Raw genomic sequence first — 72,089 nt, 5'->3', positions numbered from 1 at the left:
ACTTTTTTCTTCAATGTCTGAAAGCTCTCCTCACACTCAGGAGTCCAAACAAACGGAGTGTCTTTGCAGGTTAACTTTGTCAACGGCAAAGCTAATTGCGAAAAGCCCTTGATGAACCTTCGGTAATAGCCAGCTAAACCCAGAAAACTCCTTATCTCAGTTACTGTGGTTGGTTGCCTCCAATCCATCACAGCTTCCACCTTAGTTGGATCTACGGCTATTCCCTTCTTACTCACCACGTGACTCAAAAACTTCACCTCACTCTTCCAAAACTCACACTTAGACAGTTTCGCATAGAGTTTCTTCTTCTTTAGAATCTGCAACACGGTCCTCAAGTGTTCTGCATGCTCTTCTTCAGTCTTGGAGTAAATCAGTATGTCGTCAATGAAGACAACAACGAATTTATCCAGAAACAGACGGAACACTCTATTCATGTAATCCATAAACACTGCAGGAGCGTTTGTCAACCCAAAAGACATTACAGTGTACTCGTAATGACCATAACGAGTCCTAAAAGCGGTCTTAGGGATATCCTCACCCCTCACCCTTATCTGGTGATAACCGGATCGCAAATCGATCTTAGAGAAAACCCCATCTCCTTGTAACTGATCCATGAGATCATCAATTTTCGGCAATGGGTACTTATTCTTTATGGTGACCTTGTTCAGCTGCCTGTAATCCACACAGAGCTGCATACTTCCATCTTTCTTCTTTACCAGTAACACTGGAGCACCCTACGGGGAAACACTTGGTCGGATAAAGTTCTTACCCAGCAATTCCTTTAACTGAGACTTTAGCTCGGCCATCTCTAACGGTGACATTCTATAAGGAGCACTTGAGATTGGTCCCACCCCAGGCACCAATTCAATAGCAAACTCGACCTCTCGGTTAGGTGGAAATTCCTCAATATCATCGGAAAACACTTCCGGAAACTCACACACTACCGGAATCTGATCCAACCTTTGATCATCACCCGAAACACCAGCGGTTAACAACAGGATACCCTGAAATTCGATTCTAGAACAGTTCACCATCATCGAATTCAAGTAATAATTATTTACCACGACCGGCCCTTCTGTATCTTCCGGCATAAAGTACACCGACTTTGTAGAACAATCAAGCAGGACATGGTTCTCAGTTAACCAGTCCAATCCCAAGATAAGATCAAGACTGATCATCGGTAAGCAGATTAAATTATGGACAAAATCACACTGCTTGAACCTAAACGAAACTTTCGGGCATCCTAGCCTAGTTATCATGGCTTCATGGGTAGCATTATACACTTTTAGGTCATAATCTAAGGTTACGATCTTCAATCCTAACTCATGGGCTTTTTCAAATGCAATGAATGAATGCGATGCTCCCGAATCAAATAAAGCATTTAAAGTTTGACCAGCCATTTCACAGTTACCTCGAATGAGTGTCTCGGATCCCTCTGCACCCACAGCTGAGGTGGTGAACACCCGACCAGTCTGTTGTGCTTTCCCAGCACCTTGTTTCTGCTTCTCCGGACACCTTGGGAGCTTATGTCCTGCCTTACCACAGAAATAGCACAAACCCCATCCGGCCATGCACGGGACTCCCGGGTGGTGACTTCCACACCTATCACAAGCTTGAGCACTCTGTAGTTGCTTTCCAAACCTTTTACCTTGGGAGTTATTGTTGTTGGGCCTCCTGAAAGAGCCTCCCCGCTTGAAAGGCGGACCTCTAGGTGCAAAACTCTTCCCTCGGTTCTGTGGGAATGATCCCTTGTGACTCCCTCTCTCAGCAACCCCACACTTGTTCACCAACACAGCGAAAGTCCTAATCTCCATTGGCCCCACTGAACCGAAAATATCGCTCCGGAGTCCTCCTTCGTACTTAACACACTTCCATTCCTCATATTCCACCGGAGTCCCTTGACACATACGAGAGAATCTGAACAGCTCCTCAAACTTGTCAGTATACTCAGATACGGACATAGTACCCTGCTTCAGCTGCAACAATTCAAGCTCCTTGGCCGTCCTAGCAGAAGTCGGAAAGTACTTCTTATAGAACTCCTCTTGGAAGACATCCCAGGTGATATAATAATCACCCTGCTGCAGGAGGCGTCGGATTCCTTGCCACCAATGTGACGCTTAACCAATGAGCAAATAGGTAGCGAACTCCACACGCTGCCCTTCAGGTACCACCTGCGCTTGCAGTGCTCGCTCCATAGCCTGAAACCATGTATCGGCTTCAGTTGGGCTAGTAATTCCCTTGAACTTAGGTGGATTAACCTTCAAAAAGTTTTCCAGTGTCATCGGGCCCTGAACTCCACCTCCGTCATTACCATGGTTGTTCATCTGTTGACCAAGAGCCTCAGCAGTGGCTTGCATAGCAGCAGCCATATTCTCCAACGCAGTCATAAAGTTCACCGGGTCATTATGGTTATTCTCCGGCACACGAGCATTAGTACGACCTCTCTCACGACCTCTACCGCGTCCACGAGGTGCCATCTGGTCCCTATACACACCAAACAATCGATATTAAGTTGATCAGTCTCAATATCGAAAGTCTAGTGCTTCAAAGTCCCAAATGCATGCTCATGAACGTTTATGCCAATTATATCAAGCAGATATACTAATAGCACATAACACACATACAGAGAATGCACAGAAGCATAGTCAGTCCATTCCTCAGGCTCTACTGGAACGAATTACTCTGATACCATAATATAACACCCTACCATACAGGGTCTTATGCTTAAGTCATAATTCAGATATGGCAAGGTATTACGACCTCTAAAACAAAAATTTAGTACGTATAGTAGTATGAATGATTGATTATAACTAGGAGCCTTTATAGAAAAAGGGGTAAACAAAAACCGTAACTCGAAAGCGCAACACTCCGATCGATAACGTAACGAGCAAAGGATAAGCTAACGCGAGATTATATATACAAAAGAGTGTCAAAAACAGGAATATCAAGACTCAAAATCCGGTTGCGAAGATAACCGGTCCGAGCATAGCAATATATACATATAATAAAATAAGGAAACCCCAAAGGAAGCCCAAAGGGACACAAATACAGAAACCTATTCTCCAAAATCTCCTATAAGCGGAGTCATCACAGTTTGTATTATGTAATGGAGATAAAAGTATCTAAGCAAGGCATATAAACCAAACAGAGTCCCGAGAACAAAGGATCTTCGCTAATCCGGAAGTCTCCAGCATGCCTCAGCGAGAAACCTCACGTCCTGCATCTGAAAACCACAAAATCCACATGGGTGAGAACCAGAGGTCCCCAGCATGGTAACAACTTCCACATATATAATACATAATAATAGAGGAAAGCCGAAGGCAATCCTAAAACTTCCTCGAGATAATATCAAAGCTTATAAACAAGCTAAACCATGAGTGGCAACTGACTAAAGATCCTTCAGTCTAACTAATACTTTCCATTCCAATTCCTTCAGACCTCCCAACCACCAGCAGGAGTATAATATAGCAAACACAGTTATATCAGACAAGAGATATACAAATAGGAGCAAATAAGGCATTTAGACAGATAGCAAGTAATATGCAGTCAAATAGGCAATCTCAAATAATTCACATAGTATGCATATGATGAATGCCTGTCCCTAGTGGCTGATGATATCATCTGTCGGTTATAGAGCCAACCCGACAAGTCCTGGTAGCTAACCATTGGACTGTCCCTTTGTCGTGTCTCCCCAACTCGAGTTATACTCAATATAAACTTGATCATAATCATGATCCATATCCATCACCTTTACTGGTGAATATTTATGGGGGTGAGCTCATCCGGGGCTTTCACAGTGCCCGGCCACCCTGACGACATCGGGTCAAAGAGCTTCGAGTCTCCACCTGGAGCACGTGGTGGCTAGCCACTGCTTTCTTCTAGGGAAACTCTCATCTCTGATAGTGGAAGTGCAACATTCACAATTCATTCAACAGCATATATGCATTTATACTTAGCCATAATCATGGCCCCGCCATCAAACGGCAATAATCCAGCCATCCGGCTCACGGTTAAATCCATAACCAGCCAATTCATTAACAATCACGGCCTTTCGGCCCATGGCATAACCAGCACTTCCACCGCCATCCTCCGCATCTCACATAATCATCTTTGATCAACAATGATCATCCATTTTTCCTTGCTTCACCCACAAGTTACCACATTTACTAGCCCCTTTTCTCCTTGCTAGGCATATCATAATGATTTAAGACATACGTGGTGAGATTGGAGGCTTAGAAGTATGAAATTTGGCTTTTAAAACTCAAAAATCAACTTTGGGATGAAAACAGGGCCACGCGTACGCGCACTCCATGCGCACACGTGGATGGCCACAAAACTCATCGGCGCGCAAGCGTCATATGCACGGACACGCGGGTTGAAAAATATCCAAACGACGCGCACGCGTCAGCCACGCGTACGCGCGGATACATTTGTGCCCCAGGCACAAAACTGGCACAACTCTCAGGAAAATGGCTGGGCATTTGGTGCAGCGCATCGACGCGCCCACGCACACCACGCGTACGTGTGGATGGTGCTTTCTAGAAGAACGGCGCGTACGCGCCAAGTGCGCCTACGCGCGGAGGGTCATTCTGCTAAAAATTTTCTAAGTTAAAAGCTGCAGAATTTACAGATTCAACCCCCAATCTTCCGACGGACATAACTTTCTCATTTTAAATCGTTTTTCACCCGTTCTTTGAACGGCATGGACATCCCGGATCCAATTTCATTTCTAAACAGATTTGGCAGAAAACAGAGATTCGTAGTCCAGGTTATGTCCCGTCAAAGTATGCCCAAAAACCATGTTTTCATACAAAACCATAAAGTGCCATTTTCAAAACAAGCCACTTTCAACTCTTTTCAAAATCGATCAAAACATGCCAATTTCATCCCTTTTCTTTGAAATCAATCAAAATGTACCAAAATCAACATCAAGCCATCCTCAACTCACACATTGACACTTTACCAAAATTCCCAAAACCACATCCAACCATTTTAACACTTCTCAATCAAATGGCTAAAGGACAAATACAATATCATGTCATACATCCTTTCTCATCCCAATTTCCAATAATACCATTTCCAATCAACCATCATTATACATAATCATCATCATACTCACCATCAACATGGTACCACCCATCAATTCAACCTCAATCATTCATCAAGCATATATCACAGCATGCATTTCTCATATATCACACAATCAGGGCATCAATATTCATAATCACATATATGATCACATCATATATCTCAACCATTCAACAACATCAACAATTCAATGCCTATCTTAGGGCCTCTAGCCTAAGTATTTTCTACCACATTACATATTAGATACGGGAAACCGAGACCATACCTTAGCCGATTTCCCAAGCTCAACCGGAGCACTTCCAAACCACTTGTCCACAAGCTCTCAAGGTATCAACACCTCCAAGAACAGATTTTATCACACAAAACCCTTTCCCAAGCTTTCCAAAATCACCAATCAAGCTCCAATATTCACATATACACAACCTAAGCCACAATCATCATACCCATACACAACATCTCAATACCCAAACATCATAGAACAACAAATTACACTAGGGTTGAGAATTTTACCACACCCAAGGTCCAAGGAGACAAGATTAATCTTCTCCTTCAAGAGAGTTGGGTCCTATAACATCAAAGAGCCCAAAATCTCAACATTTTTGCTCATGAAACTCGAAATCAAAGCTGGAAATTCGAAGAGCAAAACGTGGCTTACCTAAAGATTGATTGTATGGATTTTGTAGAGCTCTTTGCGGTGAACGCGTGGCCGCAAACGGTGCGGCGATCGGAGCTCTAGATCAAAAGTTATGGTGGTTTGAAGATCAACCAAGGGAGAGAACTTGAGAGAGTGTTCTTCCTTCCATGGCCTCCATTTCAGCGTGTGAGTGTCTCAAGTGAGGAGAGAGAGTGCTGAAAACTAGGGTTTTGGTTTGGTTTAGTTGGGCCAAGGGCCCACTTTGGGTCCGGTTGGCCCGGTTTGGCCCGTTCGGTCCAATCTTGGTCCGATTTCTATAAAATTGGTACCGAAATTCTCGTCTCAATCTCCTCTATCATATTAAGCCATAAAAATAACATTTTTGGCTTTCTAGAATAAATTCTCATTTATGTATTAATTAGTCGTTAATTAACCGGGTCTTACATATTCTATAAGGGAATTGTCTCTTTCAAATAATTAATTATTTATCATTTATTTTCAAATTTTTTAAAAATTTTTGAAATAATTAATTTTAATTAATAAGATATGTGATAATTTTTAACTAAACACACTATGTTTTATTGGTATTTTATAATTTTATAATGTACTATTGATATTGTTATATTGCTTTTATGTCATTATTATATTAAAAATAAAATTGTAAAAAAAAATTATAATTACATATATATATATATATATATTCATAAATCTTTTAAAAAACTAACTATAATAATTATATGTTAATTACTTTTTTAGAATAAAACAAATTATCTAAAATTCGGCCCTTCATATTAAACTTTCTGCATCTGTCCCTGGTTGTGACACCCGCGTATACCAATTTCAAAAATAAAACTTTTAACCCTGCAACACTGAGCTAATTTATATAATCAACATCCTACATTACAAACTATACACTCCAAAATGTAAATTATAAAACCTACTACCCTAAAAGTATACACCCTAAAACATAAACCCTAAATCTTACACCGTCAAAATCTAGCCGTCTTCCTCGAACTCTCTACCATTAACCCATGGTCATCAAGACTAATATCTAAATTCTGCAACCCAAATTTTCGAGCTTGTACCCTTAATCGAAAATTCTCACAATCCAGGGGGTTGTATCACACTCTCCATCAACTACAAAGTTATCAGAAAATAACTGTGTGCGAGTGAAAATACCTATGGAGTCCGCTGTCGGACTGCTATTTAACTTTCTTCTAACCCTAGAGCCTTTTATCAGCTACATTCGGTCTATCAGTAAGTTCAAATTACAAGAGACCCTAAACACTGTGTAACCTACCACACATTCACAATCGACCACTGCCCCGCGGATTTCCACCCACACTAACCATTGTCAGCGTCGGACTCTTGACATAAGCTAAAACTTTTTTTCTTAAACTTCTCGCTCTGATTCTACTAAGTAAGTGTTCTTTGTTCGTATACAGCTCTAACGTTGCTGTAAACGGATTTGAATTAGGGTGCTGTTGATGACATTGACCACCTTATTATAATAAAAATAAAATGTCTTCGAAACGCTCTACTGTTATTTTATTATTCCGGTCTCCATTCTTTGATGTCTATTCTCAGGTTTAGCGATTTTTACTCCTGACTAAAGTAATAACTCGATACAATTAACAAAAATTTAGCTCATACCATGATTAGATAATCTTCTTCACTAATATTTTACACATACTAAAATTTTTCAAAAATTTTACTGCACAATTAACGATGTCGTTATTATATACTAAGAACATAAAATCCTAGTGTTTCTACATAAAAAAGACAATTTAGATTTTATGTACATATTAAATTAAACAATCTTTCTGCTAAATAACTCATTCTTTTATATTCATTACAATATTATACAACACACGTCTTTTTCGAAAGATTATATCAATACATATTACATAATCTTAAAAAAATATCTCAACATTTATATTATTACATATTTAATGATATTTACAATAACATTCATAACTAATAAAGAATATACCTACTTTAAATATATTACAATCACATAACAACTTCAGCCCCATTCTTTTTCCCTAATTAGGCCCATCATATTTGTTTCTGCTTTGTAACGTCCATGTATTATTCGAAGCCCATGATTATATGCATCGAGTTTTAATCACTAAACACAGTCCTCCACCAAAAATAGGGTTTCAACTTCCAAGGCCCAGCCAACAATGAACCCATTTCCACCAAAAATAAAATATTACATTGCAAAAAAAATTACTTCTATAAACCAAATTAATTAGCATCTATTAATGACCATCTTAATATCTTTCACTCTGACACAAACTCTGAAACGAATAAGCCCCAGCACTGCAACTGCCAGCACTACCTGCAATAGCCCAGGAGAAACTATCATGTCTGAGGGACACGTTATTCCCTTCACACTACGACACATGGGCTTCAGCATGTGTTGATGAATCTCTTTTCAGCACCATAGAAATTTTCATTTCTTTAATATATACAAAATAATGTAATCTGTGTCTGTATTGTTTTTTTTACTTTGTATGCTCAAAATTTTTTTCTTACTCTAAGTTAATTGAATTGTTGCATATTAGTTTCATTTATTAATTGAATTGTAGTAATTTTATATTATTGTCTGTGTAAATTATATGGTTTAATTTAATTCAATTATTGACATTTTAATATCTAAAAGATTATAAATTTGACAAAAAAAATTTGAAACACAACATAACAGAATTAAAATATTTTTTAAATATTTATACTTAACTTAAATGATGTGAATTTTTAAATATGTACCTTAAAATCTAGCACTGATTCATTTGTTGTGATATAGTTAAGGAATGTTATAAATAAATTATGCTATCAAAAAAATAGTATTAAATACATATTAATAAATTGAATTTGACTGAACAATATTTTCTCATCTTGGGTCTAAATTTCATTAACTATAAAATTTGATGGTATTTCTAATAAATCTTTTTTAAATTTTGAGAATCATATACACATTAATTATGATTGAATTGTTATAGGCTACCAATTTATGGAGCAATTGAAAAAAAGTGAGACTTATGTTAAATATGAATTAGACATGAAAAGATAAGTTGTATTGAGTTGGTGGCATTAAGTGAGAGTACATGTGAATATAAATCAAGTACTCTAATATTTGAAACTATTTAAATTTTTGAAAAGCTAGTGAATATATACTATAATATTAAGTACTTTTATATTTGAAACTATTTAAATTTTTTTGGATTGCTTCAATTGTGATCAATATTTACATTTATATTTGTCTGAAAGTGTTAAATATATACTTTAAATTCTTTTTTAAATTTTGTACAATATTTTATTATTCTTTGATAAGATTTAATAATTCTATTTTTTTGGTGATACAAGACCACTAAAACTAATGAGAAACTTAGAAATAATAATAGGTAAAGACTAATATTTGATGTTAATACATAAACAGCCAGTTAATTTATAAAACATCTGATGTTAAACTTAATAATAGTCTAGCATGATTAAGAAGTTACTAATAAATCATAAACTATGCCTTCAAGTTAAAACATAAAGTAGTGCTAATAATATCTTAAAAATTAAAGCTCTGGCTGTTGTCATAATACTATATCATAGTAACATATTCAATTTTTAGTCCTTAATTTTCTTGTTCTTCCTCTTTAACACCTTTGTAGCCAATGCTTGCGGGTATCTATCTTTGTCAAGATCAACAGCAACTTGTTGTATAACCTCACTTGAAAGTCTCTTATGAAATGACCTAAGGCTATCGATGGTAATGGTTTCATTCACTGACTCCTACCATGATAATAGAGATGTTGAGTTATTTTATTTCACCAAAGAAAGATAAATTATGATTTGTGTTCTTATCTAAAATTAATGTGGCTGATGATGAAGATAAAGGTACATTACTTGGCAAAGAGAAATAGAACGATTATCTCCAAGACTATGAATAGGCCCAAAAGAATTGTTAATTAAACTATCATCCACCAACTATAACATAAATGAATAGAATAGTTAGAATATTGACATTTTTATAAAGTGAACATGACTCTCAATGCTAGAAAATATTTGATGGTACAAAAAATCTTACTGATCCAGAATCTTCGTCAAACTCATGAGTAAACTTTTTTATAGTATCATGGTCATCACAGATCCTTGTAACATTATAAACCACATCAGTTCCAGTGATATTGCTAGCTTTAATATTGATCTTGAACAACATCTTCTTGTCCAATATTACATCAAGGTGGCTAGGATAGTTATTGGAGTTGTCGTCCTACATTGATGTGGAAATAGTCCAATTAAAATTATGAATATTAATAATATTTTCTAACTTACATTGTAGCTGAATTTTAAAATGGTGGTACTATAAAATCATTTGTTAGTCTAACATGTAAAAGAAACATGAAAAACACAATTGAATACTAACCAATGAGTTGATTTTCATGAATCATGTCGGCTTCACAAATTTGGCCAATTGATGTAAAATCAAATTGCTTAAAAGAGAAGGTCGGTTCAAAGACATGCATAACTGTCGTCCTTTGGAGAAATATTAATCTATGTGAGTGTTGTGTGCTCTTAATCCAAAGGTTATTACAACTGACGATGAAATTCTTCATGCAATATATTTCACCCTCCTTAATGACATGGATGAAATCTTTTAATAATGACCTGGGTACTAAAGCTTGTATCCTGTTACCCTGAAATAGATAATCATATTAGTTCAAGGTAATAATAACATCTTCTAAAAAAGTTGTAAAGAATTTGTTACCTCATAATCACATAAGACCATCTCCATAGTGGAAATTGAATTTTGATCTTCTATTTGAGGAACAATCCAGAGTCTAGCCACCCATACATTAAATGATCAATCCAATTTTTTAGCACTAACAGCCTGCAACATATTATATTAGTTGGCCATGTTTGAAAGGAAAAAAAAGCTTGAAAGAAAATGATATTTGTGTTTTAAGAATTTTAGAGGAATGGTAATAAGAAGAGTATATGGATTATAATCAAATGAAAGGTGTTCATATATTTATAGCCATATCATATCAAGTTTCAGTGGCGGGATCTTTTGAATTCAATGTTTTTGAAAACTATTTGAAGAATTCATTATATATATAGGGTTAGTTGTTGTTTGCATTAAAGTTGAAGATATAAAAAAGACTTATAATATATTGGAGAAATTGGAGGGAAGTGAGATGGATATGTGATCGACACATGGCATAATAGAATGATTCAATGCATGGCCATTCTATATTAGAGAGATTACAAGAATGCACATGTTTCAGCAAAATCCTGTATACCATGGAACATTCATATGAGCCAATCAATCCACGAATGTCACAAATATCATGCATTCAAGTGCATTCAAGTTCAACTAACAACAAAAAAACTAAAGACAGAAGCTTTTTATGAAGCAAATCATGTTTTAAGAACTTACCCTTGAGAGAACGAGAGTGTGCATGTTGATGAGAATCACCATCATTACATGAAAAAAAACCAATGGTACAACTGTGTCACTGAAAACCATTGAAGAACAATAAAGGGAGGGGAAAATGGGTAAATTTAAAAGCAGAGGAAGATACCAAAGGGGAAAGAAAATTGGCTGAATGGTTATTTATTATTTATAGTGTTAGAATCTTGAAAAGGAAGAGAACAATAAGGTAGTTGGAAGTTGGAACACGAAAGTAACGAACAAATAAACATAGAGAATAACAGAACCAAGGAAAAGAGAACCAAACACGATTTTTTTTTATGTTTCAAACATAAAGTGTTATTTGATGCGATTACTGTTTATTTAGTGAAACTAATTCCACATATATTTTCTTATTTTAACTTAAATTAGCAAGCAAGTCTGATACGTAACAATATTTTTTTAATATTAAGTTTTATCTCATCATATGGGATCAACTATATAAATTAAATAATTTTATTACCTTTTATAATATATTATATTTACTGTAAAACTATTTATACATCTCTTTTTGTTCATGCTCATCTTTACTGTCTATTTGTTTCATATAACATAATCGGTCTAATAAAATTTTTCTTTTTAAGTTTTAAAGATACTTTTTTTTTGTCACGTATAAAGTTAGTTGCACTTTGCCATTTTGATTAGTCCGTTTGTATCCTATGATATTTTACATCTTTCTCAATCTCTCTATTATTCTGTATAATACACTCAAGATACTTAAAACGCTTTACATGTAATAAGATAGTTTCTCTAATTTCTCACTCGCCCTATCAAACTTATATTAATGTGTAAATTAAATTGTACTCCTCTAAAGTTTATTTTCATAACTCTAACTTCTAATTTAAATCTTCCCTTCTTTATTCTATAAGGACAATGTTATCTGAAAAAAACATATACTATCGAACTGGTTCTTGAATATGTTCGATAAACACCTCTAAAACCAATGTGAAGAGATTTGAAATTATAGATGATCCCTAATACAATTCTACACCAATAAAAAACTCGGCCATTGCACTACCTTAAATTTTTATACTAGTTATAAGTTGTAATAATTTCATTGTACATATTTTTAATTGTGCAAATATATACAATCTCTTTGCACTAGAAAAAATATATAAAAATAAAATTTTAGTATAAATATATTTATAATTTAAATTTAAAACTATTAGAATTATATACACAAACATACATATATAAAAATTAAATTTAAATTTCTAATAAATTAATTATCTAATAAAAGGTATATAAATCTAAAATTAGAGAACTATATACATAAAAAATTTTAAATTGGAAGGCCATGTTAATATACTAGATATTACTAAGAGACATTTTATTATTTTATTATACATAATTAAATATTCTAACATGTAACACTGATGGTTTATGTTAGTATACTATGTTAGTACAATATTAATAAAAATATTTAAAATTTAAATTAAAAATTTAAAAATTTAAAAATTAATTTAAAAATTAAAACTCATAAATTTTAATACTAAATTAAATATTAAATCTCAATTCAGTATTTAAAGAAAACGCGCATAAGTACTCGAGTAACCACCATTAGAAACAAAGAAAAAAAATAAGAAATGAGCACGAATAATTGAATACGAAGAATAATAAGTAACTGAGAGAGAGAGAAAGAGAACGTAACTTTTGAAATGAGACTCAAAATTTACAATGAAAATACATAGTAAAATAGTCCTAACTCCAAACTAATCATTTTTGTGCTAGGTTTAGTAGCCACTCTTTTTTTCTAAATTATTCTTAAGATTCTTATTTAAATAAATTTTTAGTCTCAATAAGGTATGTATATGATTTATATTTTTGTTATTTTTTAATTTTGGTCTTAATAAATTGTTGTTCTATTTTATTTTTTTCATAATATATTGAAGTAGCACAGATCAAAACTAAAAAAATGTATCTTTTTTATTTGGTAAAAAAATGTGTAAAAATTTGTTTAAATTTATCATTTTTAACTATATAATTTTCAATCAAAACAAATCTTAAGAACCAGAGAGTTGTAAACTTCTTGTTATTGCTCAAATTTTGACTGACGGAACTTCTTAACTATTGGTTTAATGGGGCCTTCTACCGCGGCTCAAATATGGGATCTTGATTTGAGTGTAGCTAGGTATATATGGATTCAGGTGTCCTAGCAGAGAAAAATAATGAACAAGAGATAGAAGGTATAATTTGTTCTTAACTTTTTGTTAATTTTGATATTGTTTCTTAGAATCACTACAATATTTTGAGTCTGGCCACGGTTTTTTTGGTTACGATAAAAAATCGTGATCATAGACCCTCTATGGTCACGATTTTTTAGGGTGACCAAAACAAAAAGCTATGGTCACGATTTTTTTGGAAAGGGTGACCATAGAGTACCTATGGTCACGGTTTTTTAAAAAAGGTGGCCTAAAAGAGTCTATAGTCACGATTTTGAGAAGTGACCTAAAGGGGTCTATGGTCACAGTTTTTTACAGTGACCAAAAAGGGGTCTATGGTCACGATTTTGGGAGGTGGCCTAAAAGAGTCTATGGTCACGATTTTGGGGGTAGCCTAAAAGGGTTTATAGTCACGGTTTTGGGGGTGACCTAAAAGGGTCTATGGTCACAGTTTTTTACAGTGACTAAAAAGGGGGCTATGGTCACGGGTGACCTAAAGGGATCTATGGTCACGGTTTTGGGGGTGGCCTAAAAGGGTATATGGTCACGATTTTGGAGGGTGGCCTAAAAGGGTCTATGGTCACAGTTTTGGAGGGTGGACTAAAAGGGTCTATAGTCACGATTTTTTACAATGACAAAAAAAGGGGCTATGGTCACGGTTTTTCAAAAAAGGGTGACCTAAAAGGGTCTATGGTTACGGTTTTAGGGGATGACCTAAAGGGGTCTATGGTCACGGATTGGGGGTGGCCTAAAAAGGTCTTTGGTCACAGTTTTGGGGGTGACATAAAGATGTCCATAGTCACGATTTTTTGGAAGGGTGACCTAAAAGGGTCTATGGTCACGGTTTTGAAGGTGACCTAAAGGGGTCTATGGTCACAATTTTTTAAAGTGACCAAAAAGTGTCTATGGTCACGATTTTTCAAAAGGGTGACCTAAAAGGATATATGATTACGGTTTTGGGAATGACCTAAAAGGGTCTATGGTCACAATTTTAATCATTTGAGTTTAAATTAATTAAGATTTTTATGTATTTTTTATAATTTAAATATTTTATCTTTTAAAAATTTTAATAATTAAAAATTAATAATAATTTTATATGATTTATTTTAAATATTAAAATTTTAAATTTAATTTTATAAATAAAAAATTAAGTTGAATACTATTAATTTTAAATTAAAAAAAATTTAAAACTTAATAACATAAAAAATGATTTAATAACTTAATAATAGAAATGTTATATAATTAAATTTAAAAAATTTCTATTATGAATAAATTATAATTTATTTATTAAATTGAATTTTTAGAGTTAGAGATTAATTTATTAGGAATGATTAAATGAATTTTTGTAAATACTTTAGATTTAAATCAATTAATATTTATATACAACTTTTATTTTAATTAATTATTTTATATAAATTAAAATTAAAGTTATGATGAAAAAATAATGAAAGATCATATAATTTAATTTCGGTAATTGATATTTTGAATTTAACCGTATTTTATAAAATATAATTAGTATGTTTACTTTATAATTTAAATTAAAAATAATTATTTAAACTCAATGATATATTAATAAATAAAATTTTATGTGTTCCAAAAATAATCTTCACAATATTATATTTAAATTTTAAATTATTATTTTATTTCAAATATTTTATAAAATTATTATATTACTGGTATATATTTTCCCTTAATCCTAAAAATTTCTAATAAAAAATCTAATATCCCAAATTTCTCAATTTACTATCCTAAATCCCTAAACACACGCACACAACACTCCGTGAGTGAGGGAGAAAGGAGAAACAGAGAAGGGAGAAGGGGGAGCTCGAGGGAGAAGAGGGGAAGAGAGGAGGGGACGACGCGGCTAGGTCCTTACCGCCATCGCCGTTGTCGTTGAGGCGCCGGAGGAGAGAGAGATTTGCTTTGCAGAGGTGTTGAGGGAGACAGACGCGACGCGAGGAAGAGGAGCTCGTCTTCGTTGCCGCCGTCGCCGCGCCTTGCCGCCGCTGCCGTTGATGGAAGCCGCCACCGTCGTTGGGTGGAACCAAACAGGGAGAGGAGGTCGCCGTTGATGCTACGGCAAAAAGGAAGGAAGCAACGCGTGTGAGGAAGTGACGCACAGAGGAGGAGTTGTTCCTCTGCCGCCGCTGGAATTCCTGGTCGCTGCCGGAATTCATGGTGAGTTAATCGTGCCTAGCTACCATAATCACCACCTCTGAACCTTATTTGCTCTGTAACAACCCTGCGCTTGCTTCTGATGTTCTTGACTCTGTTGGGTTTGCTGGAATTATCACAGTTGAAGGTTGTCACCAGAGAAGACAAGTTGTTGCGCCATCATTTTCAACTAACCCTGCAGCTGTGTCATGAACTGCTTCTCCAACCTCTCATCCTACACTGCCGCCATCCTCGCTCGCTTCCTATCCAGCCGCCGTTCCCTCTGCAACTTCCCCATTAAGCTAACTCTTCCTCCTACTCTCTCTCCCCGCTCTCAATTCGTGCTCTCAATCCACAGAGACAACCTTAGCATTGATTCAATGCTTCCCTTTTAATATTATTCCATGAATAATACCCAAATAACTAATTACTTACTAATTATCCAATTATTAGATTCGCTTAAAATATGAATTGCGTTGAATATATAAATGATTGGTGTGTAGCTTATAAACGTAAATGGATATTTTTTGGTAGAGGGTTGTTTCTTTTCAGAGGTTGATGAAATTGAATTGTTTTCAGGTTGATTTTGACATGCATATGCCCATGTTGCCTTTGTGTGACCCTCATAGTTGAGTTTGCTCTGGCTTTGATCAAGACTCCATTTTCGGTCATGGAGTGGTTCACCTCTAAGATTCCATGTTAGAGATATTTGTATCATATGAAGTCTTTGAAGTAGTGGTGAATATGATAGTAATCCACCGTATATTCTTTTGTTAATTCGTGTATTCAATTTCTTTGATTATGGTTTGATGAATATATATAGTGCTCATCATGAAACAACTCTTGGTTGTAAAATCCTGTATGCCAAAATCTGAATTTGAAAGTAGGGTTCTTGTTTTTTGTTGCCTTTCTTTGGCAAGAACTAAAGAAATTTATTTGTATTTAAAGATTACTGGTATTTTGTCAATTCATTTGTCAATTTAATATAAAATATTTTAATTGTTTCATAGGAAATTAATATCAATACTTTATATATATTTTGTTTTCAGCATGCAACTATATCACGCAAATAATTATTAATTTTCTGTTAACAACATCAACACATGACTAATATAGTAATATTCAAAGTAAGAAAAATGCAAAGCTCAAGAGATATATTATAGTTTTTAAAGTTAAATGAATGTTTTTTGATTGTTTACGTATTCCTTAACTAACCCAACAGGTCAAGGATTAATTTTTTGCGGAGCTAACTACTCGACCAATTTAAGTTAGTTAAATGTTAAATGAATCTTATAAAAGCTTATCTAGCACAAATGGTAGTAGAAAGCAATGGTGACACACCATTTATCTATCTATCTATTTTTATTATATAAAAGTTGATACTAACTTCTTATACAATAAGTTTAAGTCATATGTTTATCTTTTAATGATGTCACATCAGTAACTTTGATGATTTGGCAAAACTTAGAAACTAACCAATCATCTTTTAGCAAAAATTTTTAGAAAATTTAAAAGAAAAAACTCTTATTTATTATTATTTATTAAAAAATAAAATACTAATTAAATACAATAAATATACATTAAAAGTATCATAATAATAATTATAAAAATTTCAGTTACAAATATTAAAATTCTACAATTTATATATGTTAATAGTATATCTATCTTACTCTTTCAACTAAGTTTAAATTTGACATTTTTTTTTTACTAAATACATTTAAATATATCATGCTTATAAAATTAATTTATAATTTTATATGATATTTTTGGTATTTTTTATTCTCATTTATTTTTTTAAACCAAAGTAAATTCAAATTTGACATATCTTCTTACTAGGTATATTTAAATATATCATGATTATAAAATTAATATATTATATTTTTAGTGTTTCTCATTCTTATTAATTTTTTTTAAATTTTTTTTTTATTATTTACAAGGCAAAAAAACCATATAAGAAGATAAAGTATGACAATTAAAACAAATAGAAATAACAAATGAAGATGTAATTTTGTACAACTCTAATATAAATGACCTATGTCTTTTTTAAAAATATATGAATTTAATTTTTTTAACTAATAAACTATATTTTAATTTATATTACTTTTAGTTGAATAATTATATAGAATTATACAAATTATCAAATAAATATTCTGTAAATTAGTTTTAATATAAATAATTTAAATTTAACATTAATTTATATATTATCTAATCAATCTCTAAATAATATAACACTTATTAGAATACACTATATAGTATAATTAATTTACCTCTCCGCTAGTAAGGTATAATATCTCATCAGCCAAAACCCACTTAGAATACAAATTTCTCCCATTCTTAAGAATCAAATTAATTTGACCTAATACACAACAAACAAATTATTGATGAACGGATATTTTATACGCTTTTTGACATCACTTTCATATAGTTTTTAGTAGTTTTATTTAGTTTTTATTAAGTTTTTATAGGTTTTAGTGTTAAATCCACATTTTTTTATTCTACTATGAGTCTTTGTGTTTTTGGGCAATTTCAGGTATTTTTTGGCTGAAATTGAAGAGTTGGAGCAAAAGCCTGATTCAGAGACAGAGAAAGCACTGCAGATACTGTCCAAATCTGACTTGTCTGCATTTGGAAGAGCTTTTCTGGAGTTACAGAAGTCCAAATGGAGCTCTCTCAATGGCTATGGAAAGCTGACTCAGAGCTTTCCAATAATATATAATAGTGCATACCTTGCTTTGGATTAGAAGGCCCAAAACTGGTATCCAACGCCAGCTTCCTGCCCCTTCCAGGCATCCAGTGCCCAAAGAGTAGAGCCCAACGTTCAAAGGCCCAGAGAGGACCCCCTTAGCTAGTGCTCCACGCCCCAAGGAGCCTCATAGCACGTGGATCTCATCAAAGCTAAGCCCAAACACTCACCAAGTGGGCCCAAAAGTGGATTTTAGCACTAAATAGATTACTTTATCCTTACTAGTCATCTGTTTAGTATTTAAAGTGTATTTTACATCACTTTTCACATATCATACACCATTCACATTTTTCCATTGTATTTTCTCTTCAGCATGAGTTTCTAAACCTCCTAGGTTGAGGGGAGGAGCCCTGCTGAAACCTATGAATTAATAAAAGTATTACTGTTTCTCTTCGATCCGTGTTTGATCAATTCAAAGATGTATATTCGTTCTTCATCAATATGAATGCGTTGAACTGGCATAAGGTTATCACATTCTACATGGGTTCAGAGTGCTTCTTTCATCGGACAATGATGAACCACCAGCTTGAATATACGTCTCTCAGACGGCTAATCCACGATTTCGCTGGAGACTTCTCGAGACATCAGTTCAGCCGATTTATGGGGAGATTAGGGTCTCTGTGATAGAGGCTAGAATCCTAAGAAGCTTCACCCTCAATTATAATGGATCCGCACTAAACCTAGGGTTCAGATCTGGAGGAGTATTGACAGTTGCTCAAACTAGTGTCAATCACATACAGCCTGCCATTGAAGAAATCACTCACAAGCAGAGAAGACAGTAATACCAGAGTTAGTTCAAAAAGGCTAAGCGACTCCAATCCTCAATTATAACCATTCTACTAATTTCAATACCTTATATCCTTCTCTCATATTTCTTTTACTGATTCCATTCAAATTCAAAATCAAACTGCATTCAAACATAATCAACCTTCTAATCTGCCTGACTAAGACCTGCAAGATAACCATAGCTTGCTTCAAGAAAACAATCCTCGTGGGATCGACCCTGACTTGCTTAGGTATTACTTGGATGACCCAGTGCACTTGCTGGTACAGTTGTACAAAAGTATGGGAATTCGTGCACCAAGTTTTTGGTGCCGTTGCCGGGGATTGTTGAGTTTGGACAAACTGCCGAATTGTCTTGCTCCCTAGATCAAGTACTTTATTTCTTGATCATTTTTAATTGAGTTTTGAGTCCTCTATTTTTATTTTCTTCTTCTTATTTTTTCGAAAAATTAAAAATCTTTTCGAAAATATTTTTTTTTCTTTCTTCAATTTATGTTCTTATTGAGTCTTTGATTTTTGCAAGAGTATAACTTTGATTAGAGTCCTTTATTTTGATTTTCTTCTTCTTCAAATTTTCGAATTATTAAAAGCTTTTCAAAAATAATTTTTATTTTATTTGTTTAATTTTTGTTCTTAGTTTGAGTCTTATGTTCTTGTTGAATTTTTTGTGTTCTTGGAGTCTTTCTTTCTAAAAATTTTCAAAAATATTTTCTTTAGTTAAATCTTGTTTTAAATCTTTAAGTTTGGTGTTTTCTTGTGTTTTTCTTTTTATTTTTCGAAAATTTCTTGTTAGTTTTCTAAAAATTTTAAGTTTGGTATTCTTTTTATGTTTTTGTGTTCTTTGAGTCTTTGAATTTTGTTCTTTGTGTTCTTGTGAGTCTTCAAAGTGTTCTTGAGTCTTTTTTGTGTTTTGATCTTAAAATTTTTAAGTTTGGTGTCCCTTTGTATTTTCCTCCAAAAATTTTTGAAATTAAAGGGTGCTAGATCTAAAAATTTTAAGTCTTGTGTCTGTTACTTGTTTTTCTCTTTCATCGTTAAATTCAAAAATAAAAAATCTTTTTTATTTTTATTTTAAGTTAAAAATTCAGACTTTAGTTTAAAAATTTTTTATATTATCTTATCTTAATTTTAAAATTCAAAAAAATTAAATCTTTTCAAAATAAAAAATCATATCTTTTTCAAAATCTTATCTTATCTTATTTCAAATTTAAAATTTCAACTTACGAAATTTCAAAATCCAAAATATAAAATTCAAATTTCAATTTTAAAAAATTAAACCTTTTCGAAATTCAAATCTTGTTCAAATCTTCATCTTATCTTGTTTCAAATTTTAAATTCAAATCTTTTTAATTTAAAAACTTATCTTTTCTTAACTTTCTTATCTTTTCTATCTTACCTTTTCTTTTTAAATTTTAAAATTAAATCTTTTTCAAATCTTTTTAATTTCTTATTAAATTTTGATTTCAAACCTTTTCTTATCTTATCTTATCTTCTATCTTATTTTCAAAATTCAAATCTTTTCTTACTTAATCACTTCTTTCTCTCTCTTCTTTTTCAAAATTTCCTAACTAACTTCTTCTCTCTTCTAATTTTTTAAAATTCTCGTCTTCTTCTCTCTCTTATATTTTCGAAATTTTGGAATTAAATTTTAATTTCTTTTTTTATTTTCGGTTTAAATAAAAAATTAATTATTATTTATCTTTTCTACTTTTATCTCTTTTTCTACTCCTTCTATCTTCTTCCTTCTTCATCTTCTACCTTTCTTAATCATGAATCCAAGTGAGAATAAGGAACTCAAGAGAACTCTAGGATCTTATACAAGTCCCAATGCTGACTTCTATGGAAGAAGCATCAGCATACCTCAAATTAGAGCTAGTAGCTTTGAATTAAACCCTCAACTTATTACTCTAGTGCAGCAGAACTGCTAGTATTCTGGGCTTCCTCAGGAAGAACCTACAGAATTTCTTGCAGATTTCTTAAGGATTACTGACACAGTACATAGTGAGGGAGTAGACCAAGAGGTCTACAGGTTATTGCTCTTTCCTTCTGCTTTAAAGGATCAAGCAAAAAGTTGGTTGGATAACCAGCCTAAAGCTAGTTTAAAAACTTAGAAACAGTTAGTGGACAAGTTTTTAAACCAATACTTCCCCCTAGAAAGGTGATCCAGCTGAGACTGGACATCCAAGGTTTCAAACAAAGAGATGGTGAATCTCTTTATGATGCCTATGAGAGGTATAAGAGGATGCTAAGAAAATGTCCCATTGAAATGTTTCCAGAATGGGTATAGTTAGACATCTTCTACTATGGACTTTCAGACATGGCTAGAATGGCCTTGGACCACTCTGCTGGTGGTTCTATATACATGACTATAGGAGAGGCTCAAGAGCTTATTAAGACAGTTGCCACTAATCAGCATCTGTACTCATCTCCTGAGACCTCTACAAAAGGAGAGGTTAAGGCAGTAGCTGCTGAACCTAACCCTCCAGAGCAGGATGGCCCATTGACTCAGCAAATGCTGGAACTGCAAGAGGCTCTGTGAGAAACTCAAGCTTCTAATAGGAATATAGAAGCCCATTTGAGTCAAACAAGGCAGCAGTTATCTAAGCAGATAACAGATGAATGTCAGGCTATCCAACTGAGGAGCGGGAAAACTTTAAAAATCCAACCTCAGTATAATAAAAACAAAAAGCCCATAGAGGATAACCCTACTGGCATTGAATGCCAAGAAAAAGGGAGAGAATGGGCGTCCAAATGCCCAAGGGGACAGCAGCATGGGCGTTGAACGCCCATGCAAGGGAGGTCAGTTGTTCATTGATAACAACCCTCCTAAGCAAGCTAGTAAGCCCCCCTTCCAACTCACATGGCATTCGGCCTTCATCAACCAAGGTTGATGAATACAAGGCTAAGATGCCATTTCCTCAGAAACTCTGTCAAGAGAAAAGGGATAACCAGTTTGCCCGCTTGGCGGAGTATCTCAGAACATTAGAGATAAAGATCCATTTTGCAGAAGCTCTTGAATAGATACCTTCTTATGCAGAGTTCATGAAGGACATTCTAAGTCATAAGAAGGGTTCGAGAGAGATACAAACAGTCCTCCTCACTGAGGAATGCAGTGCAATCATTCAAAATAGCTTGCTAGAGAAGCTTAAGGATCTTGGAAGCTTTATGATACCATGCACTCTAGGTGATGCTTGTACAAGGACAGCTCTATGTGACCTTGGGGTAAGCATCAACCTAATACCTGCTTCTTTAATAAAGAAGCTTTGTTTGACTGATGAAGTCAAACCAACCCGCATATGCCTTCAACTTGCTGATGGGTCTATTAAAATACCATCAGGAGTAATTGAAGACATGATTGTCAAGGTTGGACCCTTTGCCTTCCCCACTGACTTTGTGGTGTTGGACATGGAGAGGCACAAGAGTACATCCCTTATCCTAGGAAGACCTTTCCTAGTTACAGGACGGACCCTCATTGATGTTGAAAAAGGGGAAGTAACCCTGAGAGTCAATGAGAAAAATTTTGTACTGAATGTTGTCAAAGCTATGCAGCATCCAGACATTCCTAAGGAATGCATGAGCATTGACCTCATTGATTCCCTGGTGGAAGACGTCAACATGGCTGAAAGTCTCAAGGAAGGGCTAGATGATATCCTTGATGATACTTAGCGTAATTCAAAGGAACCTCTGGAAACCTCTGAGAAAAAGGAAAAGCCTCCAAAGCTTGAGCTTAAGCCACTACCATCCTCCCTGAAATATGCATTTATGGGAGATGGAGATACCTTTCCTGTGATCATAAGCTCTACCTTAGAGCCACAGGAAGAAGAAGCACTTATTAAAGTGCTCAAAGCACATAGGAATGCCCTTGGGTGGACTATAAGTGACCTTAAGGGCATTAGCCCGGCCCGATGCATGCATAAAATCCTGTTGAAGGATAATGCCAAACCAGTGGTACAACCACAGAGGCGTTTGAATCCAACTATGAAGGAAGTAGTGCAGAAGGAAGTCACTAAACTATGGGAGGCTGGGATCATTTATCCCATTTCTGATAGTCCTTGGGTGAGCCCTGTCCAAGTTGTCCCCAAGAAGGGAGGGATGACAGTGGTTCATAATGAAAAGAATGAGCTGATCCCGAAAAGGACAGTCACAAGGTGGCGTATGTGCATTGACTACAGAAGACTCAATGACGCCACCAGGAAAGATCACTTTCCTTTACCCTTCATTGACCAAATGCTAGAAAGACTAGCAGGTCATGCTTTTTATTGTTTCTTGAATGGATATTCCAGATACAATCAAATAGCAGTAGATCCACAGGATCAAGAGAAGACAGCATTCACATGTCCATCTGGAGTGTTCGCCTATAGACGAATGCCATTTGGCCTGTGCAATGTGCCTGCCACCTTTCAGAGATGCATACTATCCATCTTCTCTGACATGGTAGAAAAGTTCCTTGAAGTATTCATGGATGACTTCTCTGTTTATGGAGACTCATTTGACTCCTGTCTTGATTATCTGACCCTGGTCCTAAAAAGATGCCAAGAAACAAACCTAGTTCTAAATTGGGAGAAATGCCACTTCATAGTAACTGAAGGCATTGATCTTGGGCATTAGATCTCAAACAAAGGGATAGAAGTGGATCAAGCTAAGGTGGAAGTGATCGAACGCTTGCCTCCACCTACTAGTGTTAAGGCTATCAAAAGCTTCCTAGGACATGCAGGATTCTACAGGCGGTTCATAAAAGATTAAAATCACCAAATCCCTGTACAATCTCTTGGCCACTGATGTTCCATTTGTCTTTGACCAAGAATGCCTGCATGCCTTTGAAATTCTGAAGGCCAAGCTTGTGAGTGCTCCTATCATCTCTGCACCCAACTGGGACTTGCCATTTGAGCTAATGTGTGATGCAAGTGATCATGCAATTGGCGCAGTCCTAGGTCAGAGACATAACAAGCTTCTGCATGTCATTTACTATGCTAGTCGCGTATTAAATGATGCGCAGAAAAATTACACTACCACAGAAAAGGAGCTACTTGCAGTGGTTTATGCCATTGACAAGTTTAGATCCTACCTAGTAGGATCTAAGGTCATTATTTATACTGACCATGCTGCTCTAAAGTATCTACTCACTAAGCAGGATTCTAAACCCAGACTTATAAGATGGATATTACTCCTGCAAGAGTTTGATATAGAAATTAGAGACAAAAAAGGGGCAGAAAATCAGGTGGCTGATCACTTGTCCTGGATTGAGCCAGTAGCAGGCACTTCCTCTCCCTCTACTGACATATCCGAATCCTTTCCAGATGAGCAACTCTATGCCATCCAGACAGCACCTTGGTTTGCAGACATTGCAAACTATAAGGCTATACGGTTCATTCCCAAGGAGTTTACCAGGCAGCAAGCCCGGAATCTCATGCATGATGCAAAATATTACCTATGGGATGAGCCATATCTCTTCAAGAGATGCTCGGATGGAATAATCCGACGCTGTGTGTCTGAAGAAGAGGCACAGAGAATTCTATAGCATTGTCATGACTCTGACTATGGAGGGCACTTTGGAGGTGAGCGGACAGCCACTAAGGTACTCCAAAGTGGCTTTTACTGGCCTACTCTCTTCAAAGATTCTAGAAAGTTTGTCCGTAACTGTGATAATTGCCAGAGGGCTAGCAATCTTCCTCATGGTCACAGCATGCCTCAACAAGGGATCTTAGAGATTGAGTTGTTTGACGTATGGGGCATAAATTTTATAGGACCATTCCCGCCTTCATACTCAAACACATATATCCTTGTGGCAGTAGATTATGTGTCTAAATGGGTTGAAGCAATAGCAACACCCACCAATGACACCAAAGTAGTAATGAAGTTCCTCTAAAAGAACATCTTCAGCAGATTTGGTGTCCCTAGGACACTAATCAGTGATGGAGGAACTCATTTCTGCAACAGACAGCTGGATTCTGTCTTAAGCCGTTACGGAGTTCGCCATAAAGTAGCAACACCGTATCATCCCCAAACCAATGGGCAAGCTGAAGTCTCAAATAGAGAACTAAAGCAAATCCTAGAGAGGACAGTAAGTGCCTCTAGAAAGGATTGGGCTAGAAAGCTTGATGATGCTCTGTGGGCATACAGAACAGCTTTCAAAACCCCATTGGAACTTCACCATATCAGTTAGTATATGGGAAGTCCTGTTATTTGCCAGTGGAACTAGAACACAAGGCCTATTGGGCCACTAGACTCCTCAACCTTGATACTAAAGCAGTAGGAGAAAAATGGTTGCTCCAGCTAAATTTCTCTTAGATGCATTTGAGAATGCAAGGATCTATAAGGAAAAGGCAAAGAGGTGGCATGACAGGAAGATAGCTTCCAGAGTCTTTGAACCAGGGAAGAAAGTTCTGATCTTCAATTCAAGGCTCAGATTATTCCCTGGGAAACTCAAATCTCGTTGGAAAGGACCGTATGTGATTACAAGAGTATCACCTTACGGACACATAGAACTTCAAGGAAAAGATCCTGAAAATAGGTTCACTGTCAATGGACAGAGGGTCAAACATTACCTTGAAAGAGATATAGAGCCAGGAGGCTCAACACTGTTACTAAATTAAGTACAGTGAAGTCCAGCTAAAGACACTAAAGAAGCGCTTGTTGGGAGGTAACCCAACCTTACTCAACCATAGTTATTTTCCTTCATTTTGTTTTTCCTTTCAGTGTCAGAGTCATGATCATGTGCACCAGTCAAGAGATGGAATTCACAACAGTGAAAACAGAACACTCCGGAAAGAGTGCCAAAGTTGAACGCTAGCCAGGGTATCCCTGCTGGGCGTTCAACGCCCCAATAGGGGAGCATTGCTGGTGTTGCACGCCAGCCAGAGAGCAGCCCTTGGGCATTCAAACGCCAATACAGAGAAGCAGAAAATCTGGAATTTCCTAGCCTCTCAGGACCAAGAGGTCCCACAGAAGCTCCACCTACTCCACCTTCTTCTTCCCCATTGATCATAGTTGCTCGAGGGCGAGCAAAACTCTTAAGTTTGGTGTTGCAAAAACTCTGCTTTGTGACTTCTACCACTCTTAAGTATAGAAGAAGAGGATGGAGCAAATTAGAGAGTATGCACATGAACTTGTGTAGCCGCCTCAACAAAGATAAAGGAGTGACATAGAAGAGATCAAGAACTACATGGGATCCTCAAGGAGGAGCACTGGCCACCAACATTCAGGTGGATTCGTTATCTTTTACTCTTTTCCTGTTATTTTTTTGTTTTCTGTTTGTTTATTTATCTGCTCTCTTGTTCTAGTTGCATGATCATTTGCATTGATGTCTTAAAGATGTAAAATGTTCTATATATCTCTCACCTTGCTTAAATAAAAAAAATTATTGAAAAGAATTGAGAGATGCATGAATTTCAAGTTTAAAATAAGATTAGTTTAATTAGTTTGATGTGGTGTCATTTGCTTTTATTTTCTGAATATATGAAATAAACAGTGTATATTTGAAGTTGTAACTTTAGAATGTTGGCTCTTGAAAGAATAAGGAAAAAGGAAAAATATTATTGATAATCTGAAAAATTTGAAAATTGATTTTTGAAGCAAGAAAAAGCAGCAAAAAGCAAAAGAAAAAGCATGTTGCAAAAGAAAAAAATTTTATATGCATGCGAAAAAGAAAGAAAAAAGTTGCAAAAAAAAAAGAAAATAAAATAAAAAAGCAGAAAAATCCATTACTGCCCAAAAATGCAGGAAAAGGAGGGCAGATTGAAAAAGCCAATAACCCTTTAAACCAAAAGGCAAGGGTAAAAGAACCCAAGGCATTGAGCATCAGTGGATAGGAGAGCCCAAAGGAATAAAATCCTAGCCTAAGCGGCTAAACCAAGCTGTCCTTAACCATGTGCTTATGGCATGAAAGTGTCAAGTGAAAGGCTTGAGACTGAGCGGTTAAAGTTGTGGTCCAAAGCAAAAAGAGTGTGCTTAAGAACTCTGGACACCTCTATCTAGGGACTCTAGCAAAACTGAGTCACAATCTGAAAAGGTTCACCCAGTTAAAGTATTTGTGGCATTATTGTATCCGGTGGTAATACTGGAAGACAAGGTGCTTAGGGTCACAGCCAAAACTCTGAAAGCTGTGTTCAAGAATCAAAATACGCTTAACTAAGAGAATCAATAATATCATCTGGATTCTAAGTTCCTAAGGATGCTAACATCTCTGAGTTTCAATGGATAGTGAGATGCCAAAACTATTCAAAGCAAAAAGCTACTAAGTCCCGCTCATCTAATTTTTAACTAAGCTTCATTTGAAACTTAGAAATTTATTGTATCTTAATTTTTTTTATCCTACTGTATTTTTAGTTGCTTGGGGACAAGCAACGGTTTAAGTTTGGTGGTGAGCGAATATTTTATACGCTTTTTGACATCAATTTCATATAGTTTTTAGTAGTTTTATTTAGTTTTTATTAAGTTTTTATAGGTTTTAGTGTTAAATCCATACTTTTGGATTCTACTATGAGTCTATGTGTTTTTGGGCAATTTCAGGTATTTTTTGGCTGAAATTGAGGAGCTGGAGCAGAAGTCTGATTCAGAGACAGAGAAAGCACTGCAGATGCTGTCCAGATCTGACCTGTCTGCATTTGGAAGATCTTTTCTAGAGCTACATAAGTCCAAATAGAGCTCTCTCAATGGCTATGGAAAGCTAACTTCCAGAGCTTTCCAGCAATATATAATAGTCCATACCTTGCTTCGAATTTGAAGGCCCAAAACTGGCGTCCAACGCCAGCTTCCTGCCCCTTCCAGGCATCCAGCGCCCAAAGAGTAGAGCCCAACGTCCAAAGGCCCTGAGAGAACCCCCTTAGCTGGTGTTCCACGCCCCCAAGGAGCCTCATAGCATGTGGATCTCATCAAAACTCAGCCCAAACACTCACCAAGTGGGCCCCATAAGTGAATTTTAGCACTAAATAGACTACTTTACCCTTATTAGTCATCTGTTTAGTATTTAAAGTGTATTTTACATCACTTTTCACATATCATACACCATTCACATTTTTCCATTGTATTTTCTCTTCAGCATGAGTTTCTAAACCTCCTAGGTTGAGGGGAGGAGCCCTGCTAAATCCTATGAATTAATAAAAGTATTACTGTTTCTCTTCAATCTGTGTTTGATCAATTCAAAGATGTATATTCATTCTTCATCAATATGAATGCGTTGAACTGGTATAAGGTTATCACATTCTACATTGGTTCAGAGTGCGTCTTTCATCGGACAATGATGAACCACCAGCTTGAATATACGTCTCTTAGATGGCTAATCCACGATTTCGTTGGGGACTTCTCGAGACATCAGTTCAGCCAATTTACTGGGAGATTAGGGTCTCTGTGATAGAGGCTAGAATCCTAAGAAGCTTCACCCTCAATCAAAATGGATCCGCACTGAACCTGGGGTTCAGATCTGGAGGAGTATTGGTAGCTGCTCAAACCAGTGTCAATCACATACAGCCTGCCATTGAAGAAATCATTCACAAACAGAGAAGACAGTAATACCAGAGTTAGTTCAAAAAGGCTAAGCAACTCCAATCCTCAATTATAACCATTCTACTAATTTCACTACCTTATACCCTTCTCTCATATTTCTTTTACTGATTCCATTCAAATTCACAATCAAACTGCATTCAAACATAATCAACCTTCTAATCTGTCTGACTAAGACCTGTAAGATAACCATAGCTTGATTTAAGCCAACAATCTTCGTGAGATCGACCCTGACTCGCTCAGGTATTACTTGAACGACCCAGTGCACTTGCTGGTACAGTTGTACGAAAATGTAGAGATTCGTGCACTAATTACTAACCAAAATCCAAATAATCAATGTACAACCTAAAGTTCAAAGTTCAGCAACATCATTTACATCCTCAGTCAATGAGTAGTACTAAGGAATCTTTTTGCTAGAATAAATGAAGTGGAATGATTCACTTAGGCATGGAAAAAGCCATATTTATGAGTGAAAATTCAGATGCAGTTAAATTCATGTAAAAGTTATAGTTGAGAGTTGTTAAATAATTTAATAGATTTGACTAAATTATCATTTAACAACTTTTAACTATCAACTTCACGTAAAATTAACTATACCTGAGTTTTTATATTTCAAAAATTCTTAAAAAATTCTTATCATCAAAATAGAACTCAGTTCACCATAATTGTTTTAAAATATTTTAATGTCTTTTTTAATTATATAAATCATGTTTGATAATTTTTTGTATTAATAAATAATAATATATATTATTTTTAAATTTATATAAAAAATATAGATTAAAAATAATATTAAATACGCTGACATAATTGTATTTGAGTCTGTTTAGGTCTTTTTTAAAAAAAAATTTATTTTTTATTAAAATACATTTAAATAAAAAAAACATGTCGAACAAGTGCTGATAAATGATGCTGGGTTGGTTTATTTTGTAATGGTTTGGCGAGGTTTAAATTTTTTTTAGTTTTATGGTTATTTCTTTGAGCAGTTCTAAATCCTTAATCTTATTTTCTGTGTTTTGGGCTTGGCCTTGGACCAGCATGGATGACCGGACTCGAACAACCAGAACCCGCCCGAAACCATATACCCTGAAACCCGACCCACCTTTACTGGTTCCCTGAAACCCGAAACCATAAGGCCCCTTCTGCTTCGTTCCACCCGTTCCTCTTCGCTGCCGTTGAGCTCGAAGATGCCGTCGTTGCCGGAGTGAAAGCTCCGCCGTTGCTGGGTTGTCGTTGCCTTGTCCGAAGCCGCCAGGTTGCCGTCGCTGATGTCGCGCTTTGGTGCCTCCGTTCCTCTTCGTTGACGGTGAAGTAGCAGATCCAACCCAAAGGCTCCTCTGGATCCTCATATTTGCCATAGCAATCTATTGAAATTCTATGGTAATCCCAGTAACATAACATTCTAAACTGAATTGTCTTTTTCATTTCTCTATTCTCAATTTCTCATCTTAAAGTTGTTTCTTAATTGCACCTTAACTGTTTGATAAAATGCCTTGGTGTGTTTGGATATATATGAACTTTAAGCTGCATTGCCTTATTCCAATTGCCGATTAACTATGACAGAAGACTGCAAGTTTAAGAGCACTTTGATGCCAATAGAAAGCAATAGTGGTTAGCAAGGGTGCAATTTTTAACAAGCACTTTGGAATGAGTTATTACCACTAGTTCTAAAGTTATAGCTGTTAGCAAGGTGCAACTTTATTTCCATATAGTTTCTCTGATTCGCATCTAGTACAAGGGCTGCTCCCATTACTGGTGCCATAGGTCGCGATGTTAGGTCCATTGATCCTTAAGGTGATACTAGTTCAATTTAAACCAACAATCTTGATTAACAAAACTGAAACAAAATCAAATCATGACAAATTTGAACTGATTGAATTACTAGTTATACTAATTAGATCCCACAGTGCCACAAGAAATGATAAATCATCTGGAAGAGACAAAGGTAGTATCTTCTATTAAAATCCACTGTGGCCATAATGATAATGGCAAAGTCAATGTTTTCAGCTTGTTGCTAAGATATCTGAGGCAACCTTATGTGTACTTGAAGATGTATAGTTGATTAACTGTGTTACTATTGACCATCTTTTTTTAATTTGTCAGCATGATTAATCTTTCAGCTATGCGATCATTGGATTTTACGTCACTGCTTCTATTCTCTGCCATTTTTCGTGTTATTTTAATTATATATGGAGAGTGGCAAGATGCTCATATGGAGGTTAATTATACCGATGTTGATTACCTAGTATTTTCTGATGCTGCGTCTTTAATGGCTTCGGGTGATTCCCCTTATAAGAGGACCACATATGGCTATTCCCCCTTGCTTGCATTTCTTCTCATTCCTAATTCATTAATCCATCGATCTTGGGGAAGGTTTATCTTCTCAGCTTCAGGTATGGATTTAGTTTTGTGCAGATAATTATGTCTTGTGTAGTGTATATTAGATGATGTTTAACATAGATTCTTTTTTTGTTCAGCCAATTTTTCCTTTTATAGGAAGTAGAAAAATAAAAATTAATTCTTTCAAAATAGAGATGGAACTCTCTTATAGCTTATTGCATCAGAAATATGGTTATTACAATGTTGGAGTCACAATTATGAGAAATTTCCTTTTTAGGCCCCTCTTAGTTATAAATGCTTAGTTAGGATTTAGTATAAATAAATAGAAGGGATAAGGTTGAAACAAGAGATGTTTTGTCATTTGGTTATTCTTTTGTAGAGAATGTCAGATCCCTGAATTGAATAAACAATAACAATTTTACACCATTTTTTTTACTTTCTAGTTTCTTCCTATCTCTGAGCCAGTCCTGGTATTGCCCTTATTTTAACATTTGTAATTAACTACTTTAAATTGAGTCTAGATTAACTCTTTATAGAAATCCTGTGTTGAATAATTCTCCAAACATTAGACCTAACCATAAATATCATGTCTAAAATGCAGATTGCTGGTGGGATATTTTATCCATTTTATTCTACAGCAGAGGAAGGTACCCAGAAAACTCTGCAACTATTGTGTCATGACATGGCTCTTCAATCCATTTACTTTCACCATAGGGACGCATGGGAACTGTGAACCTGTTGTTTGTGCCATGATATTGTGGACAATTATCTGTCTTATGAAAGGTACAGTTCTACTTCTCTATGATGTAAATAGTGTAATGAGTATAGATTGTCAATCTTTTAATCTGTAATCCTTTCTATGTTCTAACATGTGGCTATTATGTTTGATCCACTGGTAGAGCTATATTTTGGCCATTTATCTTGATATAAGAAAAATCAGTTTTCACAAATAGGTTTTACATTCTGCGTTTCGGTGACTCTTCACAAATATTTTGACCCTAACTTTCAATAAAATGACAAGAATCAATAAAAAAAAATAAAGAAATGAATAAATAAAATAGTAAGTCAAATTTTCAACATGTATATAGTAAAAAGCCTGATTTTTATTTTTTTAAATGGACAATGATAATAATAATCTTCACTTTTTGACCCTGTTCGATTTTAAATATCTCCTTCCAATCATTCTGAAAGCTAAATAAACTGCAGTATATAATTGATGTTGTATTTGGTGGAATAGGGGATCAGAAAACAGCCTTCTAGCTACGTTTTAATTCGACTTTTGCCTTTCCTCTGTTGATAATTTATGTTAGAGCCTTGCATTTTTTATTATTAAGTTCAAATTCTGTTGATGCTTCAAAGCAACATATTTTTGTAAAAGGTATACAATATTCGATATTTGCATGTCTTTTGAAGACTTCATTGTATGCTTTGGTGCCTTATCTTTTTCCTCCCACATTTTACAGGTAATCTGTTGCAGTCAGCATTTTGGCATGGACTTATTGTCCATTTCAGGATTTATCCCATAATTTATGCCGTCCCTATTGTCCTGGTTTTTTATCCAAATTTCTTCCCATCCAATCGGAAACCTATCCTAGAGAACTGGACTGCTGCTCAAGCAGAAAGACTCAATGATGGGAATTGCTTGTGTTCCTTACATAATCTCTTAAAATGCATATTTACAAGGAAGAGGCTGATGTTTGGACTGGTTTCGGCAGCGGTTTTCTTCTTATTTACTGGTTTGTCCTATTATTTATATGGATGGGAATTCCTACATGAGGCATTACTATACCACCTTACTAGAACAGACCCAAGGCACAACTTCTCCATCTATTTCTATCACATCTATCTTCACTATGGTTATGATATTTCAGTGGTGGAGAAGCTTATCTCATTTTTGCCACAGTTCATGGTGCAGCTGGTTCTTATTTTCTGTTTTGCAAAGGATTTGCCATTCTGTCTATTTGCTCAGACTGTAGCATTTGTAGCATTCAACAAGGTTTGCACTTAAATTTTCCACTAATTCTTATTCCCATTTAATTGTTTGCAAGGACTTTGGTATATTAGATTTTTTATATGATGCACAACTTTGTCTCTATTGGGAACTATGTTGTACACTTAAATCATAAAATTAATATACCTTTTGCAATTTGCAAGCGATAATATCTAAAAATATAGAATATTTGAAAGAATATTGTGCTATTTTATTCCAGTTTAGAGTAATTAAGTTAATGCTCAAGACCATGAGTGCACTAATAAATGCTTTTTTTATTTTGCAGGTGATAACTGCACAGTATTTTGTATGGTTCTTTTGCTTGTTGCCTCTGATATTACCATGGAGCAAAATGAAGCTTAAATGGGATGGCACGCTTTGCATTCTTTCATGGATGGGAGCTCAGGTCCATTGGCTAATGTGGGGTTATCTGCTTGAGTTCAAGGGTATAAACGTATTCTTAGAGCTTTGGGTGGCAAGCTTAGTGTTTCATGCAGCTAATGTTTTCATCCTTACATTGGTTATTCGCCACCATACATTTTCTTCATTTTTCCTAGGTTTAGAGGATGTCAAGTCCAAAAATGTTGCTAAACTTGAATGAGTGACTTTCTAAGTGTCATCTGTCATTAAAAATTCTTATTGTTATTGCTTTCGTTATCTCGGTTTTGCTTCAGTAATTGAACTTCATTAGATTTGGAGGGGAGGTAACTTTGTTAAAATATGGCAATGCATTATGCTAATATGCTATCTAAGAATCCTTGCTGAAGTCTAGCTCTCTAGAAAGACACTCCAACAGATGGTTCTACAATGAATGATGGGGCGGGGTGGCAAAATGGGCTAAGACCTCTAGACCCAGCTGTTGGCCGGCGGTCAAAATGGGCTAAGACCTCTAGACCCAGCTGTTGGCCGGCCTAAACCGCCGGAAAAGCATCCCACTGAAAACCCACACTGCCTAACCTGCCGGAACAATCTTACATACACAAGACGAGAGAATGCATCGATTCAAGAACTAGAAATTTAACTTTATCTGCAAGCATTATTGTTGAATTCCATAAGAGGCCAAAACTTTTTTTCGCCCTATACAAATGTCACTAACAACGTGTTTGATCGTCTATTTCATGAAACCCTAGAATCTCATACAGCCCATTAGAAAAGCATACAGAGCCAGCTTTCATATAACCATGTAATGTACATTATTCATGCAATCCCAGTTGCATCTCATTCATCATTGTGTTCTTAGCAAGATACTATCACATATAAGCATAAATCACCATACATGAGAACCAAACTACTGCTTAATTTCTGACAGAAAGAGGGGAAATAGAGCAATTATAGTGTTCCAAAAAAAAAATCCATCGCTCGACCGCCTTCAGGCTCTGAATTCCTCATGCTATGACTTGTTCATGCTTTCTGCAGATGACAAATAGAAAATATATAAGGCCTGAATCAAATGAGATGGAAAGAAGAGATGTAAGGTTGCACATGGGGGGCATGTCTAACCTGCATCGGAAGGTACAATTTGAATTACGGTGGTAGTTCCTCTTCAGAAACAAGCGATCGGAGAAATATATCCTTCTCAGGCGACAGTTTGCATGCGCTGAACCCGCGGCGTCTCCATATAATTTGTGCCATATGCTCTCTTCGTGAAGTCCGCTAAATTCAACTGGATTTGATTCCACCCATCATCCATTCTAAGCGGCATGGTGCAAATGTATGGCTTAACTCTAGTGACAGCCTGTAACATACAAAATAGTTCATCACTTGGGATGCATATCTGAACAGTAATTCATACAGAACAAGGCATACAAAATAGTTCATCACTTGGGATGCATATCTGAACAGTAATTCATACAGAACAAGGCATCTATGCTTGAAGATGCAAGGTGTTTACTTCCGAAAACCGGTGACCATGAGATTTGCTTTCAAAGAAAATGCAACAGTATAAATAAGCAAATATATCTTTTTAGTAGTAATTATCATCATCATTATCATTGATTGAGCTTAAAAATGATCGCTTCGTATTAAATAACTGCCTTTAGCAAGCTATTGAATCATGAAAACATCAAAAATCTAGTATAAAAAATTAATAACAATAGCTAAAAAATACAATGTGCAATATGCACATAACAAGAAGGGTATTTTTTACCCATTGTATACATGTATGAATGGCATAAAACAAGGAGTGTGATTCCTAATTTCATTTCCCCATCAAATCACAATCAGAATGAGACAGTCATCCCTATTCAGTAATAACTAATAACTACCTCTTCATCTTTCTTGATCAGCATCAAATATCATTTGATTCTAAGTATACAAATATCTAAGCTCACAAATCTCATGCAAAATTCCTTGCCATTATTTGCCTTCCTCTTTAGTCTGTAGCATTTGTAGAGCTTAGGACCCTGACTTGTTAGAAACTTAGCAATGCAAGAAAGGGAACAATTTTCGTTTTGTTTGCTGTTGGAAAGATTCCACATCTTCCTACTTTTGTCTTCTCTCTTCCAATAAATTATTCTTGCATCCCCGAGAGCAAGAAAGAACAGAACTTAATCAAAAGATAACCTGCTCTTCTTCCAATTAATTTTCTGTTGATTTCTATTTTCTAAACTAATCGAAGCAACTCTCTCTGCTAAAACATGTAAAATGCCGGACTCTTTCCGGTTTCTTATGAACAAGTTGATTGAGATAGCAAGAATTGAACCAAATGAGCTGCTATGAACAGCTGAGCATTCGGCAATGACATATTAACCATATGGCTTGTGTTCAAACCTCATTTTCTTGGTCATGTACAAAGCAATCTAAGTCAAGTGTATATCCAAAATCTTTCATATGCGTAATCAATACTTCCAAAACTTCAACAATCTGCTCATTTGAAGAAACAAATTCACCTCCAACAACAAAACTGTAAACCTGGTTTTTCAATTCAATCCAGCTCATCCCTGCCTCTTTCTTATTTTTAATACCTCTCATAAGCTTCCTTAAGCAGGCAACACCAGTCCAGTTACCTTCAGCAGCAAAAAAATTTGATAAAAGCACATAAGTTCCTGCCCTATTTGGCTTCATTTCCAACATCCTTGAAGCTGCCAGTTTGCCTATACTTCGTTGTTTATGAGCTTTACAAGCCCCAAGAAGGGCAACCCATATAGATTCATCCGGCTTAAAAGGCATATTCTCTATTAGTTGATAAGCTTCCTTTACTCTACCAGCACGCCCAAGCAGATCAACTACACATCCATATATCTCTTGATCGGGTGCAACATTATAAAATCTTGTCAATAGTCTAAAATATCTCAGGCCCTCATCCACTAGTCCGGCATGGCTACAAGCACTCAGAACTGCCATGAGCACTATCCTATCAGGTTTGATACCTGATCTGACCATCTCATTGAATAATTTAGTAGCTTCTTTTCCATGCCCATGAGCCCCATATCCAATCATCATGGAAGTCCAGGAGACCAAATTTTTGCATGGCATCTGGCTAAATATTTTATGTGAATCTGTTATATTTCCACACTTTCCATACATGTCAATAAGGGCATTGGATAATGCCAAGTTGTTATTGAAGCCTCTACGAAAAATTCCCCCATGAAGCTGCTGCCCACAATACAGAAACGCTAAGTTACCACATGCAGCTACCACACTGGTGAATGTGAAGCAATTTGGACTAAAACCTTCAGATACCATTTGAGAAAAGATGCAGAATGATTGTTTAGGATCCAATGTCTCAAAACCAGCTATCAAGGTATTCCATGTGATAGTATCTTTCTGACTCATTTCAAAGAATAATTGCTTTGCCTCACATGCTGAACAAGACTTGAAATACATGTCCAGTATAGAATTCATGACAGGAAGATTGGACTCAAATCCATGATTAATCACTGCAGCATGTACCTGCTTGCCCAAATTACCCAAGCCAGTAGATGCACAAGCTCTAACAGCAATTGAAAAGCTGAAGGGGCTCAGCTCTCCTTCCTCCTGTTTATCGCCAAGGAAATATGAAAACCCCATTATACTGAGCTAGTCTCTACCAAGAATTTTAATGTTTTCCTTGAAGTTCCTCTAAGGTGAGTTTATCTCGCAAATGAGAAAATTAGAGGTTACCTACCCTTAATCAATAAATGGTTAATGATTGTGGTTACCTCCTTAGTTTATCACCTTAGAGGAGCCTTAATCTTAACAGAATACATGAATTTTGTAGGATGGAACAAAGTGGTAGAAATCTCACAGCATCCGTTATATGAATACACAATTTAACATTTTGTTGAAAAGAAAAAAAAATGTGTTCTCTATTGTTTTTCTTTGCTGCTATGAGACCCATCTTTTTGAGTAAAACAAACATGGATTTGGAACCAGAAAGTGGGAACCTACCAGAAGCATTTGGCGGAAAGCTCGAAGGCCACCATAAGCATCTCCTCTATGAGTATATCCAGTTATCAACGTTGTCCATGAGACAGCATTCTTCTTAAGGATACTCTCAAAAACCATTCTTGCACTGTCCATGCTACTACAGCAAGTGGCATACACATCCATTAGCGCATTATCAACATATATGGATGACCCTTGAGTACCATTCTTTATAGCCAACCCATGAACCAACTTCCCACACAAAAGCGCACTCAGCCCCTTACATGTCTTCAAAACTGCAGACAAGGTGAACTCGTTAGACCGCATCCCGTATCTCAACATCTCACAGAACACGCTCCACGCACGACCATGGTGGTTGCAAGAATTATAGCCAGTAATCATAGCAGTCCAAGTGACAACATCTCTATGTGACATTTCATCAAACAGCATGCGTGCTTCTTCAATGCACCCCTTATCAAAATATGATTTGATGAGATCAGTGGCTAAACCGGAAATGTCTTTGGGGCAAAACGGTGCAATAGAATTCAATTGGGTGTCATCGGCAAGAGAGTTATGGACAATGGTGGGGATGGGCCGGAAATGGGTTGGGGACAGTAACTTCCTAGTACCAGTCATCATCTTCGTCCTTGTTTATGAAGAGTGACCATAGAAAAAGTTGTTTATTTTTTCAGCATAAGATGATAGAAAAAGTTCTTCATTTTTTCCGTGTAAGATGAAGCAAATAATGACGAAATGTCAACAAAAATGGTTTAATTAATTGGGAGACTGACTTGAACCTAAAGAGCAGAAAGAAGCAGGTAGTTGTAGTACAGACAGTACCTGTTTGTGAAAGCAGGTTTAACGGTTAGGGATGTGTATAACAGCATAAGGAACACCTAAACTATAGTTATTAGAACTGAACCTGAATCAACAGCGATCAGAGTACTGTAGTTATCGGGTCACTAGTTCAACCGTTGGGTGATTAGTTGAACTGGTTGACCCGGTTATAATTAAATAATTATATATAATTTTTTTTTCATAATAGCTAATTTTTATTTTATTATTTTTAAAATTGAATTAATACCACAGAACTAATTTAAATGTCTACCTCAACAACATAGTATAAACTAAAGAGTGTATATAAATGTTAATAAGATTTTAAATCAATATAGAAGAGTCAGACAGAAAAAACAACAGAGATCAGCTAATCATGAGACAAAACACAAAACTCCAATGCACATCTTTAAATCTTTATTTCATTGGTTTCACCTATATCAGCATTCATTCACCGCACTCCCAGACTTCACTTAAGCACTAACATAGTTAAGTTGAGGATTCGACCAAAGGCTGAAAAAGTACCTTACTACCTTATCATCCTCATGAAGCACAATAGAAGGAATTTCTTTATTGATGATCTTGTCAAATCTGTCCATCACAGAATAAAAGTGTAAGGATTTAAACCCTTATAAATTAAACCTCAAGCACAAAAATGGATTGATACAACGACATAATATCTTAAAGTAACAGCAAAATGGTATACACAAGAAAGCAAAAAGAACAAAGAGAACAAAAGATTAAATCAATTAGTTTTACATACAAATACAATTCATGTAAACCTTATTACAAATGAAATCAGCCAGTTTCACATACAAATACAATTAGCCTCAATACATTAAAACATCAAAATCCAGTATAAAAAATTAATAACAATAGCTAAAAAAAATCTCACCTACAGCAGAAGCAGAAAGCCAGAAACAGTCAGGGACGATTTTTCAACTCGGGGAAGTTGCCGTGTTGCACAGCTGCAGAGTAAGCCGCCGGCGAAAGAGAGCAGAGCTTCGGTGGAGGGAGAGCTTAGAAGAGGAGCAGAGCAGAGTCTGCAGATGAGCCAACACGATGACGACGGAGGAAGCAGATCCAGACAAGGCACGAGGCGGAGGCACAGCGGAGGAAAGGCGGCCGGGACGACACTGACGGAGGAGGCACAGTCGCGAAGGAAGCAGAGGCGAGCAAACACTGACGGCGCGAGGACGAGGCAGAGGAGCCGGCGAGGAGAATGACGAGTGACGACCGGCAGTGAGCGTTCAGTGAGTGAGAGAGGTGAGAGCGAGTGTCTGAGTGAAGCTCTGTAAGGTGCGGTGAGTGAGGTGAGAGTGAGTTGAGGCTGGGGATGGTTGGAACTTGGGTGTGCCGTTGAATTGAGGTTTTTCCTTTGTTTTTATTTATTTATTTTTTTTGGTGACTTTCCTTTGTTTTTATTTTCCTATCGTATTGAGGATTTGATATATATAAAAAAACAAAAAACAAAAAAGAAGAAGAAGAACTGAAGAAGAGAGAGACGGTCCGGTGTTTAAAATTGGCCACGTCACCAATTTTCATGAAATCCGAACGTTCAAATCGGTTCTTAGGTAAAAATTAAACACCAAACAAAACACTATAGAATTAACTTTAATACATATATTATATATAATTAGGGTAAAATCCGGACATAGTTCCGAACAAATATTATTCTATTATAAAAATTTATTGATATTTATTTATTAATAATAATAATTGTTGCTTTGAATTTAAAAAAAAAATTCATGTATAAAAAGTTAAAAATTTATGGTATAATGTATAAAATTATTCCATTTTTTATTTCTAAAGGTCAAAATAATCTTATTATTTTTTAGTACATTTTAGTGTATGTTTCTGTACACTCTACGAAATGATACATAAAATTATATAAAAAATTTTATTAAAATTTTATTAAAATATTAAATAAAATATATATATAATAATTATTATTATAAATATTTTATCAAGTTATAATTAAAATTAAATTCTCAAAATTTTTAATATTAAAATATATTAAAAATAATTAGTATTTATTTTAATCAATTTGAGTTTGTTGAATGATCATCTCACTCGTCCACTTAAACAACTATTAGAAGTTAGAATCTCACCTTGTGTGTAGCAATCCATTGGCTAGCAATAAACCCTTAATAAATGGAGCATCAATACGTGGTTAGACTTAGTATGAGTACCCGAATATGCGGGTACCCGATCCGTTCATACCCGATTGTGGAAGGTAATAACTTGACCCGAGTTGGGGCAGATTTTGCTTAGGACAGAGTATGGTCGGGGTTTAGGGTGTACCTGCCCCGTATATATACATATAAACACTTTTTAAAAATTAGGATTTGCCTCACATCATAGATTTAGTGATTCACAACTTCAGTCCTGTTGGGAATAAGTAGTATGACTACAATCCAATCAATCACGTGTCAAATAATTTGTTATCATTATTATATTAAAATATTAATATAATAAGGTCCTTAATTAAATTTAGAGATTTATCATTGTGATAGTGATCATAATATTGAAAGATAAATCTTTTATAATTTAATCTAAATTGTTCTTGGTCATAGGATTATTAAAAAGGACATTAATAATCCGAAAAGATCAATATATATATATATATATATATATATATATATATATATAGATGGTCCATATAGAGATATGACCATTGAACTGACTCACTTTGAGAATTTCTAATGGTTATAATTACCGTATATTTGTCAATAGGATATTCTCAAGATGAACATAGTAATAGAGTTTTCTTTGACCTGCGACTGTCATAGTAATTAACAATGTATTTATTATACTTTGATTCCGGACACCTAATACCCTAGGGTGCTAGTTGAATGGATATTGGGTATAATTTAAATACTTGTAGAATTAACGATTAGTCAATAAGGAATCTGTCAACTCTCGGTAAAGAGTTTGAGCTCTATGATTATAATGACTGAGATGAATAAAACCTTGGTCAAGGGGATTGAATGAATGAAGAAATGAGTTTCTTAGGTCATTCACAGTTCATTATAACAATGGTAACAAGTTAGAGTTTGACAATTAAACCATACTCTAAAGGTTAACCAAGAGTTGAAAAGATGGAAGGAATTATACTTTGTTCTTCTGAGGTTCTTAGTAAAAATAGATTACTTCAAACTATCGGGTCGTTGAGGAGTGTTGCTAGACGCCAACCTTGATTAGTAAATTTAGTATGACTAATTTACTACCCGCTTAGTATTGAACCTATGGGGTCACACACTAACGAGTGTTCTAATCTTTGCTATAGAATTATTTAATTATTATTTTGATTTGATCAAATAAATAATTATATTAATTCAAATGGAATATTATTATATTCTTTGCTAGCACTAAGAATATAATAATATTATGATGATTGAGAATATTAAATGAGATTTGAGAATAATTAGTTATTCTATTTCTAGATTTGGATGAGATCCTAACTGATTCTGTTTTTAAATTGAGTTATGATATGATTCATAAATTTGAAAGATTCAGATTTAGAATTTCAAAATATAATTTAAATTTGAATTAAGATTCAAATTTAAAATCAAGAATAAATCTCATACTATATATATGTATGCCAAGAGTAAAGGAATGACAAACGAGAATAACAAGAGTTTTATTAACTCTACACACATAAACGTATGTGAGCCTGATTCTTGGAGAAGAATTTTATGGCGTGCAAAGAGTTGCAAGAGGTTTCTCAATTTAGATAAGATGTCCATTGGTCAAGGAGTTGACAGCAAAGTTTGGTCTCGGTGTGGATACGCATAGCGCCTTCGTACCATCGAAGGAGAAAGTTTCGTACCATCGAAGGAGAAAGTGATTTTTACTAAAGCGTACACAGGTATTTAAATCTGATCTACTATCTATATATTATTGGAATAAAGTTTAAACACAAAATAGATCTTTAGGATTACTTTATTTTCTTCCACTGCGTGTTATGAACACATGGTAATCCTTTAGTGGTATCAGAACTTTGGCTTTTTGTGTTTAAATTTTATTCCTATTTTTTTTAATTTGTGAATTAATAGGATTAATTCAAAAAAAAATTTAAGCATGCGATGCAGTTATTTCCATTGAGATGGTTTTCTAATAAATTAATACTTAATTTATTTTAATTATTTAATTGTGATTAAATTATCATTCTTTTAATATAAAAGTTATATTTATAATCAAATATTTTGTTTGATTTTATTTATTCATTAAATTTTATTGTGATTTTGATCACAATAAAAGGAATAAGATGCAAAATATCTTTTGTTTGTTTCTTATATCTATAAGTGTATATATAAAGGTCAAATTTGATTTGATAATTTTTTAAGGCTAAACGTTAGTACATGAAAAATCAAATTTTGATTTGATTGATATGTTTTGAACACTATAATTTTAGAAATTAGTTTTTCTAATGTTTTTTATTATAAAGAGCGGCCTGACAACTAGGAGTTTTATTTTTAAGATAATAATCAGTGTATACATTTGATGTATTAAGGATTTAATTTTATATTTTTACCTACACAATCTAGGAGTATAAAATTTAATCCATGAATACTGGTAGAAATTCTCTAACAATGGAGATAAATCCTAAAAGTTAGGAGATTGTCAAAAAAATAAATTTATCTCTTGTTTACAAGGAACAACCTGACAACCAGGAGACTTGTACTCAAATATAAAATTTATTTATGCATATGATGATGTATAAAGAGAATTAATTTTATACTTGAACCTAGACAACCTAGGGGTATAAAATATAATTCAGTTAAATAATTGTCTGACAACCAGATAATTATTTGGGATTATAATTATATGGGATATAATTTAATCGTGTTTATTTGGAATAGGTATGAGTAATAACTTGACAACCAAGATACTCATTCGTGATTCTAAATAATTTTGTCATAAATATAAATTTTCTTGATTTACTTTCATATTTTAAATTTTTAAATATGCCCATTTTTGTGTGGCATACTTGAAAGTAATATATTAAATACAATTTGAGAATTGTATTTTCAAAGGGTTATCATTGAGATGATAAAATTCTCCAATAAAATTAGTTTTGAAATGGTCAGAACTTTTGAAATATTTGTAATATTATTTTACATGGGTTGTTTTGACAACCATAAGTTCTAATTTCAAAGGCATCTTCCCACTATTTATTACTGAACATCTTGAGAAGATGTATGGTGCCCAAAGTAAGATAGTATGACTATCAAAGATTTTATTTAAACTAGTGAGAGTATTGGATAATATATTTTGAATTAAACAACTTTAGAAGTTAGAATGCCATTAGGCAAATGGTTTTAGCGAGAATTGTTCTTGCAAGCATTTTTGGAGATTCATTTTGTTACAAACAATTTATAATTGGCCTTAATATTTGTGATCTTTTTAGAAAAATTCAATATGAGTATTGAGGATGCCAATCAAAATTGCTCTTAAAGGTTGGTTTGACCAATAATAAAAATATTGAGTATTTTTATTATAAGAGTTTTGAAGTAAAATCTCTAATATCTAATTGATATTCTATTGAATAGAGAATGAGATTCTCTTAACGCACAAATACTAGTACTCTTAGCTGAGGATCAGTATTTGTTAAATATTTGGACTACATTTTAGAAATGTTGCTAAATTAACAAATTTTTCACTAAATCAATTTTTTTATCCATATGAGATATGGAAAAGGCATAAGCTGAAACTCAAGAACAGTAGAGTTTGAAGATGTCTTATATGTGTTAAGAGATTGCACAACAATAGAATTGATATTAGGTCCGATAAATAAGATTTATTGGTTACCCTAAAGAAATAATGAGATTATTTTTATCACTCTTCTTATGACAAAATGTCTATGATAAGAGGTTAAACTCTATTTTAGAAAAGGGATTCCATCTTAAAGAAAGAGTGGGAGTACAATTACTTTTATTAGAATTTGTATACCACTCAATAGAGGATATACTTTCTCCTGAAAGTATAAAAGGTTTGATCATCAAACTAACTTTTCGAAAAAGTAGCCTATTTGTATAATGATACAATTCTATAAAGATATATCTAATGGTTACTTAGATTTTTTTTTAATAATCATGGATTATCCTTAAAATAAAATTATGCACTATTGTAGTGGGAGATTTCATGTTTTGAGAAAACGTGATATTTATTATGCACTGGTGTATTTTACAAAAGGTCAAGCAAACATGCTCAAGAGCAAAGGTGTTTAAGGTCAAAATAATTTTGATAAACACAAATGTGCATTGAAAAATTATACACATGATTGATTGGCTCTAGTGCAAGTGGGAGATTATTGTGATAATAGTATGCCCAAGATCCAATCTATCATGATTGGCTCTCGTGCAAGTGGGAGATTGTTGGGAATAAGTAGTATGACCACAATCCAATCAATCACGTGTCAAATAATTTGTTATCATTATTATATTAAAATATTAATATAATAAGGTCTTTAATTAAATTTAGAGATTTATCATTGTGATAGTGATCATAATATTAAGAGATAAATCTTTTATAATTTAATCTAAATTGTTCTTGGTCATAGGATTATTAAAAAGGACATTAATAATCCGAAAAGATCAATATATATATAATGGTCTTCATTGGATGAATATTAATAGATCTCATTTATTAAATTATATATATATATATATATATATATATATATATATATATATATATATATATATATATATGGTGCATATAGAGATATGACCATTGAACTGACTCACTTTGAGAATTTCTAATGGTTATAATTACCGTATATTTGTCAATAGGATATTCTCAAGATGAACATAGTAATAGAGTTTTCTTTGACCTGCGACTGTCATAGTAATTAACAATGTATTTATTATACTTTGATTCCGGACACATAATACCCTAGGGTGCTAGTTGAATGGATATTGGGTATAATTTAAATACTTGTAGAATTAACGATTAGTCAATAAGGAATCCGTCAACTCTCGGTAAAGAGTTTGAGCTCTATGATTATAATGACTGAGATGAATAAAACCTTGGCCAAGGGGATTGAATGAATAAAGAAATGAATTTCTTAGGTCATTCACAGTTCATTATAACAATGGTAACAAGTTAGAGTTTGACAATTAAACCATACTCTAAAGGTTAACCAAGAGCTGGAAAGATGGAAGGAATTATACTTTGTTCTTCTGAGGTTCTTAGTAAAAATAGATTACTTCAAACTATCGGGTCGTTGAGGAGTGTTGCTAGACGCCAACCTTGATTAGTAAATTTAGTATGACTAATTTACTACCCGCTTAGTATTGAACCTATGGGGTCACACACTAACGAGTGTTCTAATCTTTGCTATAGAATTATTTAATTATTATTTTGATTTGATCAAATAAATAATTATATTAATTCAAATGGAATATTATTATATTCTTTGCTAGCACCAAGAATATAATAATATTATGATTGAGAATATTAAATGAGATTTGAGAATAATTAGTTATTTTATTTCTAGATTTGGATGAGATCCTAACTGATTCTGTTTTCAAATTGAGTTATGATATGATTCATAAATTTGAAAGATTCAGATTTAGAATTTCAAGATATGATTTAAATTTGAATTAAGATTCAAATTTAAAATCAAGAATAAATCTCATACTATATATATGTATGCTAAGAGTAAAAGAATGACAGACGAGAATAACAAGAGTTTTATTCCGTTACCTCTACACACATAAACGTATGTGAGCCTGATTCTTGGAGAAGAATTTTATGGCGTGCAAAGAGTTGCAAGAGGTTTCTCAATTTAGATCAGATGTCCATTGGTCAAGGAGTTGACAGCAAAGTTTGGTCTCGGTGTGGATACGCATAGCGCCTTCGTACCATCGAAGGAGAAAGTGATTTTTACTAAAGCGTACACAGGTATTTAAATCTGATCTACTATCTATATATTATTGGAATAAAGTTTAAGCACAAAATAGATCTTTAGGATTACTTTATTTTCTTCCGCTGCGTGTTATGAACACATGGTAATCCTTCAAGTCCATACTCTACAGCCATGCAAGAGAAATCCAGTCATCCTCACCCAGAGTGTTCTTCTTCTCGGCTTCTTCACAAAAAAACCTCATAGCTCCCGTTATCGTTGTTGCTGAGCCCAACACCACCTACCCTGTCACAGCTCCCATCTTCCTTCGCAGCTCATGTTGCCATCGTTGCTTATCCCGTTACCATCGTTGTTGAGTCCGTCGTCACCTTTCTCCTGCCAAGTCCCTTTTCTCTAGGTAAATTTCTCCCTCCTCTTTTTCTCTCTCTCTCTCTCTCATTGTAAGTTTGTTAAGTTCTTCAAGTTCTTCTCTTCTTCTTCCACAGACTCATCACTTAGTCACCGTTGTTATGAGCCCGAGCGTTGCCGTTGTAGTTTTATCTGAGTCTATTACCGAATAAAATAAATTTTTTATTCAAGTTTGGACCAGTTGAAAATAGGCATGCATGATATCATTTGTGCATGTAATTTCTGAATTTTCTAATCCAAATTTGATCTATGTGGTTGAGTATTTTAGTATGGCGATCATCGTGGTTTCATTGCGACACTAATGTGATAAAAGTTATGGTAATTTCATAACTAATATATGAGACAGACCAAATTATTAAAGTAATCAGGGAAATAACAGTCAGATGTGCACATAAAATTTATAAGATGTGATTATCTCAGGAAAATATATATGTATAGCTCAAGCGGAAGATTGTTAGGAAATTATTATTTCTTAATATAGTTATGGGCAATGCATATATTAATTATAATCGCAAATTAAGTAATTTCACATTAAATGACTTATATAACGGTGATCTCATTTATTGTCATATGTTGAATTAAATAAGTCATTATTACTTTTGATTTGGATAAATGAGATTAAAACCATAGATACTATTTTATTTGAGTTTTAGGGTTTAATGAGTGTCACACTCAAATATAAATAATGACTTCAGGATTTTAGTCTCCAATACATCAAACTCGTCTCCGTAACTTTTTTTCCCACAGTGGAGTTGTGATTCAACCCTATTAAGGATACAAAAAGTTTTGGTAGACAAAAATCAAAGAACCACAAAAGCCAAGCTCTCTGATCTCAATCATACTCTCGAACGAAGGGACGCTTCCGCGTTCTCAGTTATATTTTTTAATGATTTAACATGGATAATATTGAGGTTGAGAAATTCTAAAATTTTCAGATAAAATATAATTTTTTTTCAATTAAATGATGATAAATAATTTTATTGAATTAAATTATATTAATATGATCATTGGATAATAAAGAATGCTAAAAAAATAAATAATATTTTAAGAGTATAAAAATATTAAATTGTCATTTCAATTTACTTTTTTAATCAACAACAATGAATATCTTGAATTAATTAAATTTTTACAAAAAATTATATACCTAAAATTATTTCATTTCTTCAAAATAAATATCTTGAATTAATTAAATTTTTACAAAAAATTATATACCTAAAATTATTTCATTTCTTCAAAAATATTTTGAACATACAATGGTTCAATAAGAGGTTGACTATTGAGAATTGAATATAATATTTTTTAATTCATATTTTCAATAAAAGATATACTTAGTTCTATCCATCCTAAATAATTCTATATTCACTATTACTTATCTATTTAAATAATTCTAATATTGATAGAATTGTTTTTAGATACAAAAAATTTAAAATATATTTATTCTATTTAAAAAATCAATATTCATATTTAACTTAGGATTTCAACAAATATGACAAAAAATATTATATTTTTCATTGAAAAAGTAAAATATCTATAAATATATTTTTGTGCTTTAACTTTAGATTTTTCAAAAAAATTTGACAAATTAATGTAATAAAATCATATTTCTATAACATATATAAGAATATATATTACACATAAATAAAAAATGTTAGGTGTAATAAGAATAAATATATAAATTAAAGAAAAATTTAAAAAAAATAAGAACTAATAAAATATTTAAGGAAAAAAAATAAATAGAAAAGAAATAAAATTATTAGACGGAAGAGAAATAATTTAATAAATTTTATTTGTATATAAAAGAAGAATAAAAAGAAGACATACAGTACCTTGTTTAATTTAGCAAGATTTATGAGAATAAACACATATAATAAGAGAATAAAAATAATAATAAAAAAACTAAATATTTGAATTAATATCAAAATAAAAAGTAATAAAATAATAATAATCTATCATAATCTTAATCTTTTAATATAATTAATTAATAACAATATAATTAGTCTACCATAATCTTAATCTAATCTTTTAATATAATTAATTTTAATTAAGTAATCAAATAAATTGTATAAATATCTCTAATCTAATTATATAAAGAAATAGTAAATTTTCTACGATTATATATATAGGGATAAAACGTCACTTTAAAATGAGATTATTATTATTAATGACATATATATATATATATAGGGATAAAACGTCACTTTCAAATGAGATTATTATTATTAATGACATATAAATATTAAAATTATATTAATACATTAATTGAATACATTATTAGAATAAAAAATTGCAAGAATTAAAATAACTGAAATTTATCAACTTTAATTAGTTAAATTAGCATAAAATAAGAAAGAGATGATTAATTAGATTAAATAAATTAAAAAATATTATTGAGCAAAACAAATGTCACAATAATTATATTACTAATTTAAAAAAAATCAATTCAATCTATTTAAATTTTTATTTTAAATAGACAATTAAAGATTACTAATGGATAAAAATGAATGGAATATAATAAAAAATAATTTTGGTGGTATAAATAATTAAATTAAATTATTATATACAATTTTACTTTTTACCTTATTATAATTTAAGTTAATATTAATGGTAAAAAAACTCATTTTAAATAGTCTTAATTTGTATTTTACAACTTAATTAAAACACAATTCATACTTTTTTATTTTGTGATTAATCAATATTTTTTAAATTTTTTATTAAGTCTTCTGTATTTTATGATTGATAAATTTTCTTTACAAAATACAAATTTGTGATGAATTATTACAATCATAATTAATTAAGAAAATCAAGAAAAAATTATAAAAAAATAAATAAAAGATAAAAAAAATAGAGTAAAAATGTATTTTGAAACTAAAAATTTGCCAATTGTGCTAGAAATTCTAAATATTTGTATCTTATTATATAATCAATTTTGTTACTCACTTCAACTTCATTATTCCTTTATATCCAAAAAAATATATAATGTCACACTTATTTCAAAAAAGATTAAACTCTTCAAATATAGGGTATAATGTATAATTTAAGAACCATAAGATAAAAAATATCTAGAATTTTATAATAGTATTTGAAATTTTCAATGACGATAATATAAAGAGTTTAAATCTACCAAATGAATTCAATAGTTACCCTTTGCACATCTTATTTAAATTTGAATTTTAAAATTTAATTTGTATCTTCTTTTTTTTCTAACATAAATTATTTTTGACAAAAAATAAGGAAAAATCTATTAGACGAAAAAAATATTCTATCAAAGAATTATTATAAGGAGATTTATAATTAGAGAAGAAAATAATAAAAGTATTAATAATAAAAAAAGAAATAAAGGTCATATTAAATAATGTTAGAAAAGAAATAATAAAATTCGTATTAATAATAATAATGCTGAAGAATGATGTTGCTGCCTCTCCCCTTTCTAACATGCTACATGTACACCAAAATCAGCTATCAATGTCAGCCAACAGTATAAAATACATGTTAGAATACAAATACACATTGAAAATAAATTAAACCACATATATATATTTATACACAAATACATTGGTGGATGATTTTAGTAGTTGATTTTGGTGTACAAATAGCATTTTTTTTTATTGAAATTTACATGAAACAATTTTATTTGTTGGTATCATATTCATTCTTAAAGTCAAAACAATAATATTTTATGGCATGATTTTCATGTTTTCAAACTTATACACTTATGTTGTTACAAAAGCTATTAGATTAATTAATATTTTTTGTAACATTACCAAAACAACATCATTCCTTTATAATAAATAATTTTAGGTATATAATTTTTTGTAAAATTTTAATTAATTCAAGATATTTATTGTCGTTGATTAGAAAAGTAAATTGAAATGATAATTTAATATTTCTATACTCTTAAAATATTATTTATTTATTTTTCTAGCATTCTTTATCATCCAATGATCACATTAATATAATTTAATTCAATAAATTTATTTATCATTATTTGATTGAATAAAAATTCTATTTTATCTGAAAATTTGAGGATTTCTCAACCTCAAGATCATCCATGTTAAATCATTAAGAAATATAATTGAGAGCACGAAAGCGTCCCTTCATTCGAGAGTATGATTGAGATAAGAGAGTTTGGCTCTTATGGTTCTTTGATCTTCGTCAACTAAAACCTTCTGTATCACTGATAGGGCTGAATCACAACTCCACTATGGGAAAAGAGCGATGGAGGCGAGTTTGATGTGTTTGAGACCAAAATTCTGAAGTCATTATTTATATTTGAGTGTGACACTCATTAAACCCTAAAACTCAAATAAAATAGTGTCTATGGTTTTAATCTCATTTATCCAAATCAAAAGTAATAATGACTTATTTAATTCAATATTTATGACAATAAATGAGATCACCGTTATATAGGTCATTTAATATAAAATTACTTAATTTGTGATTATAATTAATATATGTATTGCCCATAAATATATTAAGAAATAATAATTTTCTAACAATTTTTTATTTATACATATATATTTTATGAGATAATCACATCTTATAAATTTTATGCGCACATCTAAATGTTATTTCCCTGATTACTTTAATAATCTGGTCTGTCTCATATATAAGTTATGAAATTACCGCAACTTTTATCACATTAGTGTTGTAATGAAATCACGATGATCGCCATACTAAAATACTCAACCACATAGATTAAATTTGGATAAGAAAATTCAGAAATTACATGAAAAATGAGATCATGCATGCCTATTTTTAATTGGTCCAACTTGAATAAAAGTTCTATTTTATTCAGTGACAGACTCAGATAAAACTGTAAAGGCAACACCCAGGATCATAGTGATGGCGACTAAGTGATGAGTTATGAGAATTTTTGTGAAGAAACTGAGAAGAAGAAAACTTTGGGTGAGGATGACTGGATTTTTCTTGCAGGGCTATAGAGTATGGACTGAAGTTATGAATCACTGAATCTGTGATGTGAGGCAAATCTTAATTCCTAAAAAATATTTATATGTATATATTCGGGGCAAGTACTCCCTAAACCCGACCATGTCCTATCCTGGGCAAAATCAGTCCCAATTCGAGTCAAGTTATTACCCTCTCCAACTAGGTATGGACGGGTCGGGTACCCGCGTATTCGGGTACTCCTGCCAAGTATAACCACGTATTGATACTCTATTTATTAAGGGTTTACCACTAGCCAATGGATTGCTACACACAGAAGGCGAGATTCTAACTCCTAATAGTTGTTTAAGCGGACGAATGAGACGATCACTCAACAAATTCAAATTGATTAAGATAAATACTAATTATTTTTAATATTTTAATATTAAAAATCTTGAGAGTTTGATTTTAATTATAACTTTGTAAAATATTTATAATAATAATTACTACATATATTTTATTTAATTTTTTAATATTTTTTTATATAGTTTTATGTATTATCCCGTACAGGGTACGGGAACATACATTAGTTAATCAATTTGGATTGGTTGAATGGTTATCTCATTTGTCTGCTTAAGCAAGTATTTGGAGTTCGAATCTCGCCAGAAGAAAATCAACTTATCCTCTCCAAGGAGGATACTATGGCTCTGATACCATGTTAGAAAGTGGAGAGGGAGCAATACGAAGAATGTTTGTGAGTATTCGAGTTGTGTAGAATAATACAATATAGAAGGGTATTTATAGGTGATAAGAGAATCGAAATAATAAAGACGTAATATCCTATAATAAATATTCAGATATGTTGAATAATGCTAATTGATCTAATTGATCCTAATTATCTCTAACAATTATATTCAATTAAATGATATACATAATATTAAATTGTGTGATACTTAAATATCTAATCAAATCAATTAGTTAATATAATTAAGCCATCGTAATGAATTATATTTAATTAATGAGTTAAAAGAAATAAATTAAGAAACACTATCAGAAGCATGCCACGTTAGCTTTATCATTAAGTGCAAAAATTCGATTTTTATATAATAGAATAGATTAGTAGATTCTACTTAAATATAAAAATTATTATATTTGTATATTTAAATAAATATTGTTACACTTTCTTACTGTTAAATGATTAAAAAAATTTAATAAAAATGATTTATATTGTAATCATACAATCTACGAATACTAACTACCTGACATTTAGTTATATTATTAGATTCCTAATATACCGTTCGTGTTACACACAAATCTTGTACTTAATTTATTTTATTATATTTATGTATAGTTTGTATATAAAAATTATTTATAATTATTTATGTATAATTTTTATCCAATAACAGAAAAAATATAAATGAGAGAATATACATTTATTTATGATTAATGTTTCACCAACATAATCATGATATTTGTAAGACTCCAAAATTTTAAAAAATAAATAATAAATTATTTATGATTTATTATATTATTTAAGATTATATTTTAAGAAATTTTTATATATAAATTAGGTTATTTTTTATTTATGATTTAAAGCTTTAGTAATTGAATAATAATAATAAGAATTTTATATGCTTCAATTTAAATAATTAAATTTTGAACTTTATTTTATAAATTAAAAAAATAATTTTTATTATCTCTAATTCTTGAATTAGAGTAAGGTGAAAACTCAGGTGCAGTCAACTTCACGTGAAGTTGATAGCTGAGAGCCGTTAAATGATTTGACTGATTTGACTAAATTTTTATCTAACAGCTCTTAGTTATCAACTTCACGTGAAGTTGATTGCATCTGAGTTTCCATCTTAGAGTAATTATTTAAAGAGTAAAAGACAAATAGGTCCCTGACCTTTTTAAACGCGGACATTTTCGTCCCTCAAGATTGGAAAATACATTTCGATCCCTCACCATGTAAAACGTGTGACAATTACGTCCTTCCGTCGAATTGGTGCTGGAAACGGTAACGGAGATTGCTGACCTGGAGGGGTGGAAAGTGATATGTCCATTACGGTTGCTGAAGTGGATGGGGAACAAATTGTTGGAGGACAATTTGGTCCTTATTGGCCAAAATGACGCCATATGCTAGAATGAGCCCTATTTCATCGAAATGGATCGACGAAGCAATAGCCATTGATGGAGCGATCGTCGATGATGAGTGAAGGGAGTTTTTTATGCACAAGACCTGGCGGGAGATCTTCATTCGTCATGCCAGGAGGATACGAGCGTGATGGGGTTGCGCCAAAATGCTTATGCGGCGTATATGCCATTCTGTAGAAGTTAAGAATAGCAACGAACCCTAACAGAATGTTTCTTGGGTGTCATTCTTTAAGGTAATTTACTAATTTGGCAATGATTGGATGAGACTGTAATGTGTCTAATTGGTTGAATTTCTGGAAATTTGTTCCAGGCTAAAGAACGTCACTGCCGGTTCTTTGTCTGGCTTGATGAACACCTGAAAAAAATCAGAGCCATGGAGTGTGAAGCATTTGGTGCTGTGGATGATGCTGAGGGAATAGAAGTTGAAGAATAAGTGTTTCGAAGGCAAGAGGTGGAAAAAAAACTGGAGGATTTGGAGAGAAAGTTGTTAGCCATGGAAAAGGAAAATTCATGAATTTGTGGCATGTTACTGTGATTAGTGTAATTGTTGTTATTCTTGCTGTATATTTGTTAAAGGCCTGAAGATGATTGATGTACCTGTGATGTTGTAATGACAACTGCCACTACTGGCTGTGTAATTTGATTTCTTTGAGATCAGAACAACTAAATAATATTGCAAGTCAAGTCAAGTGTTATATAAGGTTTTAATTTTGCATAGATTATAATCAAACATTACACGTTAATGTGTCTAAGATAACAGCATAAGTTTTCCACAAAATAACAAAATAACAGCATATGTTTGCCACAAAATAACAAAACGTCTACTTGGCTTGTAAACAAGTTTGCCAGACTGCCAAAGCTAGAAAGCATTGTTCAATTGATGGTAAAACTAAGACAAAAAACAAAATTTATGGAGTTGTCTTCAGTTCTTCTAATGCTTGGATCCAGGAGTAGGGATGAACCTAGAAATCCTTGTAGTGCCACTGCTAGCTGCTTTCAATGTCTCTTTAGATGGTACACCACTGGTGGTTGTGCTTTGAGTTTGTGGTGGATTTGGTGTTCCAGCAGGTGTTGGATTTGAACTTGTTGGGAGCCTGACAATTGTTTGTTTGGCTCTGAATTTAGAGGCAGCAGCTCGGGTTCTGGGTTGGTCCATTCTTGGCAACTGGGCTGGAGGCCTGAATAGAGTTTGGACTGGAGGAGCAGGTAGTGTTGCTGCAGGTACTTGATGGAACATTGGTGCAGCTAATGGTGTAAGCCCTGATGATGCTGGCTACATGGTTGTGCTGGATGGTAGTCCACCAGTATTCTGAAGGGTGACATTATTCTGCAAAAGTAACCAAAATACCAGCTATTCATAGTAGTCAGGCAAGAAAAAATTGATTGGCATTTAAATGTGTACGCTTAATGGTGGTCTTACAGCAGATTGTTCTTGCACAGCACTAGTTTCAGCATAGTTTTCACCTTGAGATTGGTTTAGATCCTATATATTAAAAAAATCAGCAATATAAACCAAATGGAAAAATTAATCCCTAAGAAAAATAAAAAATAACATCATAACCACTAACAAATTTTAAAATGGACAAAAGTATCCTAATGCATACAGGGGACTTGCTTACATCTGGTTGAGGTGCTGATTGTGAAAGTGGAAGCAGTACCAAGGCTTGTGATGCATTAGCACACTTCTTAGGTTTTTTTAGTTTTTGGTTTCCAGTTAGGGTTGCTTGGTGCTCCTTTGCAAGTCTTATAATTATGTCCTTCCTCGTTGCACTTGCTACAAGTAACTTGAAAGCTTCTCTTCAACTTGTCTCCCTGAATATGAGCCTCAGCTGGGTCCTTGTTGCGGCTGTGGACCTTTGGCCTCCCAATAGGTCGCTTGATGGGTGGTGGAGCAGGCCTAAATTGGTTAGTGACAGTCCAGAACTCCTCACTAGGAACTGGTTTTATGCAATGTGCATATGTCCTATGAATGGAATCCATACACAGCCAGGGATGAACATAATCCTGTGGCTAATCATGTCTCTTTCTGATTGTAGCAATAGCATGTATACATGACATGCCTGATACGAAATCAATTCATAGGTAACCAATCATTACTTCAGGATAGATGAAAACAAAATCTTACAAATTGCATGTGTTAAGAAAAAAATAAAAGCTTACCAGTCAGTTGCCATATGTTGTATGAACAGGTGTATTTGATGAGGTCCACATCCACTTTAGTCTTTTTTCCTGGTAACTTCAAATCTTTTTCTTTCATTGTCTCCCACTCACTCAGCAATCCATCTATTACTGGGTTTTATCAGCCTCTGTAACCGTTTTTCCTGGACTGGTGCAAGCTTTCCACTATGGTGCTCTAACAGCCTAATGTGCTTGGTCATTATCCTCATTAAGTAGCACCTAATTTCTTCACACATGGTCAAAACTGGCTTAACTCTGTACTTCACCACCTTCGCATTAAAAACTTCGCACATGTTGTTAGTGAGGTTATCCATCTTAGGTCCGTGGCTGAAAAAAGCTTTAACCCAAGTTGCGGGTTCGAATTTCATCAAGTATTCCCATGCTACCTTGTTAACCCCCTTAAGCTTCTCCATGGTCTCTTTGAACTCTGGTTCAGTTGTGCAATTAGCACACTCCCACATTATGTCTCTAATATGCATGTCTTTGAACCGGTTAATGAAGTTCTTCCACATGTGTATTACACAGTTTCGATGATGTGCTCTCAGCATTACCTCCTTTAATGTTAGTAGTAGGCCCTACATAGAGTATAATGATGCAAATAAACCTTGTCATAGGGTATAAGTCTAAAGGTTTAAAAGGGTTTAAACAGAGTCATGCAAAGATGCTAATCACTTATTACTAGCCTAATCTATCCAAATAAACGATGTAAAAGTCTAACCTTTTGCTGGTCAGACATAAAGTTCCAACTATATTGACTGGCATCACCCAAATCCTCCTGAAGCAATGTGAGGAACCATTTCCAGGATTCCTTAGTCTCCGATCTTGCAATACCATATGCCACTACATAGAATTGGTTGTTCGCATCCTGTGCAACTGCTGAAAGTAGTTGGCCTCTGTGGTATGTCTTCAGAAAAGCTCCATCTAGATGGATAAAAGGCCTACACCTACTCTTAAAGCCATGCTTACAGCCTTCGAAGCAGATATATATTTTGTCAAACACAGAGAAGGATTGTGGAATAGGCTTCACATAAACTCTTGCAGTCAAACTCGGATTACTCTTAATTATCTCCATGCCATAGTCCCTGAGCTTCCCATACTGTTCTTTTCCATTTCCCATTATTCTCTCTTTGGCCTCTTTCACTGCCCTGTAAACCATCTTCGGATGCACCACCAGGTTAAACTCTTCTCTAAGAAAGTCAACTGCCTCATTAGTTGTCATATGAGGTTGGCTTGCCATTCTCTTCTCCACTTTCTTACTGATCCAGTGTTGATCAGCAGCATTACTACCCAAGTCTCTTGCATAGGTATGCTCTGGCTTGTAAGTCTTTACCTGGAAGCATAAGAGAGTCTTGTTGTATGATAAATATGCCAGTCATGGGCAGTCTTCACCCCTGCATTCAACTCTCACCCTTTCCTTATCATTTTTTCCAGAGAAGTTCCCTGCCTTCAGATATGAACATATCTCTAACCACTTCTTTGAACCCATCAATGGTTGCAAACTTGGTTCCAATCTCAAATCTACCCTCTCCAAACCCATAATCATCATTGAACACTAGAAAGTCATGTTTGTTTCCCTCATCCTCTGACGACACTGGTGTGTGAAGATCCTCTGATTCATACTCATAAATGAGTTCATCATCATCTGAATCCTCTTCATTTACATAGAGGCCGATTGGAGGCCTATCATTAGGCTGCATGGTGCGCAGAAATTGTGATTACACTTTGATTATGTAAAATTCATTGCTCTTTCTTTCCCTGGCAATGGCGTCAAAAACATGATGCCAATACCATGGTTCACAACTTCGCACAACTAACCAGCAAGTGCACTGGATCGTCCAAGTAATACCTTACGTGAGTAAGGGTCGAATCCCACGGAGATTGTTGGTATGAAGCAAGCTATGGTCACCTTGTAAATCTCAGTCAGGCGGATATAAAATAGTAATGGGATTTTCAAAATTAATTAATAAAATAGGGATAGAAATACTTATGTAAATCACTGGTGAGAATTTCAGATAAGCGAATAGAGATGCTTTCGTTCCTCTGAACCTCTGCTTTCCTGCTATCTTCATCCAATCAGTCTTACTCCTTTCCATGGCTGGCTTTATGTGATACATCACCATTGTCAATGGCTACTTTCGGTCTTCTCTCGGGAAAATGATCCAAATGCCCTGTCACGGCACAGCTAATCGTCTGGAGGCATCACCCTTGTCAATGGTTTCATCTTATCCTCTCAGTGAAAATGATCAACGCACCCTGTCACGGCACGGCTATTCATCTGTCGGTTCTCGATCCTGCTGGAATAGGATTTACTATCCTTTTGCGTCTGTCACTACGCCCGGCAATCACGAGTTTGAAGCTCGTCACAGTCATTCAATCATTGAATCCTACTCGGAATACCACAGACAAGGTTTAGACCTTCCGGATTCTCTTGAATGCCGCCATCATTCTAGCTTACACCACGAAGATTCCGATTAAGAGATCTAAGAGATACTCATTCAATCTAATGTAGAACGGAAGTGGTTGTCAGGCACGCGTTCATAGGGAATGATGATGATTGTCACGTTCATCATATTCAGGTTGAAGTGCGAATGAATATCTTAGAAGCGAAATAAGATGAATTGAATAGAAAACAGTAGTACTATGCATTAATCTTTGAGGAACAGCAGAGCTCCACACCTTAATCTATGGAGTGTAGAAACTCTACTGTTGAAAATATATAAGTGATAATGGAGTTCATTGGTCTCGGCCCCAAAGGGGAACCGGAGTAACCAAGACTGTGAATACAATGATAACAAGTTCTATTTATAATAAACTAGCTACTAGGGTTTACAGAAGTAAGTAATTGATGCATAAATCCACTTCCGGGTCCCACTTGGTGTGTGCTTGGGCTGAGCTTGAGTGTTACACGTGTAGAGGTCATTCCTGGAGTTGAACGCCAGTTTTGGTGCCAGTTTGGGCGTTCAACTCTGGTTTTGGATCCTTTTCTGGCGCTGGACGCCAGAATTGGGCAGAGAGCTGGCGTTGAACGCCAGTTTGCGTCATCTATTCTTGGCCAAAGTATGAACTATTATATATTTCTGGAAAGCCCTGGATGTCTACTTTCCAACGCAATTGGAAGCGCACCATTTCGAGTTCTGTAGCTCCATAAAATCCACTTTTAGTGCAGGGAGGTCAGAATCCAACAGCATCAGCAGTCCTTCTTCAACCTCTGAATCTGATTTTTGCTCAAGTCCCTTAATTTCAGCCAGAAAATACCTGAAATCACAGAAAAATACACAAACTCATAGTAAAGTCCAGAAATATTAATTTAACATAAAAACTAATGAAAACATCCCTAAAAGTAACTAGATCCTACTAAAAACATACTAAAAACAATGTCAAAAAGCGTATAAATTATCCGCTCATCACAACACCAAACTTAAATCGTTGCTTGTCCCCAAGCAACTGAAAATCAAAGAGGATAAAAAGAAGAGAATATACTATAAATTCCAAACTATCAATGAAACAGAGCTTCAATCATATGAGCGGGACTTATAGCTTTTTGCCTCTTGAATAGTTTTGGCATCTCACTTTATCCATTGAAGTTCAGAATGATTGGCATCTATAGGAACTCAGAGTTTAGATAGTGTTATTGACTCTCCTAGTTCAGTATGATGATTCTTGAACACAGCTGTTTTATGAGTCTTGGCCGTGGCCCTAAGCACTTTGTTTTCCAGTATTACCACCTGATACATAAATGCCACAGACACATAATTGGGTGAACCTTTTCAGATTGTGACTCAGCTTTGCTAAAGTCCCCAATTAGAGGTGTCCAGGGTTCTTAAGCAGACTCTTTTTTGCTTTGGACCTTGACTTTAACCGCTCAGTCTCAAGTTTTCACTTGACACCTACACGCCACAAGCACATGGTTAGGGACAGCTTGGTTTAGCCGCTTAGACCAGGATTTTATTCCTTTAGGCCCTCCTATCCACTGATGCTCAAAGCCTTGGGATCCTTTTTATTTGCCCTTGCCTTTTGGTTTTAAGGGTTATTAGCTTTTTGCTCTTGCCTCTTGGTTTTAAGAGCTTTTGGCTTTTTCTGCTTGCTTTTTCTTTCTATTTTTTTTTGCCTATATTATTATTTTTTTTCTGCAAGCTTTGTTCTTTGCTGCTTTTTCTTGCTTCAAGAATCATTTTTATGATTTTTCAGATTATCAAATAACATGTCTCCTAGTCATCATTCTTTCAAGAGCCAACATATTTAACATTCTTAAACAACAACTTCAAAAGACATATGCACTGTTTAAGCATACATTCAGAAAATAAGAAGCATTGTCACCACATCAATATAATTAAGCTAAGTTCAAGGATAAATTCGAAACTCATGTACTTCTTGTTCTTTTGAATTAAAACATTTTTCATTTAAGAGAGGTGATGGATTCATAGGACATTCATAACTTTAAGACATAGTTACTAAATACTAATGATCATGTAATGAAGACACAAACATAGATAAGCACATAACATAGAAAACGAAAAACAGAGAAAGTAAGAACAAGGAATGAGTCCACCTTAGTGATGGTGGCGTTTCCTCCTTGAGGAACCAATGATGTCTTTGAGCTCTTCTATGTCTCTTCCTTGTCTTTGTTGCTCCTCCCTCATTGCTTTTTGATCTTCTCTTATTTCATGGAGCATGATGGAGTGCTCTTGATGTTCCACCCCTAATTGTCCCATGTTGGCACTTAATTCTCCTAGGGAGGTGTTGATTTGCTCCCAATAGTTTTGTGGAGGAAAATGCATTTGAGGCATCTCCGGGATCTCATAGTGATGAGCTTCTTGCGCCTCTTGAGCTCCATGAATGGGCTCTCTTGCTTGCTCCATCTTTTTCTTAGTGATGGGCTTCTCTTCCTTAATAGGAATGTCTCCTTCTATGAAAGCTCCAACTGAGTAACATAGATGGCAAATAAGATGAGGAAAAGCTAGCCTTGCCATGGGGGATGACTTTTTGGCTATTTTGTAGAGTTCATTAGAGATGACTTCATGAACTTCTATTTCCTCTCCAATCATAATGCTATGGATCATGATGGCTCGATCCACAGTAAGTTCAGATCGGTTGCTAGTGGGAATGATTGAGCATTGAATGAACTCCAACCATCCTCTAGCTACAGGCTTGAGGTCCAATCTTCTTAGTTGAACCGGCTTGCCTTTGGAGTCAATCTTCCATTGAGCTCCTTCCACACATATGTCCATAAGGACTTGGTCCAACCTTTGATTAAAGTTGACCCTTCTAGTGTAGGGGCGTTCATCTCCTTGCATCATGGGCAAGTTAAACGCCAACCTCACATTCTCCGGACTAAAATCTAAGTATTTCCCCCGAACCATTGTAACGTAGTTCTTTGGATCCGGGTTCTTACTTTGATCATGGTTCTTGGTGATCCATGCATTGGCATAGAACTCTTGAACCATTAGGATGCCGACTTGTTGGATGGGATTTGTTAGAACTTTCCAACCTCTTCTTTGAATTTCATGTCGGATCTCCGGATACTCATTTCTTTTGAGTTTGAAAGGGACCTCGGGGATCACCTTCTTCTTGGCCACAACATCATAGAAGTGGTCTTGATGGGCTTTGGAGATGAACATTTCCATCTCCCATGACTCGGAGGTGGAAGCTTTTGTCTTCCCTTTCCCCTTTCTAGAGGATTCTCCGGTCTTAGGTGCCATCAATGGTAATGGAAAAACAAAAAGCTTATGCTTTTACCACACCAAACTTAGAATATTGCTCGCCCTCGAGCAATAAAAGAAAGAATAGAGGAAGAAGAAGAAGAAAATATGGAGAAGAGGGGTGAAGTGTGTTTCGGCCAAGTAGAGAGGAGAGGGTTGTGTTGTGTGAAAATGAGGAAGAATGGAGGGCTATATATAGGGGAGGGAGGGGGGTTAAGGTTCGACCATTTAGGGTGGGTTTGGGTGAGAAATTGGTTTTGAATTTTGAAGGTATGTGGAGTTTATGAGGTAGGTTTATGGGGAAGAGTGGATGGATGTGAGTGGTGAAGAGGTGATGGGGAAGAGAGATTGAGGTGATTGGTGAAGGGTTTTTGGGGAAGAGTGTTTATGGGATTGTGTGAAAGAGAGTGTGATGGATGAGAAGAAGTGAGTGGAGGTTGGTGTGGATCCTGTGGGGTCCACAGATCTTGAGGTGTCAAGGCATTTACATTCCTGCACCAATTTAGGCATGCAAATTGCCCTTGCACACAACTCTGGGCGTTCAGCGCCAGGTTGGTGCCCATTTTGGGCGTTCAACGCCCATTTGTTGCCATTTCTGGCGTTGAACGCCAGAACCATGCTTGTTTTGGGCATTCAGTGCCCAGATGCTGCCCATTTTGGGCGTTCAGCGCCAAAACCATGCTCTGTTCTGGCGTTGAACGCCAGGCAGATGCTCCTCCAGGGTGTGATTTTTCTTCTGCTGTTTTTGATTTCGTTTTCAATTTTTATATTTATTTTGTGACTCCACATGATCATGAACCTATAAAGACATATAACTAAGAAAAATATAGTTAGATAAATAAAAATTGGGTTGCCTCCCAACAAGCGCTTCTTTAATGTCAGTAGCTTGACAGTGGGCTCTCATGGAGCCTCATAGATGTTCAGAGCATTGTTGAGACTCTCCAACACTAAACTTAGAGTTTGGATATGGGAGTTCAACACCAAACTTAGAGTTTGGTTGTGGCCTCCCAACACCAAACTTAGAGTTTGACTGTGGGGGCTTTGTTTGACTCTGCTTTGAGAGAAGCTTTTTCTGCTTCCTCTCCATGGATGCAGAGAGAGATCCTTGAGTTGTAAACACAAGGTTGTCCTTATTTAATTGAAGGATCAATTCTCCTCTGTCCACATCAATCACAGCTCTTGCTGTGGCTAGGAAAGGTCTTCTTAGGATGATGGATTCATCCTCTTCCTTTCCAGTATCCAGGACTATGAAATCAGCAGGGATGTAAAGGCCTTCAACCTTTACTAACACATCCTCTACTTGTCCATAAGCCTGTTTTCTTGAATTGTCTGCCATCTCTAATGAGATTTTAGCAGCTTGCACCCCATAGATTCCCAGTTTCTCTATTACAGAGAGGGGCATGAGGTTTATCCCTGAACCAAGGTCACATAGAGCCTTAAAGATCATGGTGCCTATAGTACAAGGTATTATGAACTTTCCAGGATCCTGTCTCTTCTGAGGCAATGTCAGTTGATCCAGATCACTTAGTTCATTGATGAACAAGGGATGTTCAACTTTCCAAGTATCAATGCCAAATAATTTGGCATTTAGCTTCATGATTGCACCAAGAAACTTGGCAGTTTTCTCTTCAGTAACATCCTCATTCTCTTCAGAAGAGGAATACTCATCAGAGCTCATGAAGGGCATAAGGAGGTTCAATGGAATCTCTATGGTCTCTAGATGAGCCTCAGAGTCCTTTGGTTCCTCAGAGGGAAGCTCCTTATTGATCACTGGACGTCCCAGGAGGTCTTCCTCCTTGGGATTTACGTCCTCCTATCCCTCATTGGGTTCAGCCATTTTGGTTATGTTAATGGCCTTGCACTCTCCTTTTGGATTTTCTTCTGTATTGCTTGGAAGAGTGCTAGGAGGGATTTCAGTGATCCTTTTACTCAGCTGGCCTACTTGTGCTTCCAAATTTCTAATGGAAGACCTTGTTTCATTCATGAAACTTACAGTGGCCTTGGACAGATCAGAGACTAAGTTTTCTAAGCTAGATGGATTCTGCTCAGAATTCTCTGTCTGTTGCTGAGTGGATGATGGAAAAGGCTTGCTATTGCTAAACCTGTTTCTTCCACCATTATTAAAGCCTTGCTGAGGCTTTTGATCCTTCCATGAGAAATTTGGATGATTTCTCCATGATGAGTTATAGGTGTTTCCATAAGGTTCACCTAAGTAATTCACCTCTGCTATTGCAGGTTCTCAGGATCATAAGCTTCTTCTTCATAAGAAGCCTCTTGAGTACTATTGGATGCAGCTTGCACTCCATTCAGACTCTGAGAGATCATATTGACTTGCTGAGTCAATATTTTGTTCTGAGCCAATATGGCATTCAGAGTATCAATTTCAAGAACTCCCTTCTTCATAGGCGTCCCATTATTCACAGGATTCCTTTCAGAAGTGTACATGAACTGGTTATTTGCAACCATGTCAATGAGTTCTTGAGCTTCTGTAGGGGTTTTCTTTAGGTGAATGGATCCACCTGCAGAGGTATCCAATGACATCTTTGATAACTCAGATAAACCATTATAGAATATATCCATGATGGTCCATTCTGAAAGCATGTCAGAAGGACACTTTTTGGTCAGCTGCTTGTATCTTTCCCAAGCTTCATAGAGGGATTCACCTTCTTTCTGTCTGAAGGTTTGAACATCCACTCTAAGCTTGCTCAGCTTTTGAGGAGGAAAGAACTTGGCTAAGAAAGCCGTGACCAGCTTATCCCAAGAGTTCAGGCTGTCTTTGGGTTGAGAGTCCAACCACACTCTAGCTCTGTCTCTTATAGCAAAAGGAAAAAGCATGAGCCTGTAGACTTCAGGATCTACTCCATTAGTCTTAACAGTATCACAGATCTGCAAGAATTCAGTTAAGAACTGAAAAGGATCTTCAGATGGAAGTCCATGAAACTTGCAGTTCTGCTGCATCAGAGAAACTAATTGAGGTTTCAGCTCAAAGTTGTTTGCTCCAATGGCAGGAATGGAGATGCTTCTTCCATGTAAATTGGAATTTGGTGCAGTAAAGTCACCAAGCATTCTCCTTGCATTGTTGTTGGGTCCGGCTGCCATCTCCTTTACTTGTTCAAAATTTTCAATCAAGTTGTCTCTGGATTGTTGTAATTTAGCTTCTCTTAATTTTCTCTTCAGAGTCCTTTCAGGTTCTGGATCAGCTTCAACAAGAATGCATTTTTCTCTGTCCCTGCTCATAAGAAAGAGAAGAGAAAAAGAAAAGAAGAGGAATCCTCTATGTCACAGTAAAGAGGTTCCTTATTGTTAGTAGAAGAAGAAAAAGAATAGGGGTGAAGAAGAATGAAGAATCCAAACACAAAGGTAAGGATAGGAGCAGTGATGTGAGATGAAGAGAGGTGTTAGTAGATGAATAAATAAATAGAAGGGGATGAGGGAGAAGAATTTTCGAAAAACATTTTTCTAAAAAAAAGAGTTAGTGATTTTCGAAAATAGTTTTTGAAAAAGGTTAGTAGTTTTTCGAAAATTCAAATAAAAAAAATAAAATAATTAGTTTAATTAAAAAGAAATTTTGAAAAAGAGAGAGATATTTTCGAAAATTAGAGAGAGAGAGAGAGAGTTAGTTAGGTGGTTTTGAAAAAGATAAGAAACAAACAAAAAGTTAGTTAGTTAGTTGAAACAAATTTGAAAAGATAAGAAGTTAGGAAGTTAGAAAAGATATTTTGAAATCAAATTTTTGAAAAAGGTAAGATAAGAAGATATTTTTGAAAACATATGATTGAAATTAGTTTTTGAAAAAGATTTGATTTTTAAAATCACAATTAATGACTTGATTCACAAGAAATCACAAGATATGATTCTAGAACTTAAAGTTTGAATCTTTCTTAACAAGCAAGTAACAAACTTGAAATTTTTGAATCAAAACATTAATTGTTGATGTTATTTTCGAAAATTATGTGATAAAAATAAGAAAAAGATTTTTGAAAAATATTTTTATAATTTTCGAAAATAACTAAGAAAAATGAAAAAGATTTGATTTTTTTTTTTGAAAAAGATTTTGAAAAAGATAGGATTTTCAAATTGAAAATTTGATTTGACTCATAAAAAAAACTAGATTTTAAAAATTTTTGAAAAAGTCAAATCTAATTTTCGAAATTTTGAGAGAGAAAAAGGGAAAGATAATTTTTTGATTTTTGAAATTTTTTTATGATGAGAGAGAAAAACACTAAAAAGATGCAATGCATGAAATTTTTAGATCAAAACATGTGATGCATGCAAGAATGCTATGAATGTCAAGATGAACACCAAGAACACTATGAAGATCATGATGAACACCAAGAACATATTTTTGAAAAAAATTTTAATGCAAAGAAAACATGCAAGACATCAAACTTAGAATTCGTTAATGCTTAGACACTAAGAATTCAAGAATGCATATGAAAAACAAGAAAAGACACAAAACATGCAAATGCAAAGATCAAACAAGAAGACTTACCAAGAACAACTTGAAGATCATGAAGAACACTATGAATGCATGATTTTTTTCGAAAAATGCAAGATGCACATGCAATTGACACCAAACTTATAACGTGACTCAAGACTCAAACAAGAAACACACAATATTTTTTATTTTTTTTATGATTTTCTAATTTTTTTGGATTTTTTCGAAAATTATTTGTAAAAGAAAAAATAAGGATTCCAAAATTTTTAATATGAATTCCAGGAATCTTGCATTCTTAGTCTAAAGCTTCAGTCCAGGAATTAGACATGGCTCACTAGCCAGCCAAGCTTCCAATGAAAGCTCCGGTCCAAAACACTAGACATGGCCAATGGCCAGCCAAGCTTCAGCAAACATAGATACCTCTCATGTATACAACAACTGATATTTCATCCAACTTCATATACTTATGAGTGGAAGCCTCAGTCTAAAAGAATTTAGACATGGCTTTACAGCCAGCCAGGCTTCACATGCTTCATGAAACACTAGAATTTATTCTTTAAAAATTTTGAATAAAATTTTTTTTGAAAACAAAAGTAAACATTTTTGTTTTAAAAAATTTTTTTTGAAAACAAAAGAGAAATTTTTGAAAGATTTTTGAAAAATTTTTGAAAACTTTTTGAAAAGAAAACAAAAAGAAAGTTACCTAATCTGAGCAACAAGATGAACCGTCAGTTGTCCAAACTCGAACAATCCCCGGCAACGGCACCAAAAACTTGGTGCGCAGAAATTGTGATTACACTTTGATTATGTAAAATTCATTGCTCTTTCTTTCCCTGGCAATAGCGTCAAAAACATGATGCCAATACCATGGTTCACAACTTCGCACAACTAACCAGCAAGTGCACTGGGTCGTCCAAGTAATACCTTACGTGAGTAAGGGTCGAATCCCACAGAGATTGTTGGTATGAAGCAAGCTATGGTCACCTTGTAAATCTCAGTCAGGCGGATATAAAATAGTAATGGGGTTTTCAAAATTAATTAATAAAATAGGAATAGAAATACTTATGTAAATCACTGGTGAGAATTTCAGATAAGCGAATAGAGATGCTTTCGTTCCTCTGAACCTCTGCTTTCCTGCTATCTTCATCCAATCAGTCTTACTCCTTTCCATGGTTGGCTTTATGTGATACATCACCATTGTCAATGGCTACTTTCGGTCTTCTCTCGGGAAAATGATCCAAATGCCCTGTCACGGCACGGCTAATCGTCTGGAGGCATCACCCTTGTCAATGGTTTCATCTTATCCTCTCAGTGAAAATGATCAACGCACCCTGTCACGGCACGGCTATTCATCTGTCGGTTCTCGATCCTGCTGGAATAGGATTTACTATCCTTTTGCGTCTGTCACTACGCCCGGCAATCACGAGTTTGAAGCTCGTCACAGTCATTCAATCATTTAATCCTACTCGGAATACCACAGACAAGGTTTAGACCTTCCAGATTCTCTTGAATGCCGCCATCATTCTAGCTTACACCACGAAGATTCCGATTAAGAGATCTAAGAGATACTCATTCAATCTAATGTAGAACGGAAGTGGTTGTCAGGCACGCGTTCTTAGGGAATGATGATGATTGTCACGTTCATCATATTCAGGTTGAAGTGCGAATGAATATCTTAGAAGCGAAATAAGATGAATTGAATAGAAAACAGTAGTACTTTGCATTAATCTTTGAGGAACAGCAGAGCTCCACACCTTAATCTATGGAGTGTAGAAACTCTACTGTTGAAAATACATAAGTGATAATGGAGTTCATTGGTCTCGGCCCCAGAGGGGAACCGGAGTAACCAAGACTGTGAATACAATGATAACAAGTTCTATTTATAATAAACTAGCTACTAGGGTTTACAGAAGTAAGTAATTGATGCATAAATCCACTTCCGGGGCCCACTTGGTGTGTGCTTGGGCTGAGCTTGAGTGTTACACGTGTAGAGGTCATTCCTGGAGTTGAACGCCAGTTTTGGTGCCAGTTTGGGCGTTCAACTCTGGTTTTGGATCCTTTTCTGGCGCTGGACGCCAGAATTGGGTAGAGAGCTGGCGTTGAACGCCAGTTTGCATCATCTATTCTTGGCCAAAGTATGGACTATTATATATTGATGGAAAGTTCTGGATGTCTACTTTCCAACGCAATTGGAAGCGCACCATTTCGAGTTCTGTAGCTCCAGAAAATCCACTTTGAGTGCAGGGAGGTCAGAATCCAACAGCATCAGCAGTCCTTCTTCAACCTCTGAATCTGATTTTTGCTCAAGTCCCTCAATTTCAGCCAGAAAATACCTGAAATCGTAGAAAAATACACAAACTCATAGTAAAGTCCAGAAATGTGAATTTAACATAAAAACTAATGAAAACATCCCTAAAAGTAACTAGATCCTACTAAAAACATACTAAAAACAATGTCAAAAAGCGTATAAATTATCCGCTCATCACTGCACATTAGGCACAGCTTCCTCAGCAAATCCAGCAGCCTAGTTCTTTGGGCCTTCACATGAGGCTGACCTCCCTAGTCATTGATGCTCAGAGCCTTGGACCTTGCTTTTATTTTTCTTTTGCTATTTCTTCTGCTTCAAGGATTAAACTTTCACTTATTGCAGAGAATTCATAATAGTTCTCTAAATTCCTGTTCCTTGTACATCAACATTCTTTGATTCAAATTTAAATATGCACTGTTCATGTCATGCATTCAGAGTCACAGAAAATACCACCACATTTGGATAAATGAGACTACTCTTAAAATTAAACTCAATTTCTCATGCACTACATCTTTTCTTCTTTCTTTTTTATTTCAAGCTTAGTGGGTAATACATGAGACACCCTTCAAGAATTAAAAGCAAATAATAGAATAAAAAATAATAAAATAAATTGGAACAAATAACAAAGGATCATGCAGAAACCAAGTAAAATAGCAAAAAACAGGAATATAACATAATAAGAACGGGAGGAAATATAGAATGAAAGGAACTCAACCACCTCAGTTATCCTAGTGGCCGTCTTATTCTTCAGGCTGTGCTCCTCTGTGAAGATAATTTGCCTCCCTTTGGTGCCATTAAAATAAACAGAAAAGTCACAAGCGAAGCGACAACGCCAAACTTAAAAGTTTGCTTGTCCGCAAGCAAGAAAAAACTGAAAATAGGGAGGGATATAAGAAACTTGGGTTGGGAAGGGAAGGAAGAGAGAAGGCTGGGAATGCGGTGAAGGGGAGTGTTTGTTGTGAGTAAGGCTTGAAGGAGTGGGGTTTATATAGAAGGGTTGGGTTGGAGTTGGGAAAGGGAGAGGGTTGGGTTTAATGGTTAATGAATGAGGGGGTAGGTGGGGGTGATCACGGGAATTGGGGAGGTTTCAAGGCTGGGGTTTGGTTGGAGTTTGGGAAGGGGAATATATGGGGATGGTGAGAGGGGTGTCACGGTTTGGTTTTGATAAGGTGGGGAGGGGACCATGGAAGTAAGGCTGCGCCTTACTTGGATGGGAGAGGCATGTCCTGTTCCTTACTTAAGGTTTCCTTGCGCCTTACTTGAGGCAGGAAGCCACACTGTGTGCCCAACTTGGATCAATGAATAAAGCCTTGTGCCTAACTTAATGTCACACCCCTTCCTTGCTGCGCCTTACTTGGACCCTCCCGAGAGTAATAGTCCTTTATGCGTAGTATGTGGTGCCTAACTTGAAAAGTCTCAAGTTAGGCGCAGACCTTCCAGAACAGAATTTTCCGATGCACGTAGTATGTGGCGCCTAACTTGAAATTGTCAAGTTAGGCGTCAACTCTTCGGAATTAATATACTCCTCTCCTAACGTTCGTGGCTCTGTATTCAGGAACCTGTATCTGTTTCAATAACTCTGCATGATCTAAACACACGTAAAACAATGGAAAAATAGGAAGAACTCAATGAAAACTAAATAAAGAACAAAATTAACCCAACAGAAATCAAACTAAAAGATACAAAAAAATCGGGTTGCTTCCCGACAAGCACTTCTTCACCGTCACTAGCTTGACGGTCAGCTCCTCTAGGGAGGAGAATCATAAGGGCTCAGCTCTTCACCCCTCACTTTGAACTTCTTTCCCGTGTCTCCATAAATTAGCTCAATATGCTCCAGAGAGAGGATTCAGTTTACTGTATAAGTCAACACTGGATTGCTAGTCAACACCACCTTCATTCCTGGGGAGAAACCTTCAGTGGGGATCTTTTTGTTTCTCCATCCTATGAGTACTTTTTTTTAGGACCCTCCTCCTTGGTGGATGATGCATTCCCGACACCAAACTTAGGTTTGATGTCAGGAGGAATTTTATTGATTGTCACCAAAGGAGGTTTGAGCTGCAGATTCTGCTGTGCATTATCAGGGGGTTCTTGAAGGTTTGGAGTAATAAGCTCAGTTTGCATGCACCTTTCTTCTCTACCTGCTGAATGTATATCTTTGAGGACATGAAAGACCAGTTGCTCATTAAGCACTCTAAGCACTAATTCACCCACTTCTACATCAATTAGAGCTCTCCCAGTGGCTAGAAAAGCTCTTCCTAGGATTATAGAGGCATTCTCATCATCCCCTGAGTCAAGAATCACAAAATCTACTGGGAGGAAGAACTTACCCACTTTGACCAAGATATTTTCCACTAATCTATATGCAGGCTTTATAGATTTGTCTGCCATCTGTAATTCTATCCGTGTGGGTTGTGCCTCTTGGATTTAGAGCTTCTTCATCACAAACAAGGGCATTAAATTGATGCTTGCTCCCAGATCACATAACCCTTTCTCAAAGGTTGTGTTTTCAATGGTGCATGGAATTTGAAAGCTCCCTGGATCTGGCATTTTCCTTGGCAAGTTATTCTGAATTATGGCACTGCATTCCTTAGTCAGGACCACTATCTCATCTCCCTTTAAAGGCTTCTTCTTTGATAACAACTCCTTCATGAATTTGACATAGAGAGGCATTTACTCCAAAACCTCAGCAAAAAGAATATTGATTTGCAACTTTCTGAAGACTTCCAAGAACTTTGAAAACTGCTTGTCCTTGGTCTCCTTTTGAAGTCTCTGAGGATATGGCATTTTAGGCTTGTACTCAGGAGCCTTTGGCAATGTAGGATAAGTGTCAAGAGAGTCTGGGAATGGGTTGTCTGCACGCTTTGGAAGGGCGTGCTCTACTTCTTCCTTCTTCTCCTTTGGAGCTTCTTTTTCAACTGGCTCCTCATTAAGTTGTGCTTCCGTACTTGCCACTTGTCCACTTATCAAGGTGATAGTCTTGCATTCCTCTCTTGGATTCACCACTGTATCACCAGGGAACATACTTGGAGGCCTCTCAGGTATTTGCTTGCTCAACTGGCCTACCTGTACCTCCAAGTTTCTGAGGAAAGCTCTAGTTTCCTGCATAAAACGAGTCATTACTGCTTCCATATCAGTGTTCTCCTGGGACTGAGAATTTGCCTGCTGAGGTGGTGGTTGATGATGAGACTGAAACTGGCGGTTATTATGATTATTCTGCTGAAAACCACCCTGAGAATTATTGTTAAAATTCTGTGATCCCTGATGTTGCTCTCTCCACCCAAAATTTGGGTGGTTTCTCCACCCCTGATTATAGGTCTTAAAGTATGGGTCATTATTGGGGTTTCTAGGAGCATTTCCCATGTAATTGACCTGTTTAGAAGAAAATTGAGTATAATCATAATTCTCATTTTGCACAAAATTACCTGTCATGTCATAAGGGATCTCTTGAAGTGCATTTTGAGTGTTAATAGCTGAAACCTACATCCTACTCAATTGTTGAGAAATTAAACTCATCTGCTGACTCAAAATTTTATTCTGAGCAAGGATAGCATCAAGAGCTTCTACTTCCATAACGCCTTTTTTTTTAGGGGTCTCAGAGTTCACAGGATTCCTGTTAGATGAATATAAACATTGGTTGCTAGCAACCAATTCAATAAGCTAAATAGTCTCCTCTGGTGTCTTCTTCTTGTGCAATGAACCATCTGTAGAATTATCTAAGCACATCTTGGACATTTCACCCAAGCCTTCATAAAAGATATCTAGTTGGGTTCATTTGGAGAACATGTCCGGAGGGCATTGCCTAGTCAGTAGCTTGTATCTCTCCCAAGCTTTATAAAGAGTTTCACCATCCTTCTGCCTGAAGGTTTGAACCTGCACCCTAAGCTTAGTCAGTTTTTTTGGTGGGAAAAATTTAGTAAGAAACTTAGTAACAACCTTGTCTCAAGTATCCAAACTCTCCTTGGATTGTGAATCTAGCCATAGCTTTGCTCTTTCCCTCAGAGCAAACAGAAAGAGCATGAGTTTGTACACCTCAGGGTTCACTCCATTTGTCTTCACAGTATCACGAATCTGTAGAAAATTAGAAATAAATTGATTTGGGTCTTCTTGGGGGAG

The 72,089-nt window shown here is 34.8% G+C and overlaps 2 protein-coding genes, 1 long non-coding RNA gene and 1 other non-coding gene across 7 annotated transcripts; 3 read left to right on the top strand and 1 right to left on the bottom strand.

Moving 5' to 3' along the window:
- The first annotated feature begins 15,064 nt into the window (after positions 1 to 15,064).
- Positions 15,065 to 16,472, top strand: LOC140177009 (uncharacterized). Of its 2 annotated transcripts, XR_011868436.1 has the most exons (3): positions 15,065 to 15,529; positions 15,648 to 15,806; positions 16,085 to 16,472. It is a non-coding gene; the product is annotated as an uncharacterized lncRNA (long non-coding RNA). The 2 variants fall into 2 exon arrangements; XR_011868435.1 differs by lacking the exon at positions 16,085 to 16,472 and having other exon boundaries at positions 15,290 to 15,529; positions 15,648 to 15,943.
- A 13,216-nt stretch (positions 16,473 to 29,688) lies between these two features.
- Positions 29,689 to 33,513, top strand: LOC112727227 (GPI mannosyltransferase 1). The gene is made up of 5 exons (XM_025776903.3): positions 29,689 to 29,906; positions 30,630 to 30,935; positions 31,468 to 31,649; positions 32,330 to 32,862; positions 33,143 to 33,513. The coding sequence occupies exons 2-5, from the start codon at positions 30,631 to 30,633 to the stop codon at positions 33,455 to 33,457; spliced, it is 1,335 nt and encodes a 444-aa protein (XP_025632688.1). The 5' UTR covers positions 29,689 to 29,906; position 30,630; the 3' UTR covers positions 33,458 to 33,513.
- Positions 33,514 to 34,002: 489 nt separating this feature from the next.
- LOC112727225 (putative pentatricopeptide repeat-containing protein At1g56570) lies at positions 34,003 to 39,464 on the bottom strand. Of its 3 annotated transcripts, none has more exons than XM_029290694.2 (6): positions 38,930 to 39,464; positions 38,560 to 38,625; positions 37,225 to 38,040; positions 35,121 to 36,831; positions 34,357 to 34,591; positions 34,003 to 34,266 (listed from the first exon to the last, which is right to left on the bottom strand). In XM_029290694.2, exons 3-4 carry the CDS (start codon positions 37,837 to 37,839, stop codon positions 35,620 to 35,622), a joined length of 1,827 nt encoding a protein of 608 aa, XP_029146527.1. In that variant the 5' UTR covers positions 37,840 to 38,040; positions 38,560 to 38,625; positions 38,930 to 39,464; the 3' UTR covers positions 34,003 to 34,266; positions 34,357 to 34,591; positions 35,121 to 35,619. The 3 variants fall into 3 exon arrangements, 2 of the variants coding, with proteins under 2 accessions (XP_029146527.1, XP_029146528.1); XM_029290695.2 differs by having other exon boundaries at positions 38,568 to 38,625; positions 38,930 to 39,428; XR_011868434.1 differs by lacking the exons at positions 34,003 to 34,266; positions 35,121 to 36,831; positions 37,225 to 38,040 and having other exon boundaries at positions 34,379 to 34,591.
- Positions 39,465 to 63,825: 24,361 nt separating this feature from the next.
- LOC112731523 (small nucleolar RNA R71) lies at positions 63,826 to 63,933 on the top strand. The gene has a single exon (XR_003167297.1). It is a non-coding gene; the product is annotated as a small nucleolar RNA R71 (small nucleolar RNA).
- The last annotated feature ends 8,156 nt before the right edge of the window (positions 63,934 to 72,089 follow it).

This window comes from Arachis hypogaea, chromosome 12 (genome assembly GCF_003086295.3).
Source record: "Arachis hypogaea cultivar Tifrunner chromosome 12, arahy.Tifrunner.gnm2.J5K5, whole genome shotgun sequence".
In the NCBI taxonomy this organism is placed as follows: domain Eukaryota; kingdom Viridiplantae; phylum Streptophyta; class Magnoliopsida; order Fabales; family Fabaceae; genus Arachis; species Arachis hypogaea.
This window is presented reverse-complemented; position numbering and strand designations above follow the sequence as displayed.

Excerpts from the sequence above, each read along its gene's own strand:
- LOC112727227 (XM_025776903.3), top strand. The coding sequence starts at position 30,631 with ATGATTAATCTTTCAGCTATGCGATCATTGGATTTTACGTCACTGCTT. Across the intron at positions 30,936-31,467 it reads TCAGGTATGGATTTAGTTTT|ATTGCTGGTGGGATATTTTA; the intron begins GTGCAGATAATT and ends TCTAAAATGCAG. Across the intron at positions 31,650-32,329 it reads AATTATCTGTCTTATGAAAG|GTAATCTGTTGCAGTCAGCA; the intron begins GTACAGTTCTAC and ends CACATTTTACAG.
- LOC112727225 (XM_029290694.2), bottom strand. The coding sequence starts at position 37,839 with ATGATGACTGGTACTAGGAAGTTACTGTCCCCAACCCATTTCCGGCCC. Across the intron at positions 36,832-37,224 it reads CTTTCCGCCAAATGCTTCTG|GAGGAAGGAGAGCTGAGCCC; the intron begins GTAGGTTCCCAC and ends GGCGATAAACAG.